The sequence below is a fragment of the Pistacia vera genome, unplaced genomic scaffold (genome assembly GCF_008641045.1).
Source record: "Pistacia vera cultivar Batoury unplaced genomic scaffold, PisVer_v2 Contig579, whole genome shotgun sequence".
Lineage (NCBI taxonomy): Eukaryota > Viridiplantae > Streptophyta > Magnoliopsida > Sapindales > Anacardiaceae > Pistacia > Pistacia vera.
The window spans coordinates 1-72,089 of record NW_022196422.1 but is presented as its reverse complement, the minus strand read 5'-3'; the positions used below and the strand labels follow the sequence as shown (position 1 = coordinate 72,089).

The following is a 72,089-nucleotide window of genomic DNA, read 5'->3' as shown; positions in this document are numbered from 1 at the left end:
TTCATCTCATCTCATCTTCATCTTCATCTTCATCTTTATCTTCGTCTCCATCTCATCTTCACCTTGCAGAGCGTCACAAGTTACGCAGACTTACGCTGCTTCCATCTTCATCTTCTTCATCTTCATCTTCATCTTCGTCATCTTCATCTTCGTCTTCTTCCTCAACACAACCATTATGTTGATTTTGATTTTGATTTTTGATTATGAATATTTGCAAGAACAAATTTAGGGGTTAGGGTTTGTCGATTTGGGATATCTAATTTGGAGGTTTAATTTTGTGTTTTAGAACAAATTACATCGAGGGGTTAAATATTGTTTTTACAAATTTTTAAAACTAACGAATATAGATAACACTTCAGTCCCCATAGTTTATAAAATATAACAAATGGGACTCTGCTTAGCCAAGCCACATCAGGCTCGCGAGCCTACAAGCTAAGCCTCCCCATGTTCGAATTCGGCTCGTTTTATATAGCGAGCTCGAGCCGAGTTGACTCGGCTAACCACGAGCTGAGTCATAAATGAGCTTCAGACGAGTCGAGCCGAGCCGGCTCGCGAGCTGCTCGGCTCATCTAACAGCCCTTGTAGCCTCCACCCTCACACTTCCATTTTCTCGTCAGTAGCCATCGAAAAGATCTTTGTTATGATATTAGTTTGAATGGATTAAATGATATTTCAGTTTCAGTTTTTTGTTATGATATTATGGGTCAATTTGGCATTACTGTAGCTTGAACTTAGGGTATTTTTGGTACGACTTTTTCCAATAGAGTTTATGAAAGTATAACTTATCAAAATATTGTTTGATTAGAAAATAGTATAAGAGTTTTATAGTTTTAATTTTAAAAAAAGAAAAGAAAAAAACAACTTAAGTAAACAAAAAATATAAAGTTAGATTTATAAATTAGTAAAGGAATAGTTTTGAATTTTTAAAATTTTAAATGAACTAAAAAAGAGCATACAAAAAATAAACTCACAGTTTGAGGTTCTCTAAGTAGACGTAAAATAACTTATTTTGAATTATATAAATCATATTTGATTTAACTTTTAAAATAATCAAATTTTAAAATAATTTAGAATGTGTTTAGTTAATTTTATTTTTAAATTAGCTTTGTGCGTTTCAAAAGCTATGTGCTCGGAAATTTATTCTTTAAAGTATTATTATATATATATTGATTGAAAAAGATGTTTTATTCCTAAAAATACTTTTATAATTTCTAAAAGACTGTTACTCACTCTTTTCTCTCATTTGGGGTGTAAAATGTAGAATAATACTAGGTAGCACTAGTATTATTCAAAAAAATATTATACACTCTTTTCTTTTTCTTTAACACACATCTCTCTCCATTTTTTTTTAAATATGATTTCTTATGTCATATTTCTAGGAATGGGCATTGTACCCGCCTTGCCTCAATTGGGGTGGGGATTCCCCGAATTTTTTGGGTAACGGGCAAAGAAAAAATCCCCGCCCTCAAAGACAGGGCGAGGATGGGATGTAGTCCGCCTTGACGGGGCCCCACCTCACCCCAAAAAGGCTTGCCCCTGCCCTATAAATATATAATTAATTAATTATATATTTTATAAAATTTTGTATAAGATAATAGATTTTGCGTAAAATGATCATCCTATTAATCATTTGATACAATCAAATTTTGTAATTGTTATCTTAAATTTATTATTGTATATTTTAATTTATGTAATAAAAGTAACTGTAAGGCATGAAGTGAATATATTTTGACATTTGAGTAATGATTAATAATTTATTATGTTTTATAAGGATACTTAATACTTTTGAGTCAAGATTAATAATTCAATAAGGTCCTACTACATAATTAGCTTTTATTTAAGTGGAGTCTATAGTCTATAGTATAAACTTTATACTTTAGAGTGTATTTGGTTGGGGGGTAATCTTTCATTGCTGAGATAATATCATCTTATATTACTTTATTATCAAGTTTGGTTATCAAGTAATATGAGATTCCGATAATCTTCCAAAACCAATAGTAATTATTATGGGTAATATTTTAATTTATTAAATTTTGTAATTGTTATCTTAAATTTATTATTGTATATTTTAATTTATGTAATAAAAGTAATTGTAAGGAATGAAGTGAATATATTTTGACATTTGAGTAACGATTAATAATTTATTATGTTTTATAAGGATACATAATACTTTTGAGTAAAGATTAATAATTCAATATAGTCTCAATACATAATTAGTTTTTATTTAAGTGGAGTTTATAGTTTATAGTATAAACTTTATGCTTTAGGGTGTGTTTGGTTGGGGATAATTTCTCATCACTAAGGTAATATCATCTTATATTATTTGATTACCATGTTTGATTGTTAAGTAATATAAGATTTCAGTAATCTTCCAAAACTAACAGTAATTACTGCTGGTAGTATAAGAGGTAATTTGATTACCTCAATTTTCTTAGGTATTTTAAGATTACTTGGTAATCTTAATTTTGTTACAATTTTAACCCTTATTAACAAAATTTAGGACGGTAATGCCCTTGTTATCTAAACAATTTATAAAAAATTTATGGACAATTGTACCCTTATACTCAAACATTTTAAGACATAATTACCCATGTATTTCAACCAAATTACCCAAGACCACAGCCACCCCCAGCCACCACCCTAGCCACCTAAGAGGACTGCCAACTGTTGCTAGCAGTCACTAGAACGGTGCACAGCCAGTCGGATCTAGCCGCCGTGTGTCGATGAGGTGTTTCACGGCCAAATCTTTGGCCATGAAACGACCATAGATCTGGCTGTGAAACAGCAGCCGTTTCACTGTCAAAGATCTAGCCTTTACACAACCAGATTTGTGGCCATGAAACGGCCACATCTTTGGCCATGAAACGGCCAAATCTGGTCAAAAACAACCTTAACAATGCATGGTCGGTTGTCCGCCATTCAAGTGACTACCGGTAGCCAATAGTCCTAGGAAGGTGGCCAGCCTGTTTTTGTTAAGTTTCAAGGCTACGTTTGGTACACTGTTTTGAATTAAATTTGTAAAATCCTATTTTGAATACATTTTATGATAGAGTTCTGAGAATGTGATTGATACATTATTGGAAAATATTTTTTGAAAATATTTAGATTACTTTTTAACCCCCTACACTTGTTAATTTAGCTAAACACCCCCAATAAAAGTTTAAGTAAGGATGACGATGATAGTCATGTCACTAGGGCATTAGTATGGATTAGCGGTTGATGAACTATTTTTTCAACGTGACCGAATAACGACAAATCACTTGGAAAAACATGTAATCAATGATTTATCATTTGGTTATATCAATACACGATGTAATCCTTTGACCTGAGACATCGTGGTCATATCCGATATGGATGCATATGGTTCATATAGTGTATAAGTACAAGACTAGTCATGTTGCGTATGACAAAGCTTATTTGGTCATGTGTTTTTCATATGTGGAAACGAACGATGGTCAAGACGGGATCCATTGACTCGAAAATATAGGATCAAGAGTACTGTTGACTTCATCTGAATCCAGGTTCCTAGACGAACGTCGATAAATGTCAGAAACCAAAACCTCTAGCCAGAGTATATTATTAGTCACACGAAAGTAGGTTCGTGATGACAAGTTTTGGACATATTGATCGACAATTCTGTAGAATATCCAATTTAGGAGTTTGATGTTTCATGAATCCGTACTCAATCAGGTTATATCAATGAAGGGACTTTACCTGCATGGCACATATGATCTGAAAAGGGTTCGATGAAGTATTTCTTCATCGTGGTTTTGGGGCTATGGCACATTGATTTATGTATACCATAGTCATTGGGCCTCCGGATAGGTTTCCAGATTCATCTGAAAGTAGCTCACGGCTAATCCATAGTAGACCTACATGGTCAGACCAATAGCTTTGAGAAGTTAGAGAATGATAAGAGAGAGAAATGATTATCCAAAGAGGGTTAGCACCTTCCGAAAGCAATGACATAATTTCTATGGTAATTGTTACATAGAAAATTATTCGTGACATTTTAAAGGTTAAAATGGTCAATCAATAATTAATTGTATTTAATTAAGATATCTTAAAGTGTTAAGATAAATGATGTGGACTAAAATAATCTTTTAATAGTTAAAGGGCAAAAAGGTAAACTTATGGATTGTTAATGTAAACTAGTGTAGTTTACATGGGCCCTTGAATAATATTGATTATTCAAAGGCCAAATTACTAAATGCTTGGGCTCATTTTAAAATAAGATTTTATTAGGGCATGCAAGTGAAAAGAAGTAATTACACAATGACTCATGTATATATAAATGCAAAAGGTTGCATTTTAGGTTAAGTTGTTCATTCACTCAAAAGAAAAACACAAGCTCTCTCTTAGGTTTGGCCACTCTCTCTTTCTCTCAACGTGGTGTTAAAGTATGGAGGATTCATAGTTTTGAATCTTGGCTTCATCAAACCTAAGCACTAGGAGAAGGTATAATCTCATTTATACTTTATTTAAGGTTGTTTGAATCCTTTAATCCATATCTTTGCTTGCATGTCTTGTTTACATGCTTTCCATCATTTTTCTGCCACCTCTTCATAGGTTTTTCAAATGGTATCAGAGCTTAAAAGCTTTTTGCATGTCAGTTTTTAGCAAAAGTCATGATTCCATGTCTTCACCTGTTCATCATACATCGTTGAGTTTGCTTGTTAGTGCTTTAGTACAAAAAATGAGTTTTCCATCCCAACTCTTAACATGCATGGCTCGGCCACACCTAGATCAAAGGTAAATGTTTGTTTTTCATGTCATTCTCGTGTGTTTTGAATTATGGTAATGATGTTAATAAGCATACATTTGTATTGAATGAGTTGTAAGTTGAAATAAGCATATATGATGCATGTATATGATTCGGCCATATCCATACTTTGTCAAGATGTGTTTTTTATTTTGCTTTAATAAGATTAGATGAGTTAAAATGTGATTATGTATGCTCGGATGATGGTTATTGCATGAGATGTATTGAGAACTACATGCATGTGTGTGTTATGACTTTTTTCTTTGTCATTTTCGGTCATGACTAATTTTTGCCATAAAACTCGTCATCTCATTCATACTATAATGAATAATGTTTTGGGAAATGTTGCATGATGTATGCTCAAAGATTTATTTAAGAAATAATCATGCATGTACATTTTCATGACTTTGATTAAATTGTTTATACTTTGACATGATAAAGGTGTTATCCTTTAATTTGATTAAAGTGTATTTTGTATGAAGAGTATGCAAATGTTGCAAGTGTTTAGAAGTGGAAAATAATGATGGCATGAAGTTATAGATTATTAATTCATGTAATGAATTATGATGCTATGTATGCATGATCATGGTAATTTTATGCATGATATTTAATTTGATTAAATTATTATATAATGCATTATTGTTTGGCATAAATTATTATATTTTTGAAATGTAATAATTTGTTTTTGAATAGAATAAAAAATGATGATGCTAGATGACATGATTATTTTTTTAAAGATAAATATGTCATCAAAATTATTACTTTATTTAAAATAACTTGTGTCATAAAATGATTACTTTTGAAGTAAAAAAAAACCCATTTATTTATATCATGCATGACTTTTTTGAAAAGTTTTGAAATGATTTAATGATTAAATAACAAAAATCATTATTATGTCTTTGGGTGGAATATGACAAAAGTGTTTGTGTAATGATTCCTTGAAATGTGTAATTGTTGCATCCCCCAAAGTTATGATAAAGTTATCACACACATATTTGGTATGAATGGTTTAATATTTATTTATGTGATGGATGAATATTATATTACAGAGTTGATCATGGGTGCCATTTAGTTTTCAAAATAGTCAAAAGTGTTTGTAATATTCTTTTATTAAATGGCTTGTAATAATTAAATTTTATTTATTTATTTTAATTGGGCCTGCGTGCCTAAGATCTAAGTTTTCATTATGTTCTCACATAATAGAAATCTTGGTCAAGATGAAAATATCCATCTAAGAACAAGATCAACTTAATTTAATGATATAAAGATCATATCCCTCACATAATAGAAATATTGGGATACTAAGATTTATATTAAAGCATTTAGTTATGCCATGATGAGAGACTTGGATTTAATAATTTTAATTGGGAAGATTCAGGTTTAACCTCAGTTAATTTTTCTTAACATGTCATGTTTAACTAACATTCTATCACATATCACATATATGCATATTAAAGCAAGTGGTTACCATGAGGTTTTTCGAAAATACATCCTAAAGGTAAACTATTTACCCCCCCCTACCCTGTATTTTTGGATGCTCTTTGGGTTTCCATCCATCAATTCAATTACAAATCAGACTTGGCACGCAGGCCCAATTAAAATAACTAATTTAATTATTACAAGCCATTTAATAAAAGAATATTTCAACCTCTTTGAATATTTTTGAAAAACTAAATAGCACCCATGATCAACCCTCTAGTCTAATATTCATCCATCAAATAAATAAATATTAAACCATTCATACTATATATATATATATATATTATATATATATATAACTTTGGATCATGCAACAATTACACATTTCAAGGAATCATTACACAAACACTTTTATCATATTCCACCCAAAGATATAATAATGATTTTTGTTATTTAATCATTAACATTATTTCAAGACTCTTCAAAAAAGTCATGCATGGCATAGATAAATGAGTTTTATTACTTCAAGAATAATTATTCTATAACAAAAAAGTCATGCATGACATAGATAAATGAGTTTTATTACTTCAAGAGTAATCATTCTATGATACAAGTTATTTTAAATAAAGTAATAATTTTTTATGACATATTTATCTTTTAAAAAAGAGTCATGTCATCTTGCATCATCATTTTTTGAATCCATTCAAAAACAAATTATTACATTTTAAAAATATAATAATTTATGTCATGCAATGATCCATTATATGATAATTTAATCAAATTAAATATCATGCAAAAAATGACCATGATCATGCATACATGGCATCATAATTCATCACATGAATTAATAATCCATAACTTCATGCCATCATTATTTTCCACCACTAAACACTTGCAACATTTGGATACTCTTCATACAAAATACACTTTAATCAAATTAAAAGATAACACTTTTAGCATGTCAAAGCATAAATAATTTAATCAAAGTCACGGAAATGTACATGCATGATTATTTCTTAAATAAATCTTTGAGCATACATCATGCAACATTTCCCAAAACATTATTCATTATAGTATGAATGAGATGACGAATTTTATGGCAAAAATTAGTCATGACCAAAAATGACAAAGAAAAAAGCCATAACAAACACATGCATGTAATTCTCAATATATCTCATGCAATAACCATCATTTTAGCATACATAATCACATTTTAACTCATCTAATCATATTAGACCAAAATGAAAAACACATCTTCAAAAAGTATGGATATGGCCAAATCATATACATGCATCATATATGCTTATTTCAACTTGCAACTAATTCAATACAAATGTATGCTTATTAACATCATTATCAAAATTCAAAACACATGAGAATGACATGAAAAACAAACATTTATCTTTGATCTAGGTGTGGCCGAGACATGCATGTAAAGAGTTGGGATGGAAAACTCATTTTTTGCACTAAAGCACTGACAAGCAAACTCAACCATGTATGATGAACAGGTGAAGACATGGAATCATGACTTTTGCTAGAAACTGACATGCGAGGAGCTTTTAAGCTCTGATACCATTTGAAAAACCTATGAAGAGGTGGCGGAAAAATGATGGAAAGTATGTACACAAGACATGCAAGCAAAGATATGGATTAAAGGATTCAAAAAACCTTAAATAAAGTATAAATGAGCATTATACCTTCTCCTAGTGCTTCGGTTTGATGAAGCCAAGATTCAAAACTATGAATTCTCCACACTTTAACACCACATTGAGAGAAAGAGAGGGTGGCCAAACCTAAGAGAGAGCTTGTGTTTTTCTTTTGAGTGAACAATGAACAACTTAACCTAAAATGCAACCTTTTGCATTTATATATACATGGGTCATTGTGTAATTACTTCTTTTCACTTGCGTGCCCTAATAAAATCTTATTTTAAAATGAGCCCAAACATTTAGTAATTTGGCCTTTGAATAATCAATATTATTGAAGGGCCCACGTAAACTACACTAGTTTACATTAATAATCATAAGTTCACCTTTTTGCCCTTTAACTATTAAAAGGTTATTTTAGTTTATATCATTTATCTTAATGCTTTAAGATATCTTAATTAAATACAATTAATTATTGATTGACCATTTTAACCTTTAAAATGTCATGAATAATTTTCTATGTAACAATTACTATTACAACAAAAATGGCCTTTGGTAACACCGGACAGTGGCACTTTTCCTTAAAGTGTTACCGTAGACTATCTATGGTAACATTGATGTTAAAATGTTATGATAACAATTTTTATATGTAACACTTTAACTTTTTGTAACACATTTTATATCAATGGTAACTCTTTTTCTTAAATGTTATAGAAAATATATTTACAGTAGCATTTTTAAAGTGTTACAATAAACTTAATAATATAGTAACTTTTTTATAATATTACCATATAATCAAAATACAGTAATATTTTATAAGTGTTACCATAAACCCAATTATTTACCGGAAAACAAAATATTATTCCCGCCAATATGAAATGAGGTTGATTTTGTCTCATTTTTATTGTTTAGGGGTCAAATTTACTATTTGGGCTTTACTTTGTTATATCTCATTCATGTAGGGACCAAACTCAAATGTTTTTACAAATAGTATAAAAGGAAGATGGAAGGTTATTTAAAGCCAAAAACATCCACCCATCTTCATCCATTTTCTGGAGACCGTCCAACTTCCACCATCGACGACCATTTTCCTTCTCCAACGACCGGCCGTCATCATGTAAGACCTTCCTGGATTCCAACGACCATTAAGCTTCCTCCATCTGTGACCATTCATCTTCTCGATGACTTTAATTTCTTAGTTTTTCGGTGGGCTGGTCTATACTCCCTAAGGTCAGATCCACCTTCCCCAAGATTGGTTGACTCGAAATCTCGCCTGAAAAAGCCATTTCACTGTCTTGACTCTTCACCTTAATTCTCGGTGTGATTTCGTTACTTTTTGGCGTCGTTTCGTCTCCCAAGTGTCGGAGTTGTCCACCACTTCAACAATAAGGGGTCACGCATACGCATTTGGGAGTCTCGTTGCCCGGTCAATGGGTAGGGGTGCAACGGGCAGCGTCTCCCTACCCGTAGGCAATTTGCGTGTATTGAAATAATATTGATTCTACTAAATTAAAATATGGTAACACTTAAAAGTGTTACTAGATCAAAATATAATAACAAAGGCTATTTTCTTAAACTTTAACCGGGAAAAAACTTGTATACCTGCCAAACAAAATTTCCCCCAAAAAAAAAATACCTAATACCTCATTCACTCATCTTCTTCACACCACTTTTGCAATTTTACTTCTTCACTAAAATTTCAGCTACAAACTTCCCTCTATAATAATTTTTTGTTATCTTAATGAAGCCACCCTACACTTAGAGCATTTTCAACTCTTCCAACCTACTCACTCAAACAAAATACCCTAAACTTAATCATCTTCATTCAGAAAAATCTAGTGAAAATCATTGGTTTCATCAAAATTTTAGCTTAAAATCTCCAATACCCATAACCTATTGAACCCTAAATCAAAGCCCTCATCCTTTAAGAGGCAAATTAGTGAAGCTACGGTTCAAGTGAATCATTTTCTTGCATTTTTGCAAATTGCAGCTTGCAAAAATGCAGACTGCAGCTTGCAAAAATGCAGACTGCAGCTTGCAAACTTTGAGCCCTTTTGTGCCTCAACTTCACTTCTCTTCAGATGTTGTGACTAAAAAGCCTAGTTCTAATGAGTCTCTGCTACAGGTTATTGATTCAGAAATCAAGTGTGCTAAGGAGACTAATGACGACGATCGGGTATTGAGAAATTTTCTTTTCCTTTTTTATTTTTTTGGGTAGTTGGTTTATGGATTGTATATATAGATTCCTTATTTAATTTGGTATAATATTTCCTAGTTATATAGTATAAATGGTTAATGAAGTTATGGTATCAATGGTCAATGAAGTTATGGTATCAATGGTCAATGAAGTTACACAGACAAAAGGGTAAAATTCTTGGAAATTATAATTGAGGAGAAGTCAATAACCTGTCAGATCAAGCCTAAAATCTTTGAACTTGACTGAATGTTTTGGAGGCAACTGCACAATGTCGTTTGGCATTTGAATATCAGCCTGCATAAACTTTGTAACTCCTATTTTACACTAACAACTGCAGAGAGAGGAGATTTGAATACACTTCTGAATTTGATGAACTTCTCCTTGTTGATTTAATCATTGATCAAAAGTTGATAGCTTGCATGCATCTTCAGTTGAAAAGTCTGATCCTTCAAGACTTGACTTCACTGGAATATTTGGAAAGTCTTATTTTTCTGCAGGAATTAGTATGCTTGTTTTATCTAAGACCTGGTTTTGTATATTTGAAATTTAACAATGTGATGTCTATTTTGTTATATTATTTCCTTGTCATATAGAGTCAATTTCATTGAAAATTCAATTGAATGGAGAAAAAGATTAAACTTCTAGGAAATTATGTAATTTCAGAGAAGTCAATAATTGGACAAAGAATATATCAATTCTAGAGAGGTCAACCTTTCAGATCTAATGAAACTGCATATTCAGATCTAATGAGTGGTGCATAAGCATCATACTATTTTAAAATGAATATTGTACACAGGAGAGATAAATAATATAAATATGAGAGAGGGATAGGTGAAAAATAAAGCAAAAAGAGATAGAATAGAAAATCATCAGAAATGGAGATAAGAGCTGAGGAAGCTAACAATACTCAAATGTTGTATGAAGCAAGCATGAGGGGAAGCTAACCTTGAATGACAGGTTATTGACTGCAGTTTGCAAACTGCAGCTTGCAAAAATACAGACTGCAGTTATCATTGTCATTATATTCATTTTCTTCTCTCTATCTTATGTATTTCCTTTTGGGAGTAGGGGAATGGGAGTTGTTGGTTGCAAGGTTGAGAAAATTATGATCACAAAAGAAAATCAATGGTAGTTGATTTAAGGTTTTTGGAGTGACTATTTTAGTGACATTGGGAGCTTGACATAGATGTGAACTAGCATTTTATGTGTACTATCCTAAAGATGCAGTTATGACCTTAAAGATTTTGAGTATAAGAATATTGATGGTCAAGGGTGGGGTCGTAGCAATGATGATGATTCAAGTAATTTTTTGATTGGTTAATTAAGCATATATGATGTTTGCTTTGCTTTAGAGTTGAGGAGTATTTTCTATTTTTAGTTTTTTCTTTTGTTGTTCTCCTCTTGTATACTCCTTTTGGCCTTTTTAAATGTTATGTTATTTACTAATTTGAGATACTTATTGCATCTTTGGCGGAAAGAATACTGAAATATCTAAAATGGAGCCTTCTCAGCATTTTTTAAGGGTTCAGATTTCAGAGGAAGGGTTTTCTTTGCTATAAGTTTCAAATTACTGATCAAACTTATATGTTTGCAAGATCAAGTTGTGAAACTATCACCCCATGCTCGTGCCATTAGAGATGTGGAGGATGAGGAGCTTCGGAGCTTCTTTTATGGAATGTCACCTTGGCAGGTATATCTTTTTTAGTTTCATAATGCTTACACTTGTTAATATTGTCTATCTCTCATAGAACCAAAAAGAATCGATATAACTGTAATTCAAATTTGCAGTTTATACTGGGTTGTTGTTCAGGTTTGTTGTTAGGAAGAGTGTTCTTTTTTTTTTTTTTTTTAATGTAGAATAAAGATATCATAGGACTTCTAGATCATAAATTTAGATGTTTAAATTTAGATATCGTACTTATTGACTGCAGTTTGCAAAAAGCGAAGTCTCAAACAATTTGCATGTGCATATTTGAATATGAATTTATTGTATTTGTCAAATTGTAATAGTGTTTATGTTTGTGCAGAACAAAATTTGTCCCATATCAAGAGGGAATTAAAGATTATTGCAACAAGAAGGATTGGAGTTAATAAGCTACAACCATTAAGTATTCAGAGAGTAAGCATTATTTTGTTGTTCAATGGAATTTGCATATTATGTTGGTTACATTCAACTCATGTTTTGTTGTTTTCGTAATGTTCTTGCCATGTTTACCTATAATTATTCATGTATTGTTTGGCTTTTAATAATTGTGTAGATTAAGTAATGATGATGATGAATAAGGATTGGGTGCATCTGAATAGGTAAAAAAAATATTAAAAGACACACTTCCATATGTGTATGAAGTAATAATGATTTTCCTTAACAAGGTTTTAGATGTTTTAGGNTGTTGGTTGCAAGGTTGAGAAAATTATGATCACAAAAGAAAATCAATGGTAGTTGATTTAAGGTTTTTGGAGTGACTATTTTAGTGACATTGGGAGCTTGACATAGATGTTAACTAGCATTTTATGTGTATTATCCTGAAGATGCAGTTATGACCTTAAAGATTTTGAGTATAAGAATATTGATGATAAAGGGTGGGGTCGTAGCAATGATGATGATTCAAGTAATTTTTTGATTGGTTAATTAAGCATATATGATGTTTGCTTTGCTTTAGAGTTGAGGAGTATTTTCTATTTTTAGTTTTTTCTTTTGTTGTTCTCCTCTTGTATACTCCTTTTGGCCTTTTTAAATGTTATGTTATTTACTAATTTGAGATACTTATTGCATCTTTGGCGGAAAGAATACTGAAATATCTAAAATGGAGCCTTCTCAGCATTTTTTAAGGGTTCAGATTTCAGAGGAAGGGTTTTCTTTGCTATAAGTTTCAAATTACTGATCAAACTTATATGTTTGCAAGATCAAGTTGTGAAACTATCACCCCATGCTCGTGCCATTAGAGATGTGGAGGATGAGGAGCTTCGGAGCTTCTTTTATGGAATGTCACCTTGGCAGGTATATCTTTTTTAGTTTCATAATGCTTACACTTGTTAATATTGTCTATCTCTCATAGAACCAAAAAGAATCGATATAACTGTAATTCAAATTTGCAGTTTATACTGGGTTGTTGTTCAGGTTTGTTGTTAGGAAGAGTGTTCTTTTTTTTTTTTTTTTTAATGTAGAATAAAGATATCATAGGACTTCTAGATCATAAATTTAGATGTTTAAATTTAGATATCGTACTTATTGACTGCAGTTTGCAAAAAGCGAAGTCTCAAACAATTTGCATGTGCATATTTGAATATGAATTTATTGTATTTGTCAAATTGTAATAGTGTTTATGTTTGTGCAGAACAAAATTTGTCCCATATCAAGAGGGAATTAAAGATTATTGCAACAAGAAGGATTGGAGTTAATAAGCTACAACCATTAAGTATTCAGAGAGTAAGCATTATTTTGTTGTTCAATGGAATTTGCATATTATGTTGGTTACATTCAACTCATGTTTTGTTGTTTTCGTAATGTTCTTGCCATGTTTACCTATAATTATTCATGTATTGTTTGGCTTTTAATAATTGTGTAGATTAAGTAATGATGATGATGAATAAGGATTGGGTGCATCTGAATAGGTAAAAAAAATATTAAAAGACACACTTCCATATGTGTATGAAGTAATAATGATTTTCCTTAACAAGGTTTTAGATGTTTTAGGTTTTTTTTTTTTTTTTTTTTTCTCTTTTGATAGAGCTATGGATGCATACATTCAAGGTGCATGGGACTTTGTCAGGATGGCTGAAAAGAATGCAGGCTATGAAGCAAAGATTTTACGCCCTTGTAAAGATTGTCACAACTTGACCTATCATGGTATAGACGTTGCTTATGAGCATCTGATTATACGAGGAATGGATCCTACATATACAATTTGGTTCCATCAAGGTGAAATAGAAGATATTACAGAAACTGTTACTCAAGTAAAGAGTTCAGATGCTTTTAACTTAATTACTAGTGCATATATGGGAGCCAATCATTATGCATCAACATCAGAAGAGAGAAGAGACAATGATTTCACGCAATCATTGGAAGATGCTGAAACTCTTTTATATCCTGGTTGTGCCAAGTATACAAAAATGTCTGCCATTGTAGCTTTATATAAACACAAAGTTATGAATGGTTGGACTGACAATAGTTTTGATGGCCTTTTAGAGATGCTTGGAGACATGTTACCAGAGCATAATGTGATTCTCAAATCAGTCTACTCTGTGAGAAAATTTATTAAGGAGTTTGATTTGGGGTATGACAAAATTCATGCTTGTGCGAATGATTGTTGCTTGTTTAGGAAAGAAATAAAAAACTTGCAAAGTTGTCCAAAGTGTGGCTATTCGAGATGGAAGGTAGATGAAAGAACGAAGAAAATTAGGAAGGGTGTCCCGGCTAAAGTTTTGAGATACTTTCCTTTAATACCAATGTTTAAAAGGATGTTCAAGTCACCCAAAATTGCGGAAGAATTACAGTGGCATTTCAAACACGAAAGTGAAGATGGCAAGATGCGCCACCGAGTGGATTCTGTCACATGGGACTTGGTTAATTACAAATGGCCTGCTTTTGCAGAAGATCCTAGAAATCTTAAACTTAGCTTGGCTGCTGATGGCTTTAATCCTTTTTCACACATGAGCACAACTTATAGTTGTTAGCCTATAATGCTTGTTACATACAATTTGGCACCTTGGTTATGCATGAAGAAAGAAAATATCATGTTGACTTTATTAATTCCAGGACCTAAACAACCGGGTAAGGACATTGATGTTTATTTACAGCCTCTGATAAAAGATCTACAAGAATTATGGAATAATGGTGTACATGTTTATGATTTGTACACTAATTCTTGTTTTAATTTAAGGGCTATTTTGATGTGGACCATAAATGATTTTCTAGCCTATGGAAATCTTTCTGGATGTACAACAAGGGAAAAGTAGCATGTCCATTATGCGGTAACAAGACAAATGTTCATTGGTTAAAGTTTAGTAGGAAATTCTGTTATATGGGTCATAAGAGATTTTTATCACCTACTCATCTATTTAGAAAAAAAAAAAAAAAAAAGGCTTGGTTTGATGGAAAGGAAGAAAAGGGAAAAAGCCATATGATCATGAATGGTGCAAAAAATTTGTCTACTCTTAAGGATTTTGAGAATGATTGGGGAAAGAGTTCTAGGAAGAAAAGGAAAAGAGATTGCGAAGCTACTCCATTATGGGAAAAAAAAATCCATCTTTTTCGAGTTGCCATATTGGAAGGTACATCTTATTGGTTTTGTAGAATTTTATTTATGTTGTTATCCACAATTTTTATATGATTTTTGTATTGCTTATAACTTTTTGCAAATTTTATTTTCAGGAGTTTCCATTACGCCATAATTTGGATGTTATGCACATTGAAAAGAACATTTGTGAGAGTATCATTGGCACATTATTGGACATCAGTGGAAAAACAAATGACGGAATCAATGCTCAAAAAGACTTAGAAGATATGGGAATTCGTCATGAGTTGCATCCAAAAGATCATGGGCGTAGAACATACCTTCCAGCGGCTCCATTTACGTTATCAAAGACGGAGAAAGAAAAATTTTGTAAGAGATTATTTAATCTAAAGTTACCTGACGGGTATAGCTAAAACATTGGGAATTGTGTATCAATTGAAGAATGCAAGATTATAGGTCTTAAATCGCATGATTGTCATGTTCTAATAAAACAATTATTGGTGGTAGCATTAAGAGGGTTGTTACCTAAGGGACCAAGAATGCAATTATGCGATTATGTGATTATGTGCATTTTTTAATAAATTATGCCAACGAGTTATTGATAGAGAAGTTATGGTTGCACTAGAAGATGAAGTTGTTGAAACCATATGTATGTTTGAGTGATTCTTTCCCCCGTCATTCTTTGATATCATGATCCACCTTTCAATTCATTTAGGAAAAGAAGTACGACTAGGCGGACCCATTCAGCATCGATGGATGTATCCGTTTGAAAGGTGATCAATCGTTAAACCTATCTCTGTTTAAATTCATCTATTATTTAAAGACATTAATTTAATGTGATATATTTTTATTTAGGTACATGAAGATTCTCAAAAGATGTGTTAAAAATCGTGCACGACCTGAAGGTTGTATTGCAGAATGTTATCTTGTTGGTGAAACTGTTCCTTTCTTTAGTTGGTATTTTAAAAATGATTTTGGAGGAAATGATCAAATGCTCATAATCAAGATTTCTTTTCCGACGTAATTCTAGAAGGTAATCCAATCTTGGGAGGAAAGCCAATGTTAATAAGTGATGAAGTGTTAGAGCATGCACATTGTTATGTGTTATTTAACACAACAGTGACTGAACCATTTCTATTGTAAGTATTTATCTCTAGATTTCCAATTTAGATAACTATTTACATTGTATATGACTTTTGCACTACTTGGTTTCATGTTAGGATGCATTTGGAAGAGTTAAAGCAATCCAAAAAGAATCTTGAGAGAAATCACAACTTACTCTAAAAGACCCATGCAAATTATTTTGCAACATGGTTGAAAGAAAAGGTATTATACTTTGAATGATTGCTAAATACTTTGTAAGTCATCTCATAAATAATAGTAACACCCCTTTAAAATTGTTTGTATAGGTTTCGTTCCCAACCTCCATATGTGAGGATTGAGAAACACTAAAGTGGCTTGCAAATGGTCCAAGGAAACATGCCATGAGTTATAATGGTTATGTTATAAATGGAAAAAGGTTTCACACAAAGGATGCTGACGAATCAACACAAAATAGTGGTGTTTCAATTGAGGCAACAACAATATGTCGAGCAAGTGCAAAAGATACTTCACAAGTTGTTGATGTAGTTGCATACTATAGGGCGATTACAAAAGTCAGAATCAGTTTCTAAGGGAGCCATTTCTCCTAACATCTCAAGCGAAACAAGTGTTTTACTCTAGAGAAATCGATTCACCTAGTTGGTATGTTGTGTTGAAGGCACCACTGAGAGGTTACTATGAGTTGGAAATGTATAATGAGGATGAGGATTTGACTAGTAGACCGAAATATGTTACAACACGCAATATGAACATTTATGATGATAGTGAGGAAGTTTGTTACGTGAGAGAGGATTGTGAAGGTCTATTGGTGTGATTTATGTACTTTTGTAAATTTAAGTTAAACGGAACTATAATTCTTTTATGTACACCGTTTATTACTTTTTATTTTGTGGATTGAAGCTAGTTATCTATTCATTTACATATTGTATATCGTGTAATTGTAGTTGCACCTTGTTTATAGGTAATGGGGCTTTTTGCATTTATTAATTTCTTAATAATTAATTGTAATTTAAATGTTATTTTAGATTCTTAATAATTAACTTTCTTTGGTTTGTTTAACAGGTATTGAGGCAAAGATAAGTACTTATGGATTCCACTACTGTGCCTAAGAAAAAAAGAGGTCCAACTAAAATGAAGACCATTGCTTTGAATGGTGATAATCGGATTGAGATGGCCAAAAATGAAGAGGAAATAATGGCCCTCAAACCTGATAACATCAAGAGTATTAGTGAATGGAAAAAGTTTGTGGAAGAAAAATTAGGGCCAAAGTTTAAGGTAATTATAACATTGCACACATATGGTCATTATATTATATATGCATATGCATATTGTTGATGTAGTTGCATATAGTTATTTTAGGGTAAAAGTGAAGAAATGAAAAATAAGAGGAAAAAACAAACTTCCTACACAGGTGGTCGAACGGGTTAGGCTCGCATGACTGAGGATATAGTAATGTCTCATTCGTTGTTATGAGATTGTACTTTTAAATTGAAAAATAGTATAAACATTTATGATTATTTTCATTTTTTGATAGAAAAAGAAAACTGGGAAGCGGGTCGTGTCCAAAATTGAGGTATGGATTGAAGCTCACAAGAAAAAGAATGGTAAGCCAATCAATACCAAGACTGCAGAAGCAATTATAAGTACTTTGTTATATATATGGTATTATATAATTAGAAAAATCTTGATGTTGTGTTATTTGCATTTATAGGAAAAGTTACAACAAATGGGTAATGATTCAAGTTTGCCAACTCCTACAAACTTGAGAGAAGATGCTATAACAAAGGTATTAGGTCCTGATAAAGGTGGACATGTGAAGGGACTTGGAAAGGGTGTAACTCTTACACAATTGTCCATAATAGCTCAAAGGGACAACCTTATAGCTCAAATGGCACAACAGCAAGCGGAGATGAAAATGGAAATGAACCATATGAAAGACTTGTTCAACCTAGCTTTGAATCAAAATCAGGCTAGTATCACTAAAACCTTTTCTTTAATTTCATAATTATACTTTGTATTTTTTCTCATATTCTCACATGAACTTTACAGGGTCAAAGACAAACAGTTGAAGAATCCGAAGATGTATTAGTTAGATTATTTTTATATCAAGATGTTTATGTGTCAATAAATGTATATGTTTTCCCTTAGTCATTTCATTTGAGAATGGAAATTGTTTTATTGTATCCATTTGGTGTTGCAGATTGTGAAAACAATCCCCCACAAAACTAAATGCATGTTGCTTGATTGGAATGGGTCTACTGAAGTAGTAGCTGAAGGAAGTTTCTCATCAGATGATCCAAAAGCACTTGTTCATTATGTTCCTATTAGACCTAATGCTATGAGAGTTTGGATTGATATAGCCAAGGTCCCTAATGCGTTTTTATGGAAGTCTGCATCTGAAATGGTTTTTGTTGAAGATGTTGTTGGGAGTACAATTGCTTGGCCTTCTAACAAAGTTGTCCTACCTTTTCGAAAACAATTTTAGGTAACTTCTTTTCCATTTTAGGTACCTAGTACGTTTTTGTTTTGAGTCTAGTAACCTGTGAAGTTGGTTTATGTTGCAAGTGAGACTTCTTTTCTCTTTTTCTTCATTTACTGGGAGAAAATAATTCAAATTCCCTCTTATTAATGTTTGACTAACCATATGATCAAATACTTATTGTTTCACTTTCGAGAATATTTTGTTTTGTGTTTTTTTTCTTTTACTCTACATTATAGTATTACAATATCATTACTTTGCCCATGTAAAATGGTGTATTTTGTTTATATGTTGTATAGTTCAAATATGGTTTAGGCTTTATTATTTCCTATTGAGGTTGAGGTATAACTTAGAAACTTACTGTTGCTCTTTTAAATTATTGGATGTAGGAAATTCTGGGCAAGGTTATACTCTTCATGTCATTATTGTAGCTGCTAGTGAGGTATGCATTATTTTAGTATCTAAATTTTCTGATGTTGAGGTATATATGTATTCAATGTTTTAATTGTATGAACACACAGTTTATGTATAGAGTTTGATCTATCTTCAAAAGTTTTTAATTTTTATTTAAATTGTGTAGCATGACATGAAATATATCTAAGTAGGTCATTCTACTGTCTTTGTAAAATTTTAAAGGTTTTGCACTATAACATAATAATGTGTTGTTTATTATTTAATTGAGTGAAGAAAGATTCTTGATGATGTGCAAACTGCAATATGCAATCTGTAGTTTACAAAATTGCAAACTGTAGTTTGCAAACTGCAATCTGCAATTTTGCAGTCAACATTTTTGCAAACTACAATATGCATTTTGCAAACTACAGTCTGTAATTTTACAGACTATAGTTTGCAAACTATAGTATGCAAACTGCAGTCTGCAAAATTGCAGACTGCAGTTTGCAGTCTGTAAAATTACAGTTGGCATTTTTGCACTAGTGATTGTAAAGTTGAATATTTAAACATGTTCTTTTAAGCTTGCATGGTGCTATTTTTTAGAACTAGTGATTGTGAAGTTGAAGATTTAAACATGTTCTTTTAAATTCTGGGCAAGGTTATACTCTTCATGTCATTAGTGTAGCTGCTGGTGAGGTATGCATTATCTTAGTATCTAAATTTTCTCATGTTGAGGTATATATGTATTCAATGTTTTAATTGTATGAACACACAGTTTATGTATAGAGTTTGATCTATCTTCAAAAGTTTTTAATTTTTATTTAAATTGTGTAGCATAAAATGAAATATATCTAAGTAGGTCACTCTACTGTCTTTGTAAAACTTTAAAGGTTTTACACTATAACATAATAATGTGTTCTTTGTTATTTAATTGAGTGAAGAAAGATTCTTGATGGTGTGCAAACTGCAATATGCAATCTATAGTTTGCAAAATGGCATACTGTAGTTTGCAAACTACAATATGCAATTTTGCTGTTGGCATTTTTGCAAACTACAATCTGTATTTTGCAAACTGTAGTCTGTAATTTTACAGACTGTAATTTGCAAACTGCAGTATGCAATTTTACAGACTGCAATTTGCAAACTGCAGTATGCAATTTTACAGACTGCAATTTGCAAACTGGTATTCCCTATTATGAGCCTACTCAAATAAGAACTAAACTAGTTGATTCTCTTTCATCTATCGGTCGACCGACTTTAAGCAACTTTCGCATTTCCTGCTGAGATCCCAAGTCTCAAAGTGGGCCCTCTTGGCAACCCGCGACCTTGGCTTTTTGAAAATTGCAGTATGCAAAATTGCAGACTGCAGTTTGCAAACTGTAAAATTGCAGTTGGCATCTTTGCACTAGTGATTGTGAAGTTGAATATTTAAACATATTCTTTTAAACTTGCATTGTGCCATTTTTTAGAACTAGTGATTGTGAAGTTGAAGATTTAAACATGTTCTTTTCCTCTTTCTTTTGCATTAAATATTTGGGGTGTTTTTGTCTTAATCTTTTCTTGAATTTACACTATATATGTGTTGTCATCTTTGAGAATATACATGGGAATTGAAGATTTTTTTGTATTAATGGTTTTGTAGGTTGTGAAAATGCAAGAGTACTTTTTTGGTAAAGCACAATTTGGAATGAAAGATGGTATGCATGATGGTTTTTTTTGTTAGAATTTTTGAATGATTGGAAGGTATTAACTATTGCTCATAGTTAATTTTGTAATCATCTAGGTATTATAATGTAAAAATGATAGGTGCATATTTGTTAGGCATATATAAAACTTTTTGTATATGAAGGTTTATATGTTACAAAATGTGATATGATATATGAAGCATATTAGATTTTATGGATGTAAAGGATGTTGGGTGCCTATTTATTAGGCATATATGCAAACTTTTTGTATATAAAGGTTCACCATCAATGAAATGTTCTTTGGAAAATTAGTGTATCATTGTTTATAATTTGTATTAATTAAATAACAACTATAACAGTTTTATATATGTTATAACAGACACATTGATAACACTTTCAAAATGTTATGGAAAATAATTTTGTAACATTTACTAAATGCAATGAATGATACTTTGGCAGCACTTTTAACATGTTATTAAAAACTCTTCTATAGCATTTTAACAATGTTACAAAAAACTTATTTATAGCATTTTGAGATGTTATAGGAAACTAAACTATAACAAGTTAAGAAAGTTACAGAAAACTTATTTATAGCATTTTGAGAATGTTACAGAAAACTAAACTGTAACATGTTAAGAAAGTTCCAGAAAACTTATTTATAGCATTTTAAGAATGTTATAGAAAACTAAACTGTAACAGGTTAAGAATGTTATAAAAAACTTATTTATAGCATTTTGAGAATGTTACAGAAAACTAAACTGTAACAAGTTAAGAATGTTACAGAAAGCTTATTTATATCATTTTGAGAATGTTACAAAAAAACTAAACTGTAACAGGTTAAGAATGTTGCAAAAAACTTATTTATAGCATTTTCATAATGTTACAGAAAATTAAACTGTAACAGGTTAAGAATGTTACAGAAAACTTATTTATAGCATTTATGCAGTGTTACCAAAAATCATTCGTAACTACAAAAAAGTGCTACAATATACTTAACAATAGCATTTTATGACAGTTACTAAAATGATTAGTAACATGCAAAAAGTGTTACCAATGTCTGCTTTTTAGTAACATAGGTTGTCATAGCATCCTTATAAATGCTACGAATTACCTTTGCATGTTACCGTAGACCATTTTTGTTGTAGTGTACCATAGAAATCTTGTCATTACCCTCGGAAGGTACTAGCCCTATTCGGATAATCATTTCTATCTATTATCCTTCTCTAACTTCTCAAAGCTATTGATGTGACCATGTAGGTCTACCGTGGATTAGTCATGAGCTAGTTTCAGATGAATCCAAAAACCTGTCCAAAGGCCCAACGACTATGGTAAACATCTATCAATGTGCCATAGTCCTAAAACCACGGTGAAGAAATACTCCATTGAACCCTTTTCAGATTATATGTACCATACAAGTAAAGTCCCTTAATTGATATATCATGATCAAGTATGGATTTATGGAACGTCAAAATCCTAAACTCGATCTTCTACCGAATTGTCGATCAATATGTCCAAAACTTGTTATCACGAACTTACTTTCATGTGACTAATAATATACTCTGGCCAGAGGTTTTGGTTTCTGACATTTATCAACGTTCGTCCAGGAACTCGGATCCGAATGGAGTCAATGGTACTCCTGATCCTATATTTTCGAGTCAATGGATCCCGTCTTGACCATCGTTCGTTTCTGCATATGAAAAACGCATGACCAAATGGGCTTTATCATACGAAACAAGACTGGTCTCTACTTATACACCATATGAACCATACGCATTTGTATAAGATCTGACCACAATGTCTTAGGTCAAAAGACTACATCGTGCACTAATATAATCAAATGATAAATCATTGACTACATGCTTTTCCAAGTAATTTGTTCAATGATTTATCATTATTCAGTCACGTTGGAAAAACAGTTCACCAACCGCTAATCCATACTAATGCCCCAGTGACATGACTATCATCGTCATCTATACTTATATCAACTCATGATATCTTTCGAAAGCATCTAGTATGCTTACTATGCAATATAGTTGCCCAAATAATATTGCTTTCGTAGGGAACCTTTTTGATAAATTCATTTACCGATTAAATGAATCATCTGGACAATTCATATATATATTTTATTTAAATGCATGATTGAATAAATGAAGCAATTTATATATATGAATTGAAGAACTCTTTCTTCTATTATTTATGATATATTGATACAAGATAAAATGCTCTGAAACCAACAACACGAATGGTTTCTAGGGCATACACTAACAAACTTCCACTTGCACTAAAGCCATTCGATGTTGTATCTCATATCCATCTTCTCAAGATGATGGTCCAACTGCTTCGTGTCATCGCCTTGGTCAGTGGATCATCTACATTTTCTACTAAAGGTGTCTTCATAATTATAATCTCTCCAATTCCAACGAATTCTCTCAAAATGTGATACTTGCGTTGAATGTGTTTGAATTTTTGGTGTGCCCTTGGTTCTTTTGCCTGTGCAATAGCTTTAGTATTGTCACTAAACATGCTTATCGGGTAAGCTATGTTCGGAATAACACCTAGTTCAATTACAAACTTTCACATCCAAACAGCCTCCTTTGCTGCTTCTAAAGCAACAATGTATTCAGCTTCTGTAATGGAGTCTGCTGTAGTTTTCTGTTTGGAACTTTTCCAACTAACAACACGTCCATTACATATAAAAATTTACCCTGATGTAGACTTTCTATCGTCAATATCTAACTAGAAATCAGAATTTGAGTATCCTTGAATGTTTAATTCTAAACATCCATAACTCAGAACCAAATCTTTAGTTCTTCTTAAGTACTTAAAGATCGATTTTACAACTAATCAATGTTTCTTCCCTGTATTTGACTGGTATCTGCTTATAACACTTATAGCATAAGTTATATCAAGTCTTGTACATAGCATTGCGTACATTAAGCTGCCCACGGCAGATGCATATAGCACAATACTCATTCGTTGTCGCTCTTCATCAGTCCTTGGACCCATACCTTTGGAAAGATGAAGATCATGAGTGAAAGGCAAGAGACCTCTCTTAGAGTTCTCCATGCTGAATCTTTTCAGCATTTTCTCTATGTACAATTTTTGGGATAATCCAATTACCATTTTCGTTCTATCTCCATAGACACGAATGCCAAGGACATAAGTCGCTTCTTAACAAAAACACCCCCACCCACCCAATTGACTTCCAGTAGCCGGCCACCACCACCGGACGGTGGCTGTTAATCACCCGAATGGTGCATAACTTGCTAGATCTCGTAGGTCATGCGTCGATCTTGTCTTTTCTAGCTAGTGGAATCCACTGTGGATCTAGTCGAAAAAGGCTAGATCTACTGCTAGAAACTGGTCGTTGATCCATGTTCCAAGCCCTAGACACCCACAGGAGAGGAGGCGGACTACTCCAAACTAAATAATTGGAATGTTGCCACAACGGAATCAACCTGACACCAATGTTCCAATTGTTTCATATCAACGGGTTCCACTTGGGTAGGTCGTCGCCCTTTTAATTATAGAGGTTTCCCTTCCCATTGAAAAGAAATAGTCAAGGATTTGTAACCCATTACCACTGGACCCAAAGTAGCCAACCATGAGCTCCCATCATGAATTCTGCTCCTCCAATTGATAGAACAAATAAATCAACAAGAAAGGTGTGACCATTCACCTGCAATGGAAAATTACTACACAAACCCGAATAACCAAGGTCTCACCATTTCTAATCATTACTTTAAATTATGGTGAATCTATAATCAAAAGACCTAAATGGCATGCCACGCGGTCTTGCAGAAAATTGTGAGTGGAGCCCTCATCAAGCAATACTTCGAGCACTTTGCCTTGCACTCGCCCCTGAAATGTGATAGTATTGGTGTTTTGATGCCCAATGAAGGCATGTAGACTAATGACAACGTGCTCCTGTTCAGGCTCCGCAACTGGTTCTTTTTCCACAATAGGGTCCTTGGTAATCGAATCCTCATCATCCCCTGTATAAAGAAAAAAATTAGCTTGACAACGATGACCTTGTGTGTATTGTTCATCACAATTAAAACATAGGCCCTTATCATGACATTCCTGAATCAGTGTTGGAGTCAAGCGCTTCACCAATAGAGATGATGACCATGTAGGAAGAGGATTATCCAATCCACAAGAAGGGGAGGGAGTCGGCAATAGCTGTAGAAGATTTGCATTTAACGTCGATGACGACTTAGATGCATCTCAACTATAACCCTCAAAAGCGCGAAATTGTTGCTGCAACAAATGCAATTGGTCCTTCTAAAGACGAGCCAACCCCATATCACTCCATAATGATGTAAGACGAAATGATCAAACCTCCCGTTGAATATCAGGCTTCAAACCCGCCACAAAACAACTTAACAAAAAGGAATTCAAAAGGCCAGAGACTTGATTGTTAAGGGCTTCGAATTGCGATTGATAATCCACAACAGTTCTAGATTGAGTTAATTTGGCAAGTTCCCCTTGAAAATCCACGAAGTAAGAAGGGCCAACTCGGACCTTCAAGACCGCCAAAAATTACTACCAAGAGCCTAATTGTCCATTGTTAAGCAACCAATGAAGCCATGATAAAGCCGAACCATCCATGTGGAAAGAGGCTATCGAAAGACACTACTCCTGAGGGGTCTCATGGTAATAAAAAATTGTGTAGCCTTAAAAATCCACCCATCTAGATCCGAACCATCAAAATGATGGACCTCAAATTGAAAATGTTTAATAAAAAGACCCGCACTATTAGTACGCTAGCAAAAAGTACTTCAAGAACAAAAGCAAAAAATCAAAAACAACAAAGCAAAATGATTGATTTGTTGAAAAACTTGACATTAGCTGTAGCATCTCCATCTCAACCTCATCACTCTCCATCTAATTGAGGTCTTTATGGAACTTGAATTTATAGCTTTTAAACTTTCACTCTCAAGTGCAATTTTTGGTTGTTTAGCTATAAATACATGAACTTTTTGTTGTCTAGTTAGAAGCTATGAACACATATTCTTTTTGGAAATATATGAGTTGTTTAGATATCTTAGGTTGAATATGTGGGAGAGCCTTTTGGTTTTTTGGTTATGCACAGATGAAAGTGTTGGTTTTGTATTAAAGAACATATGTAAATATAGTTGTTTATAGTGTTTTAAAACCGGGNGGCGTGTCCTGGAGCAGGCCTGGCTCAGCGTGTTGCGGGATTGGCTTTGGGGTCGTTGATTCAGTGTTTTGAGTGGGAAGGGATTAATGAGGAAATGGTTGATATGTCTGAAGAAGGAAGGGGAATCACCATGCCCAAAGCCAAAGCATTGGAGGTTATGTGTAGAGCCCGCCCCATCGTAAATAATGTTCTCTTTGGCTCTGACTAGAATGTTTTAAGTATGTTTGTGTGTTCTAGGTTATTTTCTTCATTAGTTTTATGCTAGCTTATTTGGGTGGGGGATTTTTATTAAGCGTTCTTAATAGTCAATGAGATGTGTTTTGTGGTGATATATATAGCATTAGTTAATTATATCCACTGCTGTATCTTTTCTATCAATTATAATGATGTTTGTACACACAATGTTATAAGTTCTTCTGTAAAATCAGTCTGCATTGTGGCAATTATTCGATGAGTGTATTAATGAATTTTTTTTTTTTTAATAGTCATTCAAGTATATTTTAAAGTTAAAATTTTATAAAACTCGAAATGATTAATCATTCAGGTATATTTTAAAGTTAAAATTTTATAAAACTCGAAATGATTAATCATAAAAGGTGTTGATACGAAAATTTACACCAACTTGAGAGATCCGATTAACCTTGGTGGAATCGGAACAGATGTGTACATGATTTAATGAAAATTAGAAATTAAATAATTAAAGAGCAAAAATGAGCGATGACAAGAAACAAATTTTAAAGTGGTTTGGTAAATTTAAATCTTGAGTCTATGTCCACTATTTCTCTTATTGAATGAGAATTGTAAACGATGAATCTTTTCCTCAAACAATTGCCCGGCCCCCAGAAAACAAGTTGTAGACGGTAAAATCTATGGTTACGGAATGGGAGGTATGATCCTGTGAGGTTGAGGCCATTAGCAATCTACTGCACCTGCACACACAAAGAAATAAGAGTGAAACAAACAGAAAACACTAAAGTAGAGTTTGTCATAGGCACTCTGACACTCAAAACAGCAAGGCTGAATGAGGCTAATTTAGTAAGGGTAAGAGAAAGAGAGGGTTATCGAAAGTTTAGTTGGAGACTAGAACTATGGCGGTGATGTAAAACTCTCAAGGTATTATTCAAATGATTGTGATATTGTACCCTTTTTTTTTTTTTTTTTTAGTACATACAAAAACAAGAAATTTGAAAAAAAAAAAGGATTAATGTTAAAACCAAAAACCACTAAACACATACATCTGTTCATTTTGCGACTAACTATTCTAGTTGCTAATTGCGCCCGTTTGCGTCTAACTATTCTAGTTGCTAATTGTGTTCATTTGCATCTAATTATTATAGTTGCTAATTTCGTTCGTTTGCGTCTAATTATTTTAGTTGCTAATTGCGTTAATTTGCGTCTAATTGTTCAAGATAACTTGCAACTATTTTAATTATAATTAGTAGCTAAAATTTTAGTTGCTAAAAGACGTGTTCGATAACTATTTAAAATTAGTTGTTGTATCTTTCTGCGACAGTGTTGCTGCAACAAACGTACAACTACTTTATAATAGACGCTAAATGTAATCAGCAACTAAATCAGAACTTTCAGCGACTATTTACCTTAGATGCAAAGAACACATTTTCTTGTAGTGGCGCCAGTGATTCAATCCAGCGAATTAGGGTCGCCACTACCATTGGCGCCACCCTCACCAGACGACAAAACTTCACCGCCCCCAATCTGTTGTCGGCGAGATTACTCCCATTTGGCATCAAACACTGATAACTTCAAAGCAATCTCTTTCATAATACTTTCCAAAGAGTCAAGTTTTTCTGGTTTGGTGATTGAATAGCAAACAATTTGGTAATCTGCTCATCCTTTACGCGCAAATGAGTACCCTCCGCCATGGAAAGAATGAGAGCACCAAATGATAAGCAAGATCTACTTTATATGAGGAAGTAGAACCTCCTATGAAAATTAGAGACAGAAAAGAGAGATTTTTGACAAATGAATTCACTACCCTTATTATTCCCTTTCAGTTTATATAACTGTATACATGAGAGTTGGGCTACGAAAATGGTTTACTTATATGTTAAATTAATGTGTATTGTACTTTTCTTGTGAAAGGGTGCTATATCGAATAACTGATAGGTGAATGAAACTACCCAAAGAGGAAAAAAAACTACCGATGAGTTAGTATTGATAGAGTGAAAGCCGATATGGACGTTGACTCTTAAAAATGGGTGTAATGTTAAAATCTCACATCCATTAACTATGATACTTAAACCTAAGGGTTTTCTTACTTATCAAGTCGGCCTTTTGAGTCAAACTCTCCATTCAGTTTGAGTTTTTTAACCGTACTTAAACTTAAGGGTTTTCTCACTTATCAAGTTGGCCTTTTGAGTCAGATTGAGTTTTAACCGTATCAGTATTATATACATTTGTTAAACCACTATATCTCAAATAACTAATAACGAGATATCAAACAAAAGAGAGCACTTCCTTTAATTGAAACGCTCAAGCCTCGAGACATGATTTGTAATGAAAAAAATTGTTTTATTTGTTTTCTAATTTATGATCTATCATTAAGAAAATAATGATATGCGAAGAAAAATAATACACAGTACATATCCCAAAATTCGATTTTAATTAATTTCATCTTTCGAACGTTAATATCACTAAACAAAATTACATTATTTACACAAAAAAAAAAAAAAAAAAAAATTAATGTATCATTTAAGGTATGTAACATTAATTTTCTTAAAAGAGTAAATGACTTTTTCCCATCCAAATAATGGCTCAATGATACTTTCTCACTGTTAGGGCCAAAAATCGTCATTGGCCTAAATAAGAAAACGGGCCCGACACTGAAGAAGAAGCCAGGCCCAATCCCGGTATGATCCAACCGGATTAGCCTCTTTCGGTACAAGATATAGCCAGCCCAAACCACGTGGGCGCGAGCCTCTTAATCCCAGTCCATTTCTTAGGTCTATCGGCGGATCCAGAGCCCACAGCCCCCTCAGAATACTTTCCTACTCCTAATCAATCTCCTATTCAAGGTCGCCTTCCTATTCCTGATCACTTTTCTACTCGGAGTTACTCTCCTAATCAGAATCACCTTCCTATCCGGACACTAGTAAGACAACTTACCACGGCCCTAATTCTTCTAGGGTTTGCATCAGAGTCACACTAGAACTCCTACTTCTACTAGGAATGGGAGACCAGACAGCTACTATATAAGCAGAGGCCAGCCCTCTCACAAGGGAGAGAACTTTACACCTTCACACCCGAAGCTCCTATTTGAGAGCTTCACTTCACCGCCGTAGTCACAGTCCCCGACTAGACTTCCGGTAACCTCCTACTCCCTAGCCCTCACTATATTAGCCTTTCAGCCTTGCTGACTTGAGCGTCGGAGTGCCTACGGCAAACACCACCCCGGTGTTTCCCGTTCGCTTCACGCGTGTGTTTCTTTACGTGTGCAAGTACAGTAGATCGCTAGTGGCCTCAACCTCACGGGATCAGACCCCCCCTTCCGTACAGGTAGATTTTTACGTCTACACTCACCATAGACTTTTAAAATATCACTTTATTATTCAAATTTATACTATGTTTCCGATTTCAGTATCATTACGATCTCACACCACCACCATTATCTTCCCCAATCATCACTCACCAAAACCCCTTAACCCTACTCCCACCAATCCCACCAATCATCGACAATCAAGTGATTAGGGTTTGCCCAGTCGTTCCTCCTAAGTCAAATTATGATCAAACCCAACTACCAAAATCCAACCTTCCACCACTAAAAGACTCATCGACCTTCTCTCTTTAAAAGTCTTAATAGTCTGAATTGAGTTTACTCTCTGTTCACTATTAAAATATAAATTTAGATAATAAAATTAAAATTTATGTAGAAAAAAGTCGTCAACCTTTTTAAAAAAATAACTACTCTTGGTCGTCAAAATTAGAGCTAGGCCCAACACGGGCTCTAAATCTAATATGACGTGGTCACCCAATACATTAGCTACTCGTTAAGCCCAATCAAAAGTCCATCAGTTGATTAATTAATAAATTATTAAAAGATGAAAAAGACACGCACAAAATTAACGAGTACTCTCTTATCTCACTTCTAAACGACGCTCTCCGAACCTCTCCACACTTGCACCGTAACAAAGCGCCCACGCTTCGCGCTGTGGCATCCTATAGAATCTCTCTATGTTCTTGGTGCTCGGCTGGGCCGCACGATTGTTTGATCTCCTACCACAACCATTGATCCGGCAACTTTTTCGCAACAATGTCCTCCATCACTTCAGCTGAATTGAATTATCTCGTCTTTCGCTACTTACAAGAATCAGGTTATTTATACTTCGTAAATTTATTTGATGTCAGTTTTGGATTTTTTCTCGTAGAGAAACCAATTCATTTTTAATTTAGAAATTCTAGGGTTTGTATCATGTTCCGTCATGGATTGTAGTAAAGGAGGCTTTTGAGCTGCTTTTCTTGGACTCAATTACCATCATATTTATGCTAGGGCTTGGTTGGGTGGAAAAGTTATTATCTTGGAACCCATTTTTCCTATACTGCCTTCTTTATGGAGTAATGAACATGTGAATCTGTAAAGCTTTCTTTTTTTTTTTTTTTTTTTGCCTTGCGTTATTTATGTATGACTGTTTTATGTGTCTAGGGCTTGTCAACCATTTTCTAGTTAATTTTTTTATTGCAAATAGTTGTTTTATTCTTGTTTAGTGCGCATATGTGCATATGAAGACACGTTTAGCTTACTAGTTGTGCTCTCAATGAAGTCAAGATTGGGCGCAGAATTTTATTTGAGGAATCTTCTAATTAGCTGGTGCTTTTTAGTATGTAAAATCTTACTTCACCATGTTTGAAATGTAACTCTTCTTTTCATTACTTTAAGCGAGAGGTTGGAATTGATGTGATAATTAGTTCAATCAGTTACAAAGATGAGGTTTTGTTTTTTTAATACCGTACCAAACATGTGATAAATTCTCTGACTGACTAGAGTACTTGCTTATGCGTCTATGATTATTATAAAAGTCTAAATATTTCTTTTTATAATTTAAAACAGCATTTTTGCTGATGGTTCTATTTCTTGCAATAATGAGCAGTTACTAGTAGTAGAATGATGGCTGTTAAATGTCATTACAAAGTGTCCTATGCATTAAGAAAATGGATCTATCATTAGCCAATTTTTATTAGTTGGAGATTCCTCGGAGAAATGCATTGAGCAATATTCTGTATCTTTTTGAGCTGTAAATTTGGAGGATCTTAGAAATGATAATTAAGGATGTTCTGATGTTTTGTGGATCTCACTCATGCAGGATTTACACACTCAGCTTTTGCTTTAGGGTATGAGGCAGGTATTAACAAATGCACTATCGATGGAAATTTGGTTCCACCCGGTGCTCTTGTTACATTTGTACAAAAGGGACTTCAGTACTTGGAGATGGAAGCAAACTTGAGTAATGTTAGCATGCTTAATTCCTTCGCCTGTGCTCATCTCTATAATCACTTATGTTTCTTTAAGTGTTTTGCTTTTGAATGTCATAGAATTTATTGTGATCAAGGTATGTTTAAGCTTGCCAGAGTGATGTTGACATGGATGAAGATTTTTCATTCTTACAACCTTTGGATCTCATCACAAAGGATGTCTGTGAACTACGACAAATGGTGAAGGAGAAAAAGAAGAATGTTCCAGGGGATAAAGAGAAAGAGAAAGACCTTGATAAGGAACATGAAGTAGAACGTTCACGTGCAAAAGAGAAGGAAAAGCATGATAAGGAGAAGGAACGTGAAAGGGATAAAGAAAAAATAGATAAGGGTAAGGAACGAGAGAAGCTGCATGACGATCACACTGATCAAGAAATGCTTACTAATCAAGAAGACAAGGTTAATGAGAAACCTGAGGAAAATGGAGTTCCTAAAGGTGAATAATATTATATATTAACACATTTACTCACTTGCTTATAAGTGCTTTGTATTCTAATAGTTTTTTTTTTTTAATCTGTTCAAAAATTCTCTCTGCTTTTTCTTTTGTTTTCCTTACCAATTATATTTTTAATGTACTTTGCAACAATTGTGTATGAAAATGCTATTGATGAGTAAGGTCACTGGTCCCTGATAGTGTGGTTGTTGATTAGCAAATGAAAGATCAGCTATTAAAATTAGCTTTTATTCATTTTGGATGAACTTCAGTTGATTCAAAACCTATAAAGTTAAGAGTTTTTAAAGATATTCAGGTGATTGTATTGAGACTTTGTAACTGGACGGAGTAAAAATTACTTTGGTTTCTATGGCGCTTCTGTTTTTGGTATGATGAATAACTAAAATGAAACTTTAGGATAAAAAATACTTTTGGGACAATTAGAAGGTGCAAAGAAAATTCTTGTGTTAATCTGGAAAGAATTGCCTGGTAAGAACCTCAAAATGGGTTTACAAGCTCCTGTTTTCTGGGTTTTCATGGTGTCTTATTTTTGAAATCTTAAATTATGTGAGTGCTATATGCTTATTTAGACAGAGATACACCATTTGAAGAAAGACTTCTTGTTCATATTCAGTTCCTTGGATTTTTTCTCATGTATAATGTTATTTGTGGCTAGATGGGACAGCTCTTGATTTTTTGAAGGCATTATTTCTAGAAGTTCTTTAGGATCAATGCCCTTAAATAATTTGCTGCCACAGGTTTATCCATTGTGATAATAGTTATCATCAATTGTTTCTCCTGTTGAGCTACATAGTTAAAAGACTATAGTCAACTTGCTCGCGTTAAGAGAAGTTGGAAGACATCAATGTAGTAAGGTTGTGGTTCAGAGTAGAAATTGGCTTAAGATGTTCTTAGAAAATAAGACATGCTTTAGGAAATTAATTAATGCAGTCATGAATTATCTTCTATATTTTCTGATCATGTTGATATTATGAACCTGGGTCCTTAATGCTGTACTTTGCAATATAAATTATGAAATATCTCTGGATCTGTTTAATAGGACCTGAACCAATGGATATTGCAACGACCTCTGCATCCCAGTCCTGCGAAATTCCTAGTTCTGATGTGACAATTTTGGAAGGACATACTTCTGAGGTTTGGTCTTTTTCTCAGTCATCCATTATGTATTTATATTTGTGTTTGTGGTGTACTGGTGTTCTTTGTTCAGTTTTTTATCCTTACTTCAGTTTGATGTGTTGGGTGATAGTGTATCTGTTTGTGCACCCTTGCAGGTTTGTGCTTGTGCATGGAGTCCAACAGGTTCACTTCTTGCATCTGGGTGGGTACTTTCTCTTAATGTATTATGCATATTAGCTTTATGCACTATTCAATTGAAGTGCTGAACATTGAAATATACTCAGTGTTCTTTTGGAGTACAACAATTTTTAGAATAGCCGGTTATGAAAGAAATACCTTTTTCCTCGATTAAAGTTCTCTTGGGAGATTATTTCAGACTGAGAAGAGCACTAATTGATGAGCAGAAAGATAAAATAATGGAATTAGAGAAAATGGATAGAATATAGGGAGAGAAAATTAGAAGAAAGGGAAGAAATCTGGAATCAGATTTAGACAGAGGTTAGGAAACAATACTTTAATCACTTATTCATCATCAACTAGTTTCTCATATAACAAAAAGGCCTATTTATAGTCTTAATACACAAACCTTAATGAAATCATATATCTAACTCTAATGAAATATGGAAACAAAAATTTAAATTACTTGGACAAAATTAACCCTAAAGTATAAAAACAAGGTCTAATTAACCCATGCATCCATTCACTAATAGTCGGTTATTGATATGAATAACAGATGAAAAAAGCATCCATCCACTTAGTGTGAGGACTCAATTGAAAGTCTTATCTACTTTGAATCAATAGTGTAAGCTCTGTGCTACTGTTGGATGGATGATAAATGAGGAACTGATTTTGTATGGATTTAGGGTTGAATTAAAATTCAGCTGGTGCTTATTGGAACTATTGAGAGCTGGTGCTAATTGGAACTATTGGAAAATACTGAGCTGATGATACCTTTCCACTATGCTATGAGTTCTTTTACTATTGCATGAGTAAGATTTCTGCCAATTGTTTTATTATCATCTAAATTTTGGTGTTGGTAAGATTATGTTGGAAATAGTTGATGATTTACAGGCTTAGGCCTCCATAAAAGTACTTGTTGCTGGATTTGAAACAGTTAACTATCACAAATGGTCTTTATGCCTGTTTATATGGTATAGTTATCCCTTAAATTTTGGAAAATTTGAACACTAGGCTAGGTAATGCTGCGCAACTAGCTTAGCAAGTGTTTTAATGTTTTATCTTTATTGTCTGATACCTTACATTTCTGTTACATGCCTCGCTTTGTAGGTCTGGAGATTCCACAGCTCGTATTTGGACAATTACTGATGGGACCTCTAGGTCGGGTGCACAGAATGGTCCTTCAAATGTTCTAGTGCTGAAGCATGTAAAAGGACGAAATAATGAGAAGAGCAAAGATGTCACAACACTTGATTGGAATGTGAGTCCTTCTGCACTATTTTTGCTTAACTACCAAGTACTTGATTACTTTATTTTATTATTTCCCTTGAATCCTAATTCTGTACTTTGAAGATACGATAATTTTTTGGTCAAGAAATGCATCAGTTGGATAGATTTTGTCATTTGATTTTCATTAATTATTCTTTAAGATGGGAAAAAGATTGTTTTTGAGTTGCTAGCTACATGGAGCCTTATATAGTACCATTCTCTATTCTTTGTAACAGAAAATTTTCAACTTTATCCTTTTTTGGCCTGGCTGAATGCAGGGCGAGGGGACATTACTTGCAACCGGTTCATATGATGGCCAAGCCAGAATTTGGAATACAAATGGTAAAGATGTTTTGCCAATCTTTGTCTTCTTTCTTTCCCATCCTTATCTTTTGGGGCCAACTTTTCTGTGTAGAGGTTTTTAATAGGTTAATTTAGAAGTTTTTAGTTTTGTCATGGTGTCTTGGAAGTAACAAATACATTGATGGAAATTGATCCTTTTAGATGGGTCGATTAACATCCTTTCAAATTTTATATTCAGGAAATTACACCATCTTTTAATCTAATATAATTTAGCTTCCAAGTGTAGTTATACATCATATTTAGTACTTTTTTCTCTTAGTATTATGATATTATTAACTGTTATTTATTAGTCATTCCGGTATTAACAAAATAGTCAAATCACCATTAAGGTGAGAAGGGATTGTGGATTCAGTCATGAGGCTCTATTTGGTAGGAGAGAAAAAATGAGAGAGTGGATGAAGATAGGAGGATAAGGAAGGGCGGGCACAGCTTTTCTTTGTTTGGTATGACGAAAAGGGTGATAATTTTACATTATTAACATCATTTCCTCCCCTGTTGTACCTGAAAGGGAGTTAAAATGAGATGAGACATAATGCAATAACTAAAAGTATCCTCTTCCCTTCACTTTTTCAGCCTTCCTACCTAACATTCCATTTTTTCTTTTTCTCCTATCTTTTCGTTCCTCAAGGTGTTACTTCCGGTTAAAAGAATAAAAAAATTATGTATCCTTTGAATTCACGACTTCACAGTCAACTCTGATATTGTATTTTATTGTTCTTTTACTGCATTTTCAAGTTTCTGCTGCATTTCTTATGGTTGCTTTTGGTCCAGGTGAGCTGAAGGCAACTTTGAGTAAACATAAAGGACCCATATTTTCTCTAAAGTGGAACAAGAAGGGTGATTATCTTCTTACAGGAAGCTGTGATAAAACTGCAATTGTTTGGGATGTGAAGGCAGAGGAATGGAAACAACAATTTGAATTTCATGCAGGTGCACATATCACTAAAATTTGAGAATTCAGGATGTTTCTGTGCATTAAACTCATTGTTGTTGGTGCTAAGTATTTATATTTGTGACTTTTAGGGCCAACTCTTGATGTTGACTGGCGAAATAATGTTTCATTTGCTACAAGCTCCACAGACAACATGATATATGTGTGTAAAATTGGAGAAACCCGCCCTATTAAAACTTTTGCTGGGCATCAGGTTTGATCTTGCATTCTTTCCCACTTCATTCCATTTTAAATTGTGATGTCTGTGCTGAAGTGTTAAACCTTGATGGGCCAAATATTCAAATCAGGTAACTAAGTTATATGAAGCTTTATGAGGCTAATCTTATTAGTTTGGTTCAATTCCAGGGGGAGGTCAATTGTGTCAAATGGGATCCAAGCGGTTCGTTGTTGGCCTCATGCTCTGATGACATTACTGCTAAGGTTAATAATCTAGCTGTCTTGTTAGCTGGTTGTTTACCTTCAGTTAGATGTGTTCTCACTTCCTTTCACTTGTATTAGTTTCTTGGCTTTCATTTCTCATGTACATGTTGTATTTTGACTTTTTCTCCAATTATTAGTTACTGTTTCTCAAAATTTTGTTGTTTCTCTTCCTAGCAATGTAAATTTCATTCTTAATAGATAGGGTTGGCAACTCATATTATGTCATGATGCAGATATGGAATATGAAGCAGGATAAGTATGTTCATGATTTGAGAGAGCATGCCAAGGTACCATTTTTCATCATTTGTGTGTGCACATTTATGAACAACCATGCATATTTTTGTTGTATCATTGTTAAAAAATATTGGATGATTGTGCTGCAGGAGATATATACCATCAGATGGAGTCCCACTGGACCAGGGACGAACAATCCTAACCATCAACTGATTCTTGCAAGGTAATTTTGCTAGTTTATAATGGTGTTTCTTGTTTAACGTATCATATAGAAGTTGTTCTGGAATACGTTTTTCTGTTCTTATCTAGCAATTTTTGGTCTTTTTTAGTGCAGGAAACACAAATGATAGTCTTAGATTTTCATGGAGCTAAGCTGATTGACCGTTAATTTTATTTATTAGCTCTATGTTCTAGTGCTAAAATAAACTAAAAGTGCATATATTTCTTATGTGTTTACTTCTGTCATTTCATTTTAGCTGAGTTGTGCACATATGTAACAGGCATCACATTTCATAATGGCCGATCTTTCTCTCAAATATTTTACATTGATTCTTTTGCCTTGACTTATTGTGGTGGCTTTTTATTGATGAAGCCCTTCTCTATACAATGCTGTGTCATTCTATCATTGGCTGAAGCGAGGATTTTTAGTTTCTAGATGTTAACACTATTAAACACACAGTTATTCATGACATAAAGCATGCATGTACACAAACATACTCACTGTATAATCATTATAAAAAGCGCGCATGCACTTAAACACACACTTGTAGATATGTGATTAGACTTCTCTCCTATTTTTTGCGCAATTTTCTGTTCATTGCTTCTTACATTCTCTGGTTCTGCTTTAATGCAGTGCATCATTTGACTCTACAGTAAAGCTCTGGGATGTAGAATTAGGGAAACTTCTCTACAGTTTGAATGGACACAGGTGCGTACACTTATTAATTAACTCTTTTTACAGAAGGCTGCATATAAGAATTACTTCTCAATAGTTCATCATTAATAATAGGTGCTTTTGGCAAATAAAAATAATGGGTGAATGAGACAAATGCAATGTTTATTGGATTTTCTATGCCATAAGTTTGTCATATATCGTTGGACATTTTCTCAAGCTATTACCTCAAGCCTCTTTTCTTAAGCTCTTTTTCTTGTTTCATTGACCAATATTGGCAAGGTAACTCTGGTTACCTGGTAGGTTTCTTGTGTAGTAATTGTTGGCGAACCTCCCATCTGTTTCATACACAGTTTAATGCAACCCATGATTTATGATAGACGTGGTAGTTTTAACTTAAGAGTTTTAAGATACTATTTGATAGGTTTGTTTGGAGATTTGAAAAATTAAATGTATGATGCTTGCCATCATATCTGATAAGTGCCATCATATCTGATAAGTGCCTTGTTATTCAATTACCAGGGATCCCGTGTACTCGGTTGCATTTAGTCCAAACGGGGAGTATTTAGCTAGTGGATCTCTTGATAAATCCATGCACATCTGGTCCTTGAAGGAAGGAAAGATTGTAAAGACATTCAGTGGCCATGGGGGTATATTTGAAGTATGTTGGAACAAGGAAGGTGACAAGATTGCTGCTTGTTTTGCCAACAATACAGTCTGTGTTTTGGACTTCAGAATGTGAAGACTTCGGAAGCTTCCTGCAATATTAGGAATCAATAACTCAAATATCCTCCAAGCTTGTGGGAAACATGGGAAGCCTAATAGGTTTGTCCTCAATATTCAGCCATAGAGAAGTTTAATCCTTAAGGGGATGATAAAACCTGTAATCTATTATTCGGTTAGTTGTTAACATTTTCTCAGTAGATTAGATGTAGGCATTAGTTATTGATTCTAATCTGTTGTAAGTTCTAAGTGACAGTTCTTACTTAATTGCAGTGAGACATCTGCCATGTAGGATGTGAATTGGTCCCAACTCCCAAATCATGTACAGAATTATGCGTTGAGTCCATAATTTATGACTTAAAAGAGTGCTTCTTTTTTGTGGTATAGTGGTAATGTTGTTTGGTAGCCACTAGCCAGTATAGAGTTGTTAAATTATATGAACAGGTAGCTATGGATCCATCGTTCAACTATGATGCATGCTTTTTCCTTATTGAACATCGTGCTTCAAAGTTGTTCTTGTCCTTAAGATTTTATTGCCGCTGACGTCAATTCACAGCAGCAGGATGGACTGGGTTGAAGATTTGGGTTATTGATGATCAAGGTTTGTCATTTGTGGCGTGAATGGGAAGCTGGGCTGTGTAACTTGTGTGGAAATTGTGAATTTGTAACTCAATCCACTCTTTTACTACGAGGTGGGGGCTCAAAGCAGATTGTTAGTGACGCTGTAAATAATGTCTCCATCACACAGCAACTAGGGGATTTTCCGTTCTAGGTCAAAGCGTTGCTTTGGGAAATGGGAACTAGTTGATTGTTTGGACTTTGATATAGAACCTTGGAATAAGTAAGATACTATCTTTTCGCTCACAGTTTCGATCGAGACCTAATTCTAAAGTCCGGATTGGCATAGCAAACCAAACATTCCAGAAGTACACTTTTTTTATTACAGTTTCTCTCGAAATCGAAATTCTCAGCTGCTGGACCTGGACCTGACATCGAAATTTGGAGAACAGAAGGAGGGCGACATTTTTTAATTTAACTTTTTACTTTTATAGGAATGGTCACAAATCACAATGATAAAAAATGTAGAACTATAATTGATAACATCAGCTATAGATGAACTATTACAATTGATAATTAATTACGCAACACAATTCACCAGTAAATCAGTAATCACCACACGAACATGAACCATTAACAAAGTGGTGGAATCGATTTCGATCTCTCATCAGGAACTTGCGTCCAGTGATCTTTGAAATCAGCTTGGTCACAGCATGGCAGTCTAAACAAACCCGTAGGTTCTTCACAATTTTTACTGTTGTCCCTGGTTGAGTACTAATAAGTCCAAAAGCAATAGCAAGTTTTTCACTGTGGACTTCAAGGGATTGCTCTTTTTGCTCTTCTTCAATATCATGTAAGACAATATCCGTCTTTGGAGCGTAACCCTCAGCCTTGAGCCAACCATTGATCTCGTCCAACATCATATAGATTTCTTTGCTCTTTGGGTGTCTTAAATCTACAGCAAGAAACTCATGTACTTTGTTATTTACTTCAATTGAACTACTGCCAGGTTCTTTCTGCACCCCACTTTCTTTCATCAAGGTCCTCACCGTGGCCACTCCATCCCAATTACCTTTTGCAGCATATATGTTAGAAAGAAGAATGTAAGTCCCTGAATTCGCAAGATTCTGACTAACAAGATATTCTGCAATTTTCTCTCCCAAATAAATGTTTCCATGAAGCCTGCAAGCTCCAAGTAAAGTTCCCCACAACACAGAATCAGGTTCAATATTCATGTTTTTGACGAGCTTGTATGCTTCTTCTAACTGCCCAGAACGGCCAAGAAGATTTACCATACATCCATAATGCTCAACCTTCGGTTCAATTGCATGCTCATCTTTCATAGAGTTGAAAAACCTCCACCCCTCATCAACCAAACCAGCGTGAGCACAAGCACTCAAAATTCCAATAAAGGTTATATCAGTAGGCTTTAATCCAATCCGAACCATTTCATTAAACAATCGGAAAGCATCTATGGTAAATCCATGCATTGCATACCCTACTATCATCGAATTCCAAGCAACAACATCCTTGTCATTAAGCCTACCAAAAACCAAACATGCGTCCTCCAAACTACCACACTTACTATACATATCAATCAAAGCAGTACCGACTTGAGCATTAACCTTAACCCCAACATTCTCAATATACGAATGAATCCACCTGCCAGACTCTAGGGCACCAATCTGCCCACAAGCAGACAACACAGCCAATGCAGTCACTTCATTAGGCCTCACTTTCGCTTTCAACATTCGCCTAAACAACACCAATGCCTCATTAGGAAACGCCTGTTGTGTATACCCATCAATCATGACATTCCAACAAACAACATCCTTCTCTTGCATCTCATCAAACAACTCTCTTGCAGCAGCAATTTGCCCTTGTTTCGCATAACATGTTACCATGGCTGTTGAAGAAACCAAATTCTTTTCAGGCATAGTATCAAACAGTTTCTTCGCGGACAAAATGTCACCCCCTCTTGCGTAGACATCCACTAGACATGTCCTCACGTACAAATTCTCATCGAACCCAAATTTTATTGTTTGTGAGTGAAGGGATTTTCCGGGTTTTAACGGACAAGATTTTAATATAGATGAGAAGGTGAATGCATTTGGTTGGAGACTATCAGCTAACAATTGAGAGTAATAGAGGAGTGCTTGTTGATGGAGATTGTGTTGTGCAAGGCTATGAATAATGGCAGTGTAGAGGAAGATATTGGGGTTAGAGGTTTGGTTAAAAAGAGTGATGGAGTAGTGGACGCGATTGAGGGAGGAGTAGGAGCGGAGGAGATGAAAGTTGAGGATAGGGTGTTGATGGAGGTTGTGACGATATAGAGCCGCATGGAGTTTGAGGAGTTGTTTGGTGGATTTTGAGTTGGTGATAAGGAGAGCGAGTTTGTCTGGTGGGGGAAGGAGGTGTTTTGTGGTGGCTGGTGGTGGAGCTGATGGTGATGGGGTGGTGAATAGAGGGGTTGTGGACATGGTTGCTTTTACAGTTTTGGCGCCACTGATGGTTTTGTTTGTTTTTATCGTTTCATTTTAAGTATTTCTGAAACAAATCAGATTAGCAATATAACCAAGCAGACATGGGTGCATTGATGATTTTTATTATTATTATTATTATTATTAATTCACTCTAATTCTTGCTTAAATCATTATCAATATTGTTGATATAGAAATTTGCACCAACTAGAGAATTCGGATTGACCCTGTCGGAACCGGAATGGATGTACGCGTGATTTAATGAAAATCAACAATAAACAAAAAAGAAAGAGTCATAAATAAGAACACCAAACAATTTTTAAAGTCGTTCGGCAAGTTAGAACTTGAGTCTATGTCTACTGTTATCTTATTGCTTTTGAGAGCTTACAAAGAATAGTATAATTCCTATGAAGATTTTCTTAGAACTATTTCCCCGCCTCCTTGAAAATAAGTTATGATGGGTTTATATAGCACTCATTTACATGATAGAGTTGAGATAATATTCAAATACGTAGGATTAAGAGTTGCATGATTTTTGGCTACCTTAGTTGGAATCTAAATATCTTCCTTCCAAATTGAGCCAATCTAAATATATTCTCTCCTAATAGGGAATTATCCTCTCTGGATTGACCGCACAACAATAGCCCCCCAGTTTTTGGAGTGTGTAATCGCGCTTCAAAACCTAATGTCTTTGATCTAGATGGCTGTCGCACTATAGGTTGCAGTCTCGAACTAAAGAACTTGAATTATGCTTGCCGCGATCTAAGAGATCTTGAACACGTGATCTCAAGCGAATGAGCGAGCTTGTGAGATTAATCAGAGAGCATAAAGAGTTTGATCTGAGAGCATAGGGAGCTCGATCAGAGAGCAAAAGGAGCTTGATCAGTGAGCAAAAGGAGCTCGATCTGAGATTGCAAGGAGTTTGATTAGAAAGCGCGGAGAGCTTGATTTGAGAGCATAGCTCGATCAAAAAGTATGGAGAACTTGATCTGAGAGCATAGCTCGATTAGAAAGCTTAGAGAGCTTGATCTAAGAGCATAACTCGATCAGAAAGCATGGAGAGCTTGATCTAAGAGCATAGCTCGATCAGAAAGCATGGCGAGCTTGATATGAGAGCATTGCTAAATCAGAAAGCATGGCGAGCTTGATCTGAGAGCATTGCTCGATCAAAAAGCATAGAGAGCTTGATCTGAGAGCATTGCTCGATCACAAAGCTTGGAAAGCTTGATCTGAGAGCATAGCTTGATCAGAAAGCATGGAGAGCTTGAGCATAGCTCGATCAGAAAGCATGGAAAGTTTGATCTAAGAGTATTGCTCGATCAAAAAGCATGGGGAGCTTGAAAATATATATTTTGTTAGTGATTCAATTGGATTATTTGTGGAAAAATGTGTTTATATTGTGAAATTTGAGTTAATTATTTTATAAATACCTTTTATGGGATTACGGATGTATTTTGAGTATTTTTAGGTTAAAAACGATACTTGAATGAAGAAAAATGATGTTGATGGAATTTATGACGAGAAGGAACAAACGGTGCAAGAATCGGAGTTGAAACGAAAAAGTTGTTACGCGTCAAAGATACGACGTAAAACCTGGAATTCCTTCAAGATGAGCATGTTTTGATCATAACTTTAGCTATAGAAATAGGAATTCGATGATTCTTGTGGCGTTGGAAAGCTTATTCAGAGAGCTACAAAGTTTGTTTTGCTTACTTTGCCAAATTCTAAAGATTATAGACTCATGGGACAGAAAGAATGATAGCCGTAGTGATGGATCACGAGCCTGTTTGGGTTATTGTATTCTCCTAGTCCGAATCTGAATGGTTTAAGGCATTTAATTCTTTCCTAATTAACCTCCAAACCTTAGCACTATAAATAAGGGTCTTTATTTATTTTTTAGGGAGATTAGAGAAGAAGAAAGAGCGGCTACTATTTTGGAGATCAGAATTCCTGCAGTTCTCATTCTTCAATTAGAGAAGTTTTTCTATTTTTCTTTCTTGAACTCATTTTAGTTAATATAATGGTTGTTTTTGTTACTGCAATTATGAACTAAACTCCTTTTCTAGGGCTAAAGATGTAGCCCAATTTATGAATATGTGCTGACGTTATTGTTGTTGATTTTAAATTGAGCATTAATTCTAAGTTTTATTATTGTGTGTAATGCTTTCAATTCTTAAGGGCCCGAGAGTTGAATGATTTTATGGGTTGGGTTGAGATCAAGAGATGAAACCTGATTAGTCTAAGGGAATAAAATCATAGATTGAGCGAACGCTAGAGATAGGTTACCGCGATCTATGAGGCTCTGGTATATTCCAATGAAATTAATGATCTCTTAGCTTCTAAATCCAACTTAGAAATATTTTGGGTTGTTGTTTAAGCGTTAATTTGCTAATTGTTCAAGAGAAAGTTAGTGGAATATTCGGGAGTTTGGCCTCTAGAATAAGCTTAATTAGGTTAGCAATAATTGTCAATGCATAAGATTAAATTGGTGTGAAATATGTGCCCTAGGTTTAGTCATATTCATCTTTTTACCAAAGTATTAATAAAATTCTGCTTTTATTTAGTTTTTTGTTTGTTTTATTTTTCATTAAATTCATTCTTAAAATTTTGTTTCATCAAATAGCAATAAAATAAACTAGTTTGGTACTTAGTAAGAAGTTCTCTTGGGATTCGACACTCATTTACTTGAGCTTTACTACTTGTGCAATTTCCTACACTTGCGGATAGCCTATCAATCTGAGAGTATTGCTCGATTAGACAGTATGGAGAGCTTGATCTGAGAGCATTGCTCGATCAATGTAAAACCCCACTTGAGGTACATACTTAAGATTTGCTGTATTACTTAAAGGATTCACTGTTTCAGCTTCAATTGAGTTTATATGTTGTATTGGTTAAGTGTTTGCCTTGGTTTGGTTGAAATTTGGTGAAGTTTGGAAATTCGAGCTTCGCCAGGGTGAAGAAGAAGCTTCGCCGCGGCGATGAGGAGCTGCACCCACGGGTAGGCTCTGCCGTGTTTCGCCGGGGCGACGTATTGTTCTTCGCCGCGGCGAAGAGCCTAACAAAAAGTTTCTTAAGTTTTCTAGAGAATTCTTCCTTTGGGGCACAATGACCTTTCTACCCCTAATTAGTAGGAAAAGTGGGGAGTAAAATGTAAGGACATTTAGTAGAGATTGTGTTGGATGGGGGTGTATTGGTAAAGAATCAAAGGATTATAATATGAGCTAAAAAGGGTTAAGTGTAGAGAAACCCATTAATTCATCCATTTCCACCGCCTCTTCCATTCTCTAATTTCTCTCAATTTCTCCATCCAATCTTCCAAGATTTCTAAGGAGTTTAGAGAGCTTTTGGGAAATTTTTGGTAGAGATTTCATCTAAAGCAGTCTAAGGTAAGGATTCTTGCTTTAGATATTGATTTGCTTGTGTATTTGTATCTTGAAGCCTCATGGTTTTATGGTTTAAAGGTGTAGAGAAGGGACAAGGTACTAAGGAGAAGTCTTAGTGGAACCTCTCCATTAAAGGTAAGTAAATCCAAATTAAATTGAGATTTAAGAATTCATTTGAGTAAAGATTGTATATGTATGTATTATGCTGGTTGAGAGATTGAGATGTTATGAGTATTTATATATGTTGATATTGAATATAATTGAGTTATGAGAAGTGTTGTGATTGCATGATGATGAGTTGAGTTGATTGAAGTTGGAGGGAGTTTTGAGCAAACCCTATGGGAGTGTTTTTCCTTGACAGGAATTTAGAGTGTATAAGGGAGTTTTCCTCCCATTTTGGGATGGTTAAAGAGAAGAGTAGAGTTATAGATAATTAGAGCTTTAGTATGCATAAGAGTTGTTTGATGAAATGCCTAAGTGGAATTTGCCCTGTCACAGCCGTGACTTTCTAAGTGATATTTGGGTATCTTACGGATTGAACTGGGCTGAGACCAAAACATAAAAATTATAGCCCTGTCTCTAAACTTTAAAACGAAACCAAAATCGTAGCAATCTGATGTGTATAACGCAAGTTATGCCCTTTTTAGTGTGACCTGTGCAGAATGACTGTTTTGATGCAATCTCGTATTTGGCATTTCATAAGGGCATTAGTGACTTAAGAAGTAGCTTGAGACATAGTAGAGAATTTGCGTATAAGCTACTTTAAGAGCTAAGAGAAAGAGAATAGAGTAGGTTGTGCGATGGGGAACCCGTGAGTAATGGGTAGAGTATTCCCGCATGTACACCGCATTGAGAGAGCGGCATGAGTATGAGAATGAGAAGTGGTGTAGCCCGTGAGAGTGCATGCGGATGAGGGCTATACCCGAGTACCTGAGAGAGAGATTATACACTTACATGGCCAAGGGTTCTGAATCCATGCATAACCGAGTCCGATCTGCTAGAACGAGTAGAGGTCACGTAGAGCGGGAGCGAGTCCCGGCCGTGCCCCCGGTAAGATGGGGCCGTGACTTAGAGTTAATAGAAAAGAGTTCTAAGAAAGAGAAAGAGAGAGAGAGAAGCACCAAAGAGGAATTGAATGAGAAGTTGTAAGGAAAGAATTAGAGTGAGAGTTACAGGGTTAGACGGGTAGAGGATTTACTTACTGGGCATTGTGTTAGTGCTCACCCCGTTATTTCCTATGTTTGCAGGATCCAGGTGAGGACGCGGTCGGATGGACGTCGACACGCGAGGGGAAGCGGTTACACTGTCCACCATGTCTTTGACGACTTTTGTACATATTATAATTTTGTGTAAAATATATATATGGTTGTAAAGCATATATATGTATGTTTAATAAAAAGAAACTTTTGGGCTAATTTTCTTATGCTATTTTATATGTATTTTCTTATATAAATCATATGAGTATTTGAGTAGAAAGTGGCTGTTACAATCAAAAAGCATGGCGACCTTGATCTGAGAGCGTTGCTCGATCAGAAAACTGAGAGAGCTTGATCTAAGAGCATTGCTCGATCAGAAAGCATGGCGAGCTTGATCTGAGTGCATTTCTTGATCAGAAAGCATGGCGAGTTTGATCTGAGAGTATTACTCAATCAAAAAGCTTGGAGAGCTTGATTTGAGAGCATTGCTCGATCAGAAAGTATGGAGAGCTTGATCTGAGAGCATTGTTCGATCAAAAAGATTGGAGAGTTTGATCTGAGAGCATAGCTCGATCAGAAAGCATGGAGAGTTTGATCTAAGAGTATTGCTCGATCATAAAGCATGGAGAGCTTGATCTAAGAGCATGACTCGATCAAAAAACATGGAGAGCTTGATCTGAGAGCATGGCTTGATCAGAAAACATAAAGAGCTTGATCTGAGAGCATTGCTCAATCAGAAAGCTTGGAGAGCTTGGGAGCTTGAGAGCTAGCGAGCTCTTTCTAATCTGAGAGATTTGAGCGCGCGATCTAAACAATTTGGCCACGTGATCTGAAGCTGAAGAACAAAGTGATGTAAGCGTGCAATCTAAGCGACCTGGCCACGTGATCTGAGAACTCTGATTTGGAATAGGCTTCAGTATTTTGAAGATAACTTGAGCTGTAGACCTTATATTTGGATGATTCTTGAACCATCGAAAAGCTAACTCGAAGGGCTACAATTCTTGTGCTTACCACTTAGCCAGATTTAGACTTTATCCTTCTCAGAATTTCACATTTGATGACGTGAGAAGCTGGGATTTGTTGAAGAAGTTAAAACTTGAGGGAAAAACATGGCGAGCTGCTATGAATCAGGCCCTCTTTCTACACCAAAATGTTGATACAGAACTCTACACCAACCAAAGAATTCTGACTGACCCTATCAAAACTAGAATGGATGTGCGTGTGATTTAATGAAAATCAACAATGAAAAAAAAAGAAAGAGTCACAAATAAGAACACAAAACAATTTTTAAAGTGGTTCGGCAAGTTAGAACTTGAGCCTACGTCCACTTTTATCTTATTGCTTTTGAGAGTTTACAAAGAATAGTATAAATCCTAGGAAGATTTTCTTTGAACAATTTCCCCGCCCTTTTGAAAACAAGTTATGATGGGTTTATATAGCACTCATTTACATGATAGAGTTGAGATAAGATTCAAATACGTAGGATTAGGAAGTTGCATGATCTTCGGCTACCTTAGTTCGAATCTAAGTCAATTTGAATATCTTCTTTCCAAATTGAGTCAATCTTAATATCTTCTCTCCTAATAGGGAATTATCCTCTCCAGATTGACTGCACAACAATATCATGGACCTAAATTATCTCATTTTCAATGCAAGCAGTTAATATAACACCATATTTTATCAGCCAAAACTTGGCTAATGATTCAAAGAGATGTTCGTATTCTAAAAGGAAAAATTTTAGGTACAATATGTGTCCGTTTCATAAAAGTTTTTGCATATTTTATTTCGTTTATGATGTATGTTAACACCCAAAAAGGGTAGTGAGAGTGAACTAGTGAAGTGGGGTGAGCCAGAAACATTAAACCTTCTTCACCAGCAAACCTAGATGAAAGCTGCAAAGCTAAGAAATAGTCAAGAGTTTGGCCAGAAGGGTTTTATGACGTGGGTTCTTTGATACTCAAATTAGCAGATATTTAGGGAAAGTGTTTTTGCTAAAGCTAAAAACAAAGCTCAATGACAAGACCTTTGCCAATGAACTTAATGCAGTGACATTGATAAATGAAAAAGCTTCTTCATCAAAGTTTTAGAGAGTTGTTCAGTAGAATACCTTCTTTCTCTTATCGAAAATAAGAGAGATTACCTTTTTAATCGCTACATTATTAGGGATCTTTTCACTTGCCTTATATGATATGGTTGTTTCTTAACTATTTATTTGAAGTTTGGGTGACTTGCCCATGTTTTAGAACGTCACCATCTTAGACGATTTCTAGGACGCTTTTTTTTGGAGTTCTTTATCAAAGAGATAAGCGCACATGACTATGCTTAGATATTTTCACAAACAACTCTATAACAAAATTTTAGTTGTCTAAAAAATCAAAAAACATATTTCATTGATTTTGCAAGCAAATTATAGAAGTTTGTACGAGATAACAAATTTCGAACACATTTGTTATCTCGTACAAACTTTCAGGTACTATTTAACGACACATAATAAAAAAATAAAAAAGTTAATGTTATTACTGTAGGTAAATAGTTTGGTAATAAGAAAAAATAATTTGTACAAGGGTTAATAAGCGTCACGGGCTGGAAGTTTCACGCCTAAAAGGCTAACCCATTAGGTGGAAGGACTCCTTCCCTTATAAATCCAAGGCCCTCGCATTTCCCTTCCAATGTGGGATATAAAATAGTTTTGTAACTTTTTTTCTTAGTGATTGTTAACGGAATCCATCGATGCTGTTGATGCTAGATTTTGACACCAACTATTCACACGTGCAAAGCACTAAAGTGACTTAGGAATTACACCTGAAATGGAAATGAAAGGAAATAAAATGGAAGATGATTTTTAAAGTGGTTCGGATGCTTAAAGCGAATCCTACGTCCACTGTCTTTTTTTATATATGAAAGATTACAATCAGGTCGTAAGTAGCGATCAAATAATTAAAAATACAGAGAGAGAGAGAGAGAGAGAGAGTTTTATATTATCAGAATCAGAATCCCGAAAAATGAGAGGGGAGCTCTCTAATTATAGTAAGAGGTTTCTAGGCAATGATTATGGGTCTGCCAGCGGACAGGTGCTGTATAATTCCTACCTTACTTTCCATTGGCTGGTTGCACAGAAGACATCCTTAAATCGTGTAGGGCTTAGGCAGGTGGGTGACTCCCAGCCACTCACTAGCTAGGCTTCTACCTGCCAAGTTGATGACAGCCTTACACCTTCTGTCCTTGGACGATGTGGCAGCGCTTGGACGACAAAATGCCTTTCTGAACTCTGATTGGTCCTCGCTGACATAAGCATGTGTCAACCCTAATTTTTTAGGCATAACAGAAACCCTCTAGTTCTTAAGGTTCAAGGCTTGAACTTTAAAAACTTCATGATTATGCCATCATTTGACTCATCCCGAGGATCACTTGCTCAAACTGCAAGTGGAGAACGGCTAAAACAACACGAAGTTCATGATTTTACTCGACCAGCAAATTGAGTAGAGGTTGGGTTGTGGGGCTTGGCAAACTGCATAAGCGATTGAGATGATCGTCCCCTAAAGGTTCAGCGACCTGGGGTCGGATCTTGCTTAGTGTTATACCAACGTGCTTTGAACTTTGCCCATCGCTGATGACCTAAAAACACTTAGAATAGTTTTGCCAAAAAATCGGAAGTCACTTCGCTTCTAGCTCAATACACGGAGAAGAGTGTTTCATTCGAACGACCTCTTCAAATGTTATCCGTTGCGCTTGATAGCTAGCCTGGTCAATAAAGTACGATTTATTTGACAGATGTGTGTTTGCGCAATAAGTGTCAACCATGAGCATTAAATGCAAGTCATGATGAAACGACATTCTCTTTTAAAGCATTAAATGCGGATGAGGGCGCATTTAATGTAGTGAAGATAGCCATGTTGACGTTTGGTGTCTCCAATGGAGGGAAACGTTGATTGATCTTCACGAAGTGTAAAGGTTACTCTTCACGAGGATTGGCGACACATGGATGCATCCAACGACTAGGAACGTGTCCTGCCCAAACACCGCTTGCAAAGGAAACCAAACGTCACCTTCTTCCTTATAAAACCCTAAGCCCACTTCAAGATTTTCATAGAACTCGAATCTTCAAAGAGAAAAACAAGTTTTGCACTCAAGAAACCAGTTCATCCGTCTTCTAGTTGATGCGCACTCACCGTTACGACAGAGCATTCATCCCCAGCAACCAAGAGGTAAGGAAAACTCTTCCTTTTCTTCTTTTCATTCCAGTTAAAAACTCAGTTCTTTCACAGCAATTGTGGGTTTGAACGTCTGGTAAACTTACATGATGCATATTCCTGGGTAGTGTTAAAAAAAGAACACTCTTAAGAATCAAAAACCTTGGGCACAGATCCTTGGGAACTCGTTCTCAATGACGTTTAGGGTTTTTAGGGGCTAAGGAAGGAAAATTAGGGTTTTTCTTACTCTTTCGAGTCGTCGTACGAAACACTGTGTATGGAGACTGAGTCACCTCTACGTGCTACACCTTTTCAGACTTTAGGAGCAATAAACGCTTTGGAGATGAGAGCAACCGAAGGAACAAGCTCGCAGCCCTCAAGCACCTTGACGGGTCCCTCATAGGTGGTGCTATCAATAGCCACGGTGAATGAGATTCAAAAGGCGGTAGACCAATTTGTGATCAACGTAAATGTCTACCAGTGTAAGTCGCACACTACTCGAAACCTTTTAGAGGGAATGGCTGCGATCTTAGAAGCAATCTTCAAATGCGTACCTTTTCACCCCTTTATTAGAGCGATCCTTGACCACTTTGAGGTCGCGTCATTCCAACTGACGCCCAGTGTGTATATGATAGCGATTGCTATGTATATCGCATGCCGCGAACATGAGTTAAGAGAGTTAGCAACGTTGGAACTCACGTACGCTTACATCTTAAAGAAAAGCAAGGACAATGATTCCTTCTACCTCTCAAAGTGATCTACGATCGAGGGAGGGATATTTGGTTACCCCAGCAATGTTGGGGCTTATGACACAAAATATTTCCTCTTTGAGTACAATGGCGTTTCTAAATTTAGGGAGCCGAATAGGTTTTTCCCTTTTATTTTCCAAACTGACTATCCTTTCCTTTAACTCTCTTTTGGTAGTTAAGATTAATGGAATTTTTCTTTTTCGCAGAGAACAAGACAACCAGGTTGTCAGCTCTAGCAGATTTCATCCGTATCGAGGCATTTGGTCATTTACCCAATTAGAGTCATGACGCAAGACTGCTCGTGACCACTGCCAACTTGCGAAAGTACAGATTTTTTAGCCCCGAGGCATCTCTGGAAGCTCCAGCCCATAAGTATCTTTGTATCTAGAAGAATTTTTAGCCTTGTACCAAATATGACTTTTTTGCTAACACATTTTCACCAAGGGATTCGAAGCCACTGACCAAGGCTAGGGGGTTTGTATTCCCTCGGGTCAACCCGACTGAGCCAACCAAAGTGACCCCCAGTGCCATCCCTATAGAAGGGATACAAATCGGTGTCGAAAAGCAACCACCCATGGAGCAACACAAAGAAGCTCCTCGGCCCATGGCTGCTCGTACCACAAAATAGAAAACCTTGGGCCATAAGACCAAGAAAATGAAATAACTGATCGCCGAGGAGGAAACGGAGTCGAAGCCAGAGGGCTTTGGGGTGCTGTCGGAGGGCCCCCTAGCATTTCAACGGCCCCCGGAAGCTCGCGTAATAGAGCGAGAGCGACCATGGCTGCCCAAAAAAGAGCAGGCAAGCAACAGGTCGAGGATGAACCCATACCCTTGGGACCAAATTCGTTTGTACTAGATTCCCTAGGGTAACTACTGGAGCACTTGCAGCCAGTAATGTACACCCTATTGGAATGCCAGCTTGCCTCGGCCTTTGAGGAGTTCGTGGCTTCCCGACCTAACGACTTGGTGGCTACCATGCTCCAATTGCACAATCAGGTAAAATGACATGTTGCCTTCGATAACTTTCTTAGCTTTTCATGATTTTGAGAAAGGGAAACTAACTTTTGTCTCTTTTCCCATGTAATCCCTACTCGCCCTGACCGTGGCCCAGCAAAAGATCGACATGGACTCTACCGGCAAACTCCACAAGCTGAAAGAGGAGAATGCCAAGCTGAAGCAGGACCTCGCAGCCATGGATGCGGAAGCTAAAGCTGCTCGCATCCAGACGGATCAATACCTGGCAGAGAAAGATTCTGCACTTAGGGCTATAGACTTTCAAAAGGTCAAGCTCGAAAAAAGGGATGGGGACAACAAGGAGCTCCAACGGACGGTGGCAAGACTCACCAAGGAGCTGAGCGAGAGAGAGAAGAAGCTAAAGGTGAGCACCGATCGCACGAAGGTGGCGAAGGAGAATCGGGCTCAGCTGTGGGATAAATTTGAGAAGCAGAAAAAGGCAATGGAGGTGGACCTCAAGTTGTCTCAGGGGTGAGTTGCTTCATTGACTGAGCAGATGAAGCAACAAAACCTTGAGCTCGAGAGGACAGTTGCTCACTTGGCAATACAAGCCATTTACAGCTTGCAACCGAGGAACCCAGAGATGTACATCTCCGACCTTCTAGACGAATACCAATCCATTCTTGTTTCCATGCTTCAGGCTGAAAAGGCCAAGCAGCAAGAGGAACAGGAACCTCGTCTAGAATATTGGTGGAAATCCAGAGGCTGACGATCATCCCGAGATTCGAGAGGTCGCGCCCGGGGGGCCTAGAAATGAAGACCAATGCTCGCTCTCTTTTCTGCTCTTGTAGTTCTCCCAGCTTTTAACTTTTGTAACTCCTTGTCGCCTCTTGTACATATTTTCTCAATATATAAAAAGAACTTTTGGCCACTTGCGATAGTACTTTTATAACTTAAGCACTTCACAAAACAAATATAACTTATCTAACCATTGAACTTGCAAAATGTAATAAAGAACAAGATTATTAACAAAAAGACTTGAGATCACGACACAAGTTTTTCTTTGAGAAGAAGCGAAACAATCTTATTCATAATGCATACAAGAAGAAAAATTTTACAAGTAAAAAGAAATTATCAAAGCTGTAAGCGAGTTCAGAATTACTGATAATAGTAGCAAGATGCTCAACATTCCAAGCCCATGGCACTTCAGAACCATTAAGCCTTTTAAGGTGATACGTCCTAGGTTGTATTATCTTTACGATACGGTATGGACCTTCCTAGTTGGGTCCCAATACCCCCGCACTCGGTTCCCTTGTACCGAGAATGACTTCTTTCAGAACCAGGTTGCCAACGTGAAAGTCCCTTCTCTTGACCTTGGAGTCGAAGAATCTTTTCGCCCGCTGCTAGTAGGAAGCTATCCTTAACCAAGCTTTGTCGCGGTGCTCTTCAACCAAGTCCAGACTTGCAAGCAAGAGTGCTTCATTGTCTACCTCGTTGAAAAATTCCCTCCGAAGTGTACCAGTTCCTACTTCCACTAGAATCATCGCCTCGTAGCCATACGCTAGCAAAAATGGTGTTTCCAAAGCAGAGGTTCTCCTAGTTATCATATATGCCCATAGGAGTTTTGGGAGGTCATCGGCCCAATTGCCTTTGGCTGCGCCATGCTTGGCCTTCAATGTGTGTTTAATGGTCTTATTGACAGCTTCAACCTGACCATTGGCCTACGGTCTTATTACGGAGGCAAACTTTTTATGAATCCCCAACTTGTCGTAAAATTGCTTAAATTTCTCATTGTTGAACTGCTTCCCATTATCAGAGATGAGTGTATGAGGAATCCCGTAGCGGCATACTATATTCTTGAAAACAAAGTCTTTGAGCTTCTTGTTAGTGATCGCGGCCAAAGGCTCAACTTCAACCCACTTAATGAAATAATCTACTGCAACCACTGCATACTTGACACCCCATTTACCTGTCGGCATGGGCCCAATGAGATCAATTAATTCCCCACATAGAGAATGGTCAAGGGTTGGTCATTGTTGTCAGTTGGTGGGAAGGAGCTCACAGAACATTCGAGAATCTCTGGCACTTATCACACTTTTTTACAAAGTTGAAGGTGTCCTCGTGAAGTTGAGGCCAATAATATCCTTGACAGATGATTTTATTGGCTAAAGATCGTGCAGCAGTGTGATTACCATAGATCCCTTCATGTACCTCCCGCATGATGTAGTCTGCTTCATCATCAGTTACACATTGAAGGAGAGGAGTGCTAAACCTTCGCTTATACCGCTGATTCTTGATAAGTGTGTAACAGCAGCTCTAGTTCACAGGATTCTTGCCTCAGTTTTATCGTTGGGCAGAGTCCCATCTCGAAGATACTGAATAATTGAAGTCATCCAAGAAGTAGATTCGGTCGTAGCTATGACTTGCTCAAGCAAGGGGATACTGGGAACCTCGATGTACCGAACTAGAATGTTGTTTAGGACATCAGAGTCCAGCGAGGAGGCTATTTTTGCCAAAGCATCTGCGATTGAGTTACTGTCTCTCAAGATTTAATTGATCATATAATGCTTGAAAGGCTTGAGCGCAGCCTTAGCTTTCCTTAGATAGCTAATCATGTTCTCTTCTTTAGCTTGATATTCTCCCAAGATCTGATTAACAACCAACTGGGAGTCGCTATAGATGTCTTTCTCTTGCTAGTCGTAGACCAGCAAGTAGCGCTTCATATTCGGCCTCATTATTCGTTGCTTTGAATCTGAACCTAAGGGTTCCATGAATCTGAGTCCCTTCGGGACTAAGGAGTAGAAGACCAGCTCCGGCTCTTCTTCTGTTTAAAGACTCATCAACATAGAGGCTCTAAGTTGATAAGTTTCGAACAGTTTCCTGGACAACTTTGTTGGCTGGTTGTTCGGGTTCTCGATCTGGCTAATAAGAGAACTCTGAAACAAAATCAGTAACAGCCTACTTTTTTACTGCTATCTTCGGTCTGTAATGCAGATCGAATTGGCTTAATTCCATTACCCATTTAAGCAACTTACCTGAAGCTTCCGGCTTATGAAGAACTTATCTGAGTGGGTAGTTGGTCAGAACATGGATGGTATGAGCATGAAAATAAGATCACAGCTTCCTGGAAGCGATCAACAGGGCATAGGCTAATCGTTCTATCTCTGGATACCGCGTCTTGGCATCTAGTAGTCGCTTGCTCGTATAATACACTGACCATTGAACTCTGCCCTCTTCTTGGATGAGAGCTGCGCTGATCGTATACTAAGAGATGGATAGGTAGATAAATAAGATTTCCTTGGGAAGAGGCTTGGATAGAAGAGGTGGCTTTCCGAGATGTTCTTTTATACTTTGGAAGGCTCGCTCACATTCTAGAGTCCATTCAAACTTCTTGTTGGCCCTGAGTATATTAAAGAATGGCAAGCAATGATCTGTTGCTCTCGATATGAAGCGACTAAGAGCCATTATCTTCCCATTCAAGCTCTGAATTTGCTTTCGATTTGCGAAACTTGTCATAACTAAGAGAGCTCAGATCTTTTTGGGGTTGATCTCAATCCCCCAGTGGTTAACCATATACCCTAGGAATTTCCTTGAGGATAGTCTGAACGAATACTTTAGAGGATTAAACTTCATTCTATAGCTTCGGAGTACATCGAACATCTCAACGAGATGTTCTATGTGATCTAAAGTGACATGCGACTTGACCAGCATGTCATCGACATAGACTTCCATTTATTTCTCGATCTGCTTGGAAAACATACGGTTAACTAAACGCTAGTAGGTTGCCTCAACGTTCTTCAAACTGAAAGGCATGGCCTTATAGCAGTACAGTCCCCTATCTATGATGAACGAGGTATGCTCCTCGTTAGGCTTATACATTGGGATCTGATTATACCTCGAGTAGGCATCCATGAAACTCAACAGCTCATGCCCAGAGGTGGTGTCGACGAGTTGATCGATCTTGGGCAAAGGGAAATTGTCTTTTGGACAGGATTTGTTGAGATCAGAGAAATCAACGCAAGTTTGCCACTTGCCGTTGGGTTTCTTCACCAAAACTGGATTGGCGACCCAACTCGGGTAATGAGCTTCTTGAATGAACCCATTCGAGAGGAGTTTATCCACCTCAATTTTAAGGGCAACATAGCGCGTGGATTCATGGCTCTTCTCTTCTGGCAAAATGGCTTGACCGCATTGTAGATGTTGAGCGCATGACATATTATACTCGAGCTAATCCCGACCATATTAGCATGATTCCATACAAAAACATCGATATTCTGTCTGAGGCTTGTTAAATTCACTACGACCTGAGGGTTGAGATTACTTCCGATTCTCAACACTCGCGTCAGCTCATTCTGGTCGACAGATACCTCAAACAAAGACTCAACCAGCCCACTATGGGAATACTCCTCAAGAACACGAGGATCTATGCAATCTTCCACTGGACCAGGCTATGGTTCGATCCTGCTAATCACTATTGCCTGCTTAGAATGCCCACTAACTTCCCTTTCCCTTTGCATGCTATCTGCACTGCTCTCATATAACAGTCGCGAGATTTGCTCTAAGACCCTTTCATTTCACCACACCTCGTCGAAGTGAGAAACTTTATCTTCAGATGATAAATGGAGGTGACGGCTTTGAAACTTCATAGTAGAGGTCATCCCAGAATGCCATTAAAAGCGGACAAACAGTCTACCACTAAGAATTCTATCATCTTGGTCACTTCGTTGGTCTCACCCAAAGTGACAAGAAGTGCGATCGTTCTCTTAGGAATCAGATGATCTCTAGTAAAACCATAGAGAGGGATAGAGGCAGGCTTCAGATCTGCCTCGTCCAATTGCATCTCCTTAAAAGCTCGCTGAAATAGGATGTTCACAAAGCTGCCATTGTCCACCAACATCCTGTGGACTTCGCACCGACCTATTTCAAGCGCGATGACGAGTGCATCCTTATAGGGATGATGCAATCGCACCACGTCTTTCTCTAAGTGATCAGAGCTTGAAAGTATATATTTTGTTAGTGATTTAATTGGATTATTTGTGGAAAAATGTGTTTAATTTGTGGAATTTGGAATCAATTGATTTGAATTGCGTAGGAGTGTGTGGTGATTTTCGTTGGTTGTTGAAGATCGGGAGAAATTGATTTGAATTTCGTGGGAGTTTGTAGTGATTTTCGTTGGGTTGAAATTGGGTTTAATTGCTGGTATTGGTTGAGTGGGAAAGAGTTATAATGGCACCTAAAAGAAAGTCAGGCAGTAATAGGAGAGAAAAAGGAAAAGGGCATGCCTCTCATGGTGTCCAGTTTGTTAGTCAGGCTGCCCAGGAGAGATATGAGAATTTTACAAAGAAATCAGGTGGATTTATTGAAGAAAGAGGGTTGGTGTTTACAGAAGATTTTGGGGGAATCACTGATGTAATTCAAGCTCTGGGTTGGCAGATATTTTGCAAAGAACCCCCGGCTCCTGCTGTTGCCTCTGTAGTAAAAGAGTTCTATGTCAACGTTCTTGATAGCGTTGATGGGAGGACAATGGTAAGAGGTAAAGAAGTAGTATTTACTGCAGCCACTATTAATCAGTTTTATGGGCTGCTGCAAGTTGAGATAGATGAGGATGCTTTTGTCGCATACAAGCAAGAAGTGGATTATGATGTAGTGATTAATTTTCTAACAATAGGGAAAGCTACATGGTTTATTGCGGCTGGGGAACACATCCGTTTTGAAAGTAAGTTTTTGGACTCAATTTCGCACATGTGGTTATATTTTGTTTGCTCTAGATTGATGCCCTCAAAGCACATAAGCATTGTTAGTAAGGCTAGAGCGATTTTGATGTATGCTATCCACCACAAGATGAGGATGAATGTGGGTGAGATTATTTTTCAAGAGATTACCCATTCGGCAAAGCATAACAAGACTGGTTTTTACTTCCCTCAACTAATTACTGAATTGTGTAAGCAAGCTCAAGTGCCTTTGAATTCTGAAGAAGTTTTAATCCTGCAAGGAGTATGTCTTACAATGCAATTTATACAAAATCTCACTAGTGGGGGTAGAGTGGAAGTATCCAAGACCAAAGCCTCTTCATCGACAAAGTTATCCTAAAGAGATCAATTGTCGAAGTTGAATGAAGACATTAATAAGTTAAGAAAGCAACAGAATCGCTAAGAAGCCTGGATGACGTGGATGAGTGGGCAAATGAGGGTGCAATATGAGATGCAAAGATTGTAACTTGCTCATGCTGGAATAGCAACACCAGAGTGTGAATGGACTGATTTTGTGTACCCAGCGGATGAGGAGCAAGGCAATGCTCCTGATGATGATTCTGAGGAGAGTATGGAAGAGTAGAGAGTGTGCAACTACTGGAGCCCTGAAATTTTTAGTTGTGTTCTTGTTTAATGTTGTCAGTGTAGTTTGTTTTTTTTTTTTTTTTCATGTGTACTTGCATTTTGTTACTGTTTGTTCATTAAGTCATTATGAACTGTTATTCTATCTTTATTGTTAATGCTCTTTATATCCATTAATTTTTTTTTTTTTTGCATAACAATGATGGCCGACAAGGTCCGTTTAGTGTGTTTTTTTTTTTATAGAACGAATTTGGCGCATACGAACTAGACAACCTTCTCACATTGAGGAATGCGGTAACGTTTTCTTTTTTTTTTTTTTCCTACTCTTAACATTGAGGACAATGTCGACTTTATGGTTGGGGGTAGGAATTTACTTTGAGCAGAATTTTGTTTTATGGATATGGATTTAGAGAGCTGTTTTTTTTTTTTTTTCTTTTGTTTTTATGTTGTGAGTTTTTCTCTTGGATGAATTCATGTGTCTATGATAGGAATGTAATTGCAATAACATGTAACTAATGGAGGACATTAATTTTTGCCTTTAATTATGGATGTTTGTGAATGTTAATGACATTAATTTGAGACCCTAGTGATTTGTGGATTGAAAGTGGTTCAGTTTACCTACTTAGAGACGTTTTATGTGTGAATTTTCCATGAACAGTGTGCGATCTCAACAAATTCTAGAACTTATTTGACAACCACTCAAGGCGAAATCCTAGAGTTCACAGCACTTAGGAAATGATTTAGGCTGTTTTTGGACCGATTGAGCCTTTCAAGCCGACCTTTTTTATTGTCATCGCTAGTTAACCCTTCAAGCTTTTTAAACACAATTTAGCCTTATTTTTCTTTCTTTGAACTTAATTTTCACCCGACCCTGATTATGAGCCTATAGCAAAATCTTACTCATTCTATTCTTAAGAGACTTAATTGTTATTCAAACTTAGTACGAGTTTTGGTGAGGACGTGTAGTTTTGCCACAACCCAGGTTTATGCGAAGAAATGGTTGGGGGTTGTAGAGTGCTTGTATGATCAGTGGGGATGTGTGTGTGTTTTCTACTTTCTTCTTATTATAAGTATTATCTTTAAAAAAAAATCAGAAAGGAAAGAAAATTGAGCAATGAAAAGCATTGTAAAGATTGGGAATTATGCAAATGGGTTGATATTACTATCAAAAAGAAAGAGCTCGATAAAGGTTGGGAAGATACTAAGTGAAAAAGGGAAGTGTTGTGTTTGTTAGTAATAAGAATGAATAAAAATTAAGTTTTTTAATTTGATTTTTGTTAATTTCTCTTGTCATTCCTTCATGAACTCATACCCTAGCCTAATGTTACAACCTTTACAAAGACCTATTGATCCAAGGTAATGTGAAATTCTACATTAGTGGAGAGTGGTTTGAAGAGTGAGCCTATGGAGTTTGATTCCATGATTCACATATAAGTCATAACCCGAATATTGAGATCAAAATTTGTTCATGAATGTTATGCATAAAGCTATCCGAGTTTGTAGACTAATGGTTTGTGGTTGTATGGATGTTCTAGGGTCAATAACGAAAATGGAATTGATGTTTGCATTGTCTGTGAGTTTGGGTGATTTTTAATTATTCTATTTGTTTTGTGTATATGCTATTTTGAGACACCTCTATGAATTGATCCAAGAATTTTGTTAGTTTTTGTTCTTTTTATGTTTATGTTTATGTTTATGTTTATTTTTGGAGTTTAGGATAAGTGTAGTGTGGATGTTTGTGGGTATCATCACTGAAAACCCTCACAAGACTACAACTCGTCCAACTAGAGCCGCCTAGGGGTTTAAAGGCTTGTTGCATACGCTAAATGCAATCTTGTCAATCTGCGAAAGTGATTTAGGATAGTTTAGATATAGGTTTTAATTAATTGTTTTATTTTCAAGCTTAGAGACTTATTTTATCGCTTTGTTTGCTAGGGACTAGCAAAAATCTGGTTGGGGGTTGTGATAAGAGCTTGAAAGTATATATTTTGTTAGTGATTTAATTGGATTATTTGTGGAAAATTGTGTTTAATTTGTGGAATTTGAATTTATTCTTTCATAAATACCTTTTACGGGATCACGGGTGTATTTTGAGTATTTTCAAGTTCAAACTGATATTTGAAGGAAAAATAATGATTTCGATGGAATTTATGATGCATAGGAACAAACGATACAAAAATCGGAGTTGAAACGAGAAAGTTGTGATGCGTCGAAGATACAACGTAAAATCTGGAAATCCTTCAAGATGAGCATGCTTCGATATTTCTGTCATAACTTGAGCTGTAGGAATTGAAATTCGACGATTCTTGTGGCGTTGGAAAGATTATTCAGAGAGCTACAAAGTTTGTGTTTATGACTTTATCAAATTCTGAAGATCACGGACTCATTTGACAGAAAGAACGATCGCTGCAGCGACTGTTCTTACCGCCGTGGTGATGGGTCACGGGCCTGTTAGGCTAATGCATTATTCTAATCCGAATCTGAATGGGTTAAGGCATTTAACTTTTTCCTAAGTAAGATAAAAACCCTAGGACTATAAATAAGGGTCTTTAAGTAGTTTGAGGGAGTTTTTAGAGAAGAAAAAAAGACGGCTACTATTTTGGAGATCGGAATTCTTGAAGTTCCCGTTCAACAATTAGAGAAGTGTTTATATTTTTCTTTCTTGAAATCATGTTATTGAATACAATGATGGTTTTTATTATTGCAACTATGAACTAAATCTCTTTTCTAAGGCTAAAGATGTAGCCCAATTTATGAATACATGTTGACGTTATCTTTACTGATTTCCTATTAAGCATTAATTCTAAGTTTTATCATTGTGCGTAATGCTTTCAATTCTTAAGGATCCGAGGGTTGAATGATATCATGGGTTAGGTTGAGATCGAGAGATGAAACCTGATTTGTCTAAGGTAATAAAACCATAGATTGAGCAAACGCTAGAGATAGGTTACCGCGATTTATGAGGCTCTGGTAAATTCCATAGAACTTAATGATCTCTTAGCTGCTAAATCCAACTTAGAGATATTTTGGGTTGTTGTTTAAGGGTTAATTCGCTAATTGTTCAAGAGAAAGTTAGTGGAATATTAGGGAGTTTAGCCTTTAGAATAAGCTTAATTAGGTTGCCAATAATCGTCAATACATAGGATTAAATTGGTGTGAAATCTGTGCCCTAGGGTTTAGCCATATTGATCTTCATATCCAAGTATTTATAAAATTCTGATTTTGTTTAGTTTTTAATTTGTTTTCTTTTTCATTAAATTCATTCATAAAATTATGTTTCATCAAATAGCAATAAAATTGACTAGTTTGGTGCCTGGTAGGTAGTTCTCTTGTGATTCGACACTCGTTTACTCGAGCTTTATTACTTGCACGATTTTGTATACTTGCGAATAGCTTGTCACTAAGAATATAATCTCTTCTTCTCTGTGAACCTTAGCAGGTCGCGACGTTGTGCTCATCACACTTATGGGGTCATGGTGAGCTTCCCGAGCGTACTTTTTCTGGGCACCTCAAGAATTTTTCGAGAGGTGCGGTCCTCCAAAGATGATCCACTCAAAGTAAAGACCCTTACAACCATGGCGTTTCTTCTCTTGTTCCTCTTAATCCTTCTCCCGAACAGGATCAGACCATCAACATACTCCTTGAAGTGCCCTTGTTTGATGAGGTCTTCAATTACCTGCTTGAGAGCCCCGACACTCATCAGTGTGGTGCTCATTATCCTGATGATAAAGGTAATATTTCTTGCTGAAGAGGAATTGTTCATGGGCGCCGACTCTCCAAGCAGGCTAGCCTCTTCTAACTTATCCAAAATAGCTAATACTAACGTGTTTAAAGGAGTATACTAATTCTTGTCGCGATCGCGACGAGGAACCTGGGCATAGGATTTCTTGGGTTCAAACCACTACTTCTTTCCCTTCCGTTGATCATCATTAGCCCATCTGCGATCAGCTCTTCTACTACCCCCCCCCCCCCCCCCCAGTCAAGAGCACTGGTCAAAGGACCAAGGTCGTGGTGATTAAGAGCGACCACGAAATTCTCTATTCGGAGGTATTTCTCCGTAAGGTTGTAAAAGCGGGTGAGGGAAATGTCATCCTCAGATTACAGCTTTTTCCACAAGTCCGTCTGCGAGCAAACTCCCGTAATAATGAGAGTTCGAATAGATTCTTCAGGTGAGTTAGCCACCTTGTGCAGCTCCTTGTGGAACCTGTCAATGTAGGACTGGAAGGATTAATTCTTCTGCCGTATGTTGCTCAAATAGCTTAACGGCATTGAGAACTCCCTATTCGCCTGGAAGTGTCTCAAGAATAATGAGCTCATCTGCTGCCATGAGTTAATAGATCCTGACAAAAGCGATCTAAACCAGCACTTGGCGTAGGCAGTGAGGGTCACTGCCAAAAAACGATATTTGGCCAAGTTAGAAACTTGGTGAAGCTCCATGAGGTCGTTAAACTCATAGAGGTGATCCTACGGATCAAAATTCCCATTGAACACTCGCATATTGGGCATTCTAAACCTTGACGAGAGAGAAATAGCTAACACTGCTGGAGAAAAAGGAGACGCCTCAGCGACCTGCCCACGCTTATTTTGCTAAGCTCTAAGCTGATCCAGAGCTCGTGTAACTCCTTAATCTGAGGCAGCAGAGCTACCTAATGATCATTTTCCGCAATGTGGGTTCAACCTTCACGATTATGGTTGAGGAAAGATCGCAGATCAGACTCTTCCTCGGCCCCACTAGAAGCTCCGACCTAACTTGATACACGCTGACTAGAGTCATGTGAAGGCAATGAAAGTTTTAGGGAGTTAGCCCGACCTCCGTGGTGGTCAGAACCTACCCGCGATTGCTGGGGGTTTCCCTGCCTTGCACTCTTGTAGGGGTGCCCATGCGATGTGGAGTAGAACAGCTCATGATGGGCAAAGCCACAGGTATTTTATTTGCTTCATGACCAGTATTTGCTGGTCCCTTGGAGCCCTTCGGCCCATTATCTGCCACCTATTTTCCCTTGCCTTTACATGTTATAGTGCACGCAGCATGGGCCTTCGCTTGTTTTCGTGCTTTAGCGTGACCTACAGGCATTTTTTGCATTGGCACCGCCTTGTCAGACTCGGGTGGTACGACCTGATCCAAATGGTCTAACCTTCGGTTAACCATTTGGAGAGTATTATTGAACCTCTCCAGGTAACCCATCACAGTTGGGTCGAGTTGTGAGCTCGAAGGAATGTTCGCCACGATACTATGCTGAATCAAAGGCACTTTGGAAAAAATGTCATCCTGTACCCAGGGGACCTCCTCTTTGGTGGGGCTAGCTCGCTCAGTTTCGAAACCACGGGCCATTTGCTAGTGAACATAATTGATTGATCAGAGATTCCTGATGAAGAGCGGATGCTAAATCAGGGCAATCAGGGCCCTCCTTCTAGCACCAAACTATTGATGCTGGATTTTGACACCAACTATTCTCATGTGCAAAATGCTAAGGTGACTTAGGAATTACACCTGAAATGGAAATGAAAGGAAATAAAATGGAAGATGATTTTTAAAGTGGTTCGGATGCTTAAAGCAAATCCTACGTCCACTGTCTTTTTTATAAATGAAAGATTACAATCAGTTCGCAAGTAGCTATCAGAGAAATAGAAATAAAGAGAGGGAGAGAGAGTGTTTATATTATCAGAATTAGAATCCTAAAAAATGAGAGGGGAGCTCTCTAATTATAGTAAGAGGTTTCTGGGCAATGATTACGGGTCTGCCAGTGGGCAGGTGTCGTACAGTTCCTACCTTACTTCCCATTGGTTGGTTGCACATAAGACAACCTTAAATCGTGTAGGGCTTGGGCAAGTGGGTGACTCCCAACCACTCACTAGCTAGGCCTCTACCTGCCAAGTTGATGACAGCCTTACACCTTCTGTCCTTGGATGGCGTGGCAGCGCCTAGACAGCACAATGCATTTTTGAACTCTGATTGGTCCTCGCTTACATAAGCCTGCGTCAGCCCTTATTTTTTAGGCATAACAAGTGCTATTGGTGGTGACTGGTGAGATTAGACACATTAATGGAATCATTAACGATCAAAGTTCAAGCCTACTAAGTATATATATTATAAAAGATTATTGTACATTAAGAAGAATACTTAAAGAGGGTATATTAAATTCGTAAACATAAAATTACTTTTAATACATTAATATAATATAAATTTAAAGGATATTATCCCAGTTTATAAGTTGTTGATGCTTGATTTTGACACTAACTATTCGCACGTGCAAAGTACTAAGCTGACTTAGAAATTACACGTGAATGGAAAATGGAGTAAATAAATGGGAGATAATTTTTAAAGTGGTTCGGATGCTTAAAGCGAATCCTACGTCCACTGTTCTTTTATATTATTCTCTAACTATCTCTATAATATTGCCTGTAAGGCATACAAAGATGGAGAAATATTTTGTTTACAGAGAAAAAATAATAAAGCTCAAATGTTTGTCTAGCTCTCATAGGCCTAGCCCCTTTTTCATGAAAAGAGGTGCCCATTTATACACTTTTAAAGTCAATGTAATGAGTGATTTTGCAAGTTGTCTTGATACATAGAGAGCTCTCATTCATCCTGATCCTTTATTTTGATAAAGCTAAGACAGTTGTTATACAATATCTTTGAGACGGTTTGAGCTTGATAACTAATACACTTTATCTCTTAGATAGAGCTGACATCGGTGTGACTTTTTAGGCTAAACATAAGTTTTAACCATGGGTAAGATAATTATAAAAAAGTGTCATAAATTTAAATTAATACAATCAAATCTTAAATTAAGTTAAAATGGTTTGTCGCTTGCGGAATACATGTTAATGAGCCAATTCTATTGAATTCAAGTCGCTAGGGCCCACGCCTATTCAAAGTTGGAAAGAGGTTTGGTGAACCTCCGTTCCCACCCATAGTTTTATAAATTGCAAATTTTCACCCAATTTTAAATTTCAAACATTAAATTTAACCATTAAAAGGGTATTTCAGTCTTTTATTCAAAAATACTAAACTCTTATCTCTCTCACTCCCCCAAATTGGAAAAATTTTAAAATAACCCTCCACATCTAAAAAAATTCTCATAATCCAACCCTTCCTTTCTACCTCCAACTCTATCACCATCACTAACACCAACACCACCGGTAGCCAAATCTGGCCATTGCGGAGAAGAGGAAAGGAGAAAGAGAAAGAGAAAAGAGAAGAAAGAAAGAGGCAAAGAAGAGATAAGGAAAAAGAGAGAGAGAAAGAGGTGGCTACAGGTAGATCTAGTTTTCAAGATCTGGCTGCTGCACACACAAAGAGAGAGACAGAGAGAGAGAGAGAGAGGTGGAAAGATCCCGATCCCAACAACTAGAATTAGGTGTCAGAGAAAAGAGGAAGGTTGAAAAAGATAATATTATTTAAATAAATTTGAAAGGAAGATGATTATTTTTCTAATTCTATTAATTTGAGGGTTATAAAGTTATTTATTAATTTACTCGTTATTATAATAAGGGATAAAAATGGTATTTGACTAGTCAAACTTGGTCAAGGCAACTTCCCCTTGTGGTTGGATGACAAACCCTTTAACCACTTGGGTTAGTTACACCCAAGAGTTTTGTGTTCGAGTCACAGAAGAGGCAATTACCGAGTTTACCTAAAAAAAACTTGGTTAAGGCAAAATTTACCTTAACAGCGTTTAAAATCGGGTAGGAATTTGTAATTTATGGAACCACCGGTAGAAAATGATAGATTCCCCAAACCTTAGGAGGGTAAATGTCATTTAGTTATTAAATCCAGGTTAAAAAGCGGCTGGGCTTACTCAAAGTCAGGCGTTGTTGACTCTCGGAGAGAATTAACGGGGCCGTTTGAATAGGGTTTAAATTCATTTGCCTAAACCCTCGCCCTTGCTCTTTTCCAGATTTTGGTCATCTGAGTGTTGAACGACAAACACAGGAAATGGCTTGGCGTTGCACTTCTTCTCTAACAAGATCATTGATCTTCCCCGCTAGATCATCGTTAATCAGACCATCATCTCTCCCTCGCCTCCGCCGTTCGTCACCACTTCACACCGACCGCCTCCAGTCTAGCCGCTCCCTCCTCAGGTACCTGCAGGATTTATGTGCACAGATGCTATAGTAGTTGCCTATGAATTTTAATGTAATTGTTTGTTTGTTTGGGAAGGACAATTGGAACCTTAGGGGGCTCCCAGTCTCTAATGCCGCTTCACAGCGTAGTCGGAGCCACTCGCGTCACTTCTCACATCACCGTCGACGCCCGCGCTTGTTGCGAGTTGTCCCAGGGTACTTTTTTATTTTTTGTCTTTAGGTTTTTGTGCTTAGTACATGTTGTCTTGCGTTTGTGTTTCAGGATATGCATTGGTTACATTCATTTCTTATACAGCCATTTAGCACAAACTTGTTACTGCTATAATTTTTTTTATTTTATTTTTTATGTATAAATGGCTCGAAGTGAATTATCTTATTGCTTTTCTAAGAAACCTCTATTAAAATGTATTGTGTACTTGAATTTTGTTTTGTTAGTTGATTCATTCTGGAGTTGTTTCGTTGACCATGGACCTTAATACCTATAAAGTAGTTATCTAATTGAATCTGCGCTATGATATATTACTTTGGTATAATAGAGAATATTTTTAGTTGTTTCATTGGTTGAGCATATCATACCATTATTGTCCCCTTATTAATTTGTGAAGCATGAGGCTGTGTTGTGAAGGAAGATAAACATGTTTTAAGTAGCCCGTAATGTGTTTCTTTAAGTAATCTTTTTTGCAAGGATGAAGATGCATCTGCCAAACATATTAAGTAGCCCATATCCATTTTTTACTGCTAGTATATGATCTTCTTTATTCCTTCTTGGTGGGAGTAGCAAGACAAAGATAGAAGTGCAACTAATAGAGGGTGTTTTCTTTTGGTAGTTGAATCACTAGGTGATTAGATTTATCCTCCCTACATGGTCTTCATCCATTTGACAAAATTTTAACCTGAAATATTAGTATGCACCTCTGGGGAAGCTAATGTGGGCGCACAACACACTTGAAAGTGTTTCAATAGGTGGCAGCTCCCTTCTTCCTGAAAGCATACAGCTGTGGTCTGTTTGGTAACCAAACTAAAATATCATAATTTTCCAAGTTTTGGAAACAAATGACAGAAAAATCATCTTTGTTCAGGTTTTGTTGAACACAATATCTTAAAACTTTCCTAAATTGTGCAATTTTTCTGTAACATTAATATCTTCTGGAACATTAATGTGTTGTTGTTTTCTTTATTAAATGTAAACTCTTCAAATGATCAAAATTGAGTTTTCAAAATTAAAAGTTGGGGGCATGGTTTGTAATGGTTCTAGGGTTGAATTTCATCTTGATTTTTACTATGTTTTGCATCCTGATATTTGACATTTATGGTGACATTTTACTTTTGGTATTTGGCTATAAAATCTATTTTCAATACTGAACTTGTTATGGGTCTTGCGTTGTGCTGTAGGAACTTAATAAACTGTTGAATCAGCTTACAGTTGCTACATTATATGGGTTTTGAAGTACAGCAGGTGGGACTGTGTTTTGAAGTAAAAGACATGTGAGTTCTCTTTTTATTGTCCTTCATTAAGAAATATACTGAATAGTAATTATTTAGGGTTTGTGATTTGAGGATTTTAGTAGATTGGATAGGTTCTATTTTCAGAGCAGTAATTCAAATAACTTAAGAGATGTTGCTGAAATTTTACTTTATTTTATTTTATTAGTTTTGCAATATCTATATGTTCTCTATTTTGTTGGACTTTGCAGATAACCAGAAATTCAGAGCTGGATTTCTGTTGGTGGTTGAGATATGAATCTTATCTTTTCAAATAATTAGTGGTAATTTTTCAGTTTGTTATCAAATTATTTAGCTGTAATTGGGCATTTTTATCCTTGATCTCAAGAATGTTTCACTTCCATGTGGAATTTAATGGAACACAATATAGTTAATTGATAAAGGTAGCTTCCAAGTCTTTCAATGTGGTGACTAACAATGAATGGATTGATACAGAGCCAATTGAATGTAAATTCCACTCTAGCATGAATGAAAGGAAATGATGCTTAGTATTTTGTGAGACGTTGGTTTCTAAAGAATGTATTAATTATAAAAATCAATATGTTTAACTCGGTATATGTTTTTATCTTTCCTAGAAGATGTTTGGTTTATGTCCAATCCCAAGCTGTCCATGAACTGAGGGCTGGTAAATTCTGAGACATAATTGATTTTTGTGAATGAAAAATGAAAATTAATATGTTTGTCATTTGCTATGTTTGTCTTTAGGATAAAACCCAATATATTGGATTTCCTTTCCCTAGATAAAACATGATATTTTTTATCATTCTCCCTGGTTATGGTTTGTAGTTGAAGGAACCAAAGTAGGCGCAAAGTTGGTTATATGTTGCCGTTCTCATAGTTGCATAATTTGACAACTATATTTTATGGGAATTCTGACTAGCGGTGCAGAGAAGTCAGCATGACAAATTGTTGTAGCATGGAAAAAGCATATTATTATGGGTTGACACAGAGACGAGGCAGGGCATTGCTCATTAGTGCTATATTCTTGAGCACATGCCAATGTTAGAACCATGCCAGGCAGTCTGTCCCGCTCCATTCGAGCCTGTGTGGAATGATCTGTCTCACTTCCACATGTTGTAACAGAATGTGGGTCTTAACTGATGCTGTGGTTATTGTTGAACCCATTCTGAGGCGAGGGGTTGGGACGCAGGGTGTTTTTAGTTTGGTTTTGGCCACTCTTAGGTTTGGACGAGGTCAGTTTTTGATTAATATACTATCCCCCTTGAAAGTACACGGTCAAATTTAGATCTTCAAGACTTGCAGTGGATGGGGTTATGTGTATCCTTGCTCACAGGTAATTTGCTGAGCAAGTTGCAAATTTAGAATGTATTGAAAAGTTGACAATTCAAGCTATTTTACAATTGATTTATACTCCCAGATCTTCGTACACTTGGATTACTTGAGCATTAGAGCGTAAACTCAACCATAAATTTACCTTAATTCAAACCGCCCAATTTTAACTCTACCCATTAACAACTCCATCCAGTTTTGATTCATCTATCAAATATTGCAATCTTTTATTGATTGGATGAAACTTTCAATTGTCAACAAAAGTGAAAATATTGAGGAAATAACTTATAAAATTCTTCATGCCATCTGCTGTTAATTGTACTCTAATGAAAGCCTAAAACTTATCAAGGCAATGGGGGAGGCATTTGTATATGTTCAATTTGATACTGGAACCAGATACTCAAGGATGACAAGAAAATTGAGTTGCAATCTTGCTTCTGATTCCCACATTACATGTTGAATACGTCACAATAATCTGGATGCAATCCTACTTTTGTCTTTTTTTGATTCTTGGTACTAATACTATCTTTAGGAGGCATTTAAGTAGAGAATAGTGATCGGCCAAGTTGTTTATCTTATATTAACTTTTAACTTTCTTTGGCGGGTAAAGGCACGTAACTTTTCCTTTCTGGAATCGGTGGTGGCATGGCATCCGGACTTGTTGCCCGACACGAACTTTATGAACAAATGCTTTAACTTGATACCCAGATAAGACGGTGACTTTGTTTTATGAATATTGAGTTTGAGCTTCATATAGTGCCTTTGTTTTTAAACCAGAGAATTACCCTTCACTTCAATATATATATATATATGGTAAAAAGTTCATGTCTGTTTATATGTCCACAGGATGTGAGAATATTTTCTTCTACTTTTGTGGCTGAATATGTGCTAAGGCAAGTATGAAATTTCTCGGTCTAAGTTGATTGCTGCCACTAATTTTCTAGAGAAGATGGTTCCATATTGTCGGCCATAGAAACACCGAGAAGTAAAGTGCACAATCAAACTGGGGCTGTTTCTTGAACCCAAAACAGGGTAGTTCGCAGACCCACAACTTGCAGTATATCTATCTGTTATTCAATTATTTGGTACCTAATCTTCGTTTTTTTAATCATATCACGCAATCCTGAAATTCCAAATTATTTATTTATTTAGCTAGGCATATCTAGATTTCACTGAATTTTATATATTTACTGAATTTTCAGTTATTTTATTCATTCTTCACTTTTGTATATGAAACTAAACTGATTAAGACAAGTCTAGTGTTCCTTCCTCTGACTCATCATTCCAATACCACGATTATTTTATCTCTAAGAAGAAGCTTCAGCATCAAAGTTGCTTTCGTCACACCTTCTGTGGGCTGTGGGGAAATTGAGCTTTTGTAAATTGAAGTATTATTTGTACAGAAAAGATTCTAAGAATAATCACAAGTGGTTCACAATGCACTTCTTCTACTGTACATATAAATTGCCCATTACATGAAGACACACCACATCGATATAACTCCTTTATTATCACCATTATTGACATTCACCTGGGCCCCCTCAAATAATTTCATATAATTTAGAGTTTAACTAGCAGCTCTACTTGCTCCAGTACTTTTAGTTTGCATTGGATATGAATCCTTTTTTTTTATCATTATTTTTTATGTAGAATAATCAACCCAAAAGCCAAACTGTGTACACCCCTGGACACAAAACTTCTTAGGCTTTACAAAAACTGGGAAATTTACAATCAGTTACTGTTATGCCTCCACTGCCAAGAAGGTCAAGTTCTGATAAAATATGTAGAGAAGCATGTTTTTCCATGGACTTTGAGGGGAAAGCAAACAGAATCAACTGTACTAAATGTAGCACAGTGGCATAAAATAAGTGAACCTAACCTTTGCATGCCCAATACTGTAAAGGCATATGGAATGAGTGGTCCATAATTTGCAGAGTCTTGCATGGAAGATTGAACACTCTGGTATGGGCTAAATAGGATAAAGGCATGCGATTCTTGGGACCATATTGTGTTAGTATAATGAAAGTTAGGTGATCTCTTGATGCAGTTTTTCTACCTTAATTGGAATTTAAGTACTTTATGATTTGTAAGTAAATCTGTTAACAGTAGCACAGTACATGCAAGTGCAAATATGTTGAGAACATGGCACATCACTAGATTGATAACAAGTCTATGGCATTATTGTTAGTTATGCTGGTGTTTTCTGGTGAATATATAGCGAGTAATGCCTCAGTTATTGACCATCCAGCAAAACGAATCGTGCAGTTGATGCCATTAAAGATGTCTAAAAAAAAGTTAAAAAGGGAGAGTAAGGAATCCTAAGCTTGACAAGACTGATGCTATATAATTACTTCACATAAGCATTTCCCTCTTAAATGTTGCAGCATCACTCTCTACGTGGGAACACCACAGAGAATTCTGGTTAATTTAAATAATGTCTAGTTGCATTTCCTTTCTTTCATAGCACCTCTCTTTCTGTCAATTAAATTCCTCACTGATTTCTTTCACCTTTTTAAGAGAAGCCCCACCACTTGTTTGAACCCTCTTTCCCATTTTCCATTTGAGCTGAGGTTGTGTGAATGTTACTATGACTTTCCAGAGGGAGGAAGAAGCTGAAAAGATATCATGCAACAATCAAACTGAATCAGAAACAAAGGACAAAGAAGAAAGTAGAATCGACCATCAAAATATAGGCGAATTGCTAAGTTTAGGCCTAAACAAGGATGAGCCTGAGCCTCTCACTACAGCTGGAGGAGATAATGACCCTCAATCAAAAGCTGGAAGCAGCAGAGGCAAGATCTTTTCATGCAACTTCTGCTTGAGGAAGTTTTACAGTTCACAAGCCTTAGGTGGTCATCAGAATGCACACAAGAGAGAAAGAGGAGCTTTTAAAAGATTCCATTCACATAGAATGATGATGACATCAACAGGCTTTCCTTTCAATTCTCTTCCTGTTAAATCATTGGGTGTTCAACCTCATTCACTTGTCCACAAACCCAACACAGAATCCCCAACCATGGTTGCAAGATTTCCTCATGCCAACACAGGGTTTGGATTTGGGACAACATGGCCACCCTTGGCACTTGAAGAGCCAATTATTTGGCCTGGAAGTTTTCGTGTTCATAATTCGCCAAACCCTTCATCCGATTTGTGTAAACTCGACTTAAATCTTCGCTTATGATAATTTATTATACTATTT

General features: G+C 36.0%; 5 protein-coding genes across 6 annotated transcripts; 4 read left to right on the top strand and 1 right to left on the bottom strand.

The window, feature by feature from the left end:
• Positions 1-13,756: 13,756 nt before the first annotated feature.
• LOC116109382 lies at positions 13,757-14,698 on the top strand. The gene has a single exon (XM_031395606.1). It carries the CDS (start codon positions 13,757-13,759, stop codon positions 14,696-14,698), a length of 942 nt encoding a protein of 313 aa, XP_031251466.1.
• Positions 14,699-30,169: 15,471 nt separating this feature from the next.
• Positions 30,170-38,576, top strand: LOC116109397 (WD40 repeat-containing protein HOS15). 2 transcript variants are annotated; one of them, XM_031395617.1, is made up of 14 exons: positions 30,170-30,411; positions 31,399-31,544; positions 31,664-32,003; positions 33,061-33,155; positions 33,293-33,339; positions 34,425-34,575; positions 34,862-34,925; positions 35,718-35,876; positions 35,970-36,091; positions 36,244-36,318; positions 36,552-36,605; positions 36,702-36,775; positions 37,406-37,480; positions 37,967-38,576. In XM_031395617.1, the coding sequence occupies exons 1-14, from the start codon at positions 30,351-30,353 to the stop codon at positions 38,184-38,186; spliced, it is 1,683 nt and encodes a 560-aa protein (XP_031251477.1). In that variant the 5' UTR covers positions 30,170-30,350; the 3' UTR covers positions 38,187-38,576. The 2 variants fall into 2 exon arrangements, with proteins under 2 accessions (XP_031251477.1, XP_031251478.1); XM_031395618.1 differs by lacking the exon at positions 30,170-30,411 and having other exon boundaries at positions 31,435-31,544; positions 31,645-32,003.
• Positions 38,577-39,330: 754 nt separating this feature from the next.
• On the bottom strand, positions 39,331-41,246 carry LOC116109398 (pentatricopeptide repeat-containing protein ELI1, chloroplastic). The gene has a single exon (XM_031395619.1). It carries the CDS (start codon positions 41,203-41,205, stop codon positions 39,331-39,333), a length of 1,875 nt encoding a protein of 624 aa, XP_031251479.1. The 5' UTR covers positions 41,206-41,246.
• Positions 41,247-65,823: 24,577 nt separating this feature from the next.
• LOC116109402 lies at positions 65,824-68,107 on the top strand. The gene is made up of 4 exons (XM_031395623.1): positions 65,824-66,094; positions 66,174-66,292; positions 67,490-67,582; positions 67,792-68,107. Exons 1-3 carry the CDS (start codon positions 65,949-65,951, stop codon positions 67,495-67,497), a joined length of 273 nt encoding a protein of 90 aa, XP_031251483.1. The 5' UTR covers positions 65,824-65,948; the 3' UTR covers positions 67,498-67,582; positions 67,792-68,107.
• Positions 68,108-71,156: 3,049 nt separating this feature from the next.
• LOC116109401 (zinc finger protein 7-like) lies at positions 71,157-72,075 on the top strand. Its single transcript, XM_031395622.1, has one exon. It carries the CDS (start codon positions 71,478-71,480, stop codon positions 72,069-72,071), a length of 594 nt encoding a protein of 197 aa, XP_031251482.1. The 5' UTR covers positions 71,157-71,477; the 3' UTR covers positions 72,072-72,075.
• Positions 72,076-72,089: the final 14 nt, after the last annotated feature.

Coding starts and splice junctions, on each gene's coding strand:
- LOC116109382 (XM_031395606.1), top strand. CDS start 13,757: ATGGATGCATACATTCAAGGTGCATGGGACTTTGTCAGGATGGCTGAA.
- LOC116109397 (XM_031395617.1), top strand. CDS start 30,351: ATGTCCTCCATCACTTCAGCTGAATTGAATTATCTCGTCTTTCGCTAC. Junction 33,340..34,424: donor GGTTCACTTCTTGCATCTGG/GTGGGTACTTTC, acceptor CTCGCTTTGTAG/GTCTGGAGATTCCACAGCTC. Junction 37,481..37,966: donor TACAGTTTGAATGGACACAG/GTGCGTACACTT, acceptor TTCAATTACCAG/GGATCCCGTGTACTCGGTTG.
- LOC116109398 (XM_031395619.1), bottom strand. CDS start 41,205: ATGTCCACAACCCCTCTATTCACCACCCCATCACCATCAGCTCCACCA.
- LOC116109402 (XM_031395623.1), top strand. CDS start 65,949: ATGGCTTGGCGTTGCACTTCTTCTCTAACAAGATCATTGATCTTCCCC. Junction 66,095..66,173: donor TCTAGCCGCTCCCTCCTCAG/GTACCTGCAGGA, acceptor TTGTTTGGGAAG/GACAATTGGAACCTTAGGGG.
- LOC116109401 (XM_031395622.1), top strand. CDS start 71,478: ATGACTTTCCAGAGGGAGGAAGAAGCTGAAAAGATATCATGCAACAAT.